Raw genomic sequence first — 72,089 nt, 5'->3', positions numbered from 1 at the left:
CCATATCCTTATTTGTGTCAACCTCTATATGGTTATTATTGAAATCATGTAACATTTGAACTTCTCTCAGTCATACTCCATCTTGTGAATGTAAAACCCCATTTTGACCTATGTACTCCATCTTGTGTAAAAACCCCATTTTGACCCTATGTACTCCATCTTGTGTCAAACCCTTTCTAAACCTTTAGATGAATAAGGTAGTTATCTGAACAAGGTATGAATGGAGGGTGTATGTGTGTGTGAGTCAGACCCAAACTGCCAGCTTGTCTTGATGAAGTTGTCCTGATGAAGTGTGAAGTCCATCCTAGGCTGAAGAGTGTGAACATAGCCCCAAAAAGCAAAGAAGGATCCACCCCAGAAAAACTTAATCAAACTTAATCAAGACATCAAAGAACAAGCTGAAAGTCACGTCTGCTATTGTACCAGCAATCAAGGATCACAGAGAAGTGACGTGACACAGCAGAACTGAAAAACCTATAAAAGACTGGGTGAGATTTCAAGGCTTTGGGGGAAAAACAGCGTTCTACACATCATCTAAAGAAGAGCGTCGGTGCGCGCCCGACAAGGACCCTGCTCTCCTCGTGCCCAGCTTCCCTGGCCAGGTAGCTGCCACGAGCCACGAACTCCAGCAACGGACCCTAGCTACGATCTCAAGCCACAATCAGGACTGGTAGCTATATATATATAACTATAGAACGCTTTCTGATACGTTTGGGCGCGTGTATGTGTGTGTGTATGTGTAGGTTTAAGTTAGTTATTACTTTAGTTTCTGTCAATAAATGCGGCATACTGCCTTTTCCCCTTGAAAAAGATCCCGAGTGCTTAATTTTGCACAACAGGTGAACCTGGGCAAATCTCTTCATCTTCTCTGTTTTCCTTCTCATCTTTTTGTCTATTTAGACTGTAAGGTTTTTGGGGCAGGAACTTTCCTCACTGTGTGTTTGTACAGTGCCTTGCACAATTGTCTCTAGGCACTATTGTAATTCAAACAATACATGCAACCAATAACAGTCAAAGGAGAAAATATTCTTTTTCATATGATACTTGAAATGAGATGGAGAGTTGATGTGGCAGAGAAGTTAAAAAAACGGTTGTAGGTTTCTTCTCATCCCCATCTGGCAGTAAATAAATAAATAAAATAAAATAATAATAATAAAATCATGCTATTATCTCCCCCAACAAGGAAGCAGGAGGGGAAAAAAAAGACTAATATACTGCTACTTTAGATAAGGTTATCTTTGCCCGTTTTGCTTCAGAGCGAACATGTCCAGAGCAAGCCAATTATAAAGAGAGAGGAGGTGGCATAGGAAAGAGTATTGACAAATCAAATTACAAGGTCATTCATTTTTCCTTTTTATATATCCCTTCCTTTCCCCATCCCATAGGAAAAATCATTGCATCACACTGAAGTAGCATGCAGTGGAACGGATGTAGCAGGGTTTATCTGAAATAGAAGATTGTAGGATGCTTCTACCAAAGTACGGCCAAGGAAAACGGTGTGTTTTTACATCTGTTAAGCATCCACAGAAGGGAGCAGGTCCAGCTGACAGGGTTTCACAAACTTACCTGTGTTTTTTACTAAGGGCCAGGTGTTCAGGTGTTTGACTCTCACATTTGGGGCCAGATTTTCAAAAATGCCCAGAAACTCCCATTGTGACTCTTTTGGCCAGCCTTCCAGAAGAGCCCAGTACCTACCTTGCTCGCCCACTCTTCTGAAAACCTGCCTACTTTTTTGTGTGCTTAAATGGGAGGTGAGCTCATTTTGAAAATTGGCCCCAAATGGTGGTGCTGAACCTTTGGCTGTCTTCACCAAGGCATGGCTGTGCCTCTGGCAATGTCAGCCCATATCCTCTCTGCCAGCATCTTGTTTGTAGAGCTGGCTGGACAGGTCTAAAATTTTGTCAAACCCAAATTTGCAAATATTTGTGTGAAACATGGTGTCAAGCAACACTATTGGCCAGCTTTCAGGCCCACCCCCACTGATCCAATCCAGCATGAAAGCAAGGCTTTGGCTGCTTTCTGACCCTTCTTAGGGGTCCTAAGAGTGCCCTAGATATAGAAATGCTTTTGGTTCTGTACAAGTAATGTGGCAAAACTCACATGCCATAGATGAGAATATTACTTGTGCTGGAACTGGACTGCAGAGGAGAGTAAAAGGTCTGAAGGACCTGAAAGGTTGCCGCAGCCCGTCCTTGAATAACCTAGCTAGGGAATCCAGCTTTCTGTGATCATGGGCAATGACTGTGGGATCACCACTGGTAGATTTTGAATGCTGTGGGGTTCCTGCGCATTGCACACCTGTGCGTGACAGCTGCGGGATTACCCAGATGGGACTTGATTGCCCCAGGGTACCCAGGGTTCCACAGCAGCTGAAGCTGCTGTGAATGGCTGCAGGTTTGCCCCCAGAAGAGTGTGGCTTCCTGGGGATGCTCAGGCAAGGTGCTTCAGAAGGGAAGTGAGAGGGTTACATCTGGGTAAGGCTGCTGGGAAAGGTGAGGGCTCTGCTGGGATAACCCTGGCCAGAAGTTAAAGCCTGCTGAGGAGGGGGGAAGATCAGGAAAAGAAATCTGAAAGTGCTGCTGACAGGCCCTGTGTTCAGGGGGAAGGAGAGCAAGTGACCGCAGAGCCTGTCATCAGCACTTTCAGAGAGAGCGTCAGGTGGCAGGGGGCGAGGAGAAGCATGCAGAGCTCCAGCAGGGCACATAGATTTGGGGAGGGGTGGCAGTGAGCGTTCCTGGATGGTTGGAACATGGGAGGGTAAAGGCAGTGGGAAGTTGCAACAGGGAGGCAATAAGCTGTGTGGACACAGAAGGCAGGGAGGAAAATTCTGGGACCTGGAAGGCAGAGAGAGGGCAGGCAGGAAGGACACTTGCCTATCATAAGACTCTGAGATGTGCCTGGCTCAGACTGATATTTTTTTCTCCTCTGCAGAGCTTTTTTCCTCCCTTTCTCTCTTTCCTTTTGTCTTTTTTCCTCCTTCCGCTTTTGACTTTCTGTGGAAGGGGAAGGAGGCAGCAGGGAAGTATTTCTTCATGCTTCTGAAATGTGCTGACGATGTGTCACCTCCTCCTCTAATGGTTGGCCCACCGGAGGATAACTGCCAGTTATGGCTACCAACTAATGGAGTCATTCCTGTAGCAGGGGTTCAAACACTGCTGAGAACCCACATGTGAGGCATTGGTACAAATCAAAATGAAAGAAGTAGATAGGTTGATGGGAGGAGGGCAATGCTAACCTTGCATAAGGTATAGGGGGATCCATCCTTTCACCTCTTGCTTCCTAGTTGGTGAAGATGACAATAGCCTGGCGTTGTGATTTTCCCTTCGGGATGGGCTATGTAATAATTACAGAAGGGTCATTCTGCCAGAGGTTATTGCACTCAGAGTGGGGAGGGTGGGAGGGACTGAAAGGGTGTCTCTGCAAAACATCAGGGAGGGGAGACAGGCTGCATGGCGGTCATGGAAGGCTTTAGGAGGGCAGTTTTGAACTTGATCCAGAAATGAATGAAGAGCCCATAAGGATGAAGTTGATATGGTGATGTTTGTGTAGAAGACAGCAGGCAGCAGCTTCCTGTGCATACTGGTGGCTGGATATCTTAATTTTAAGAGACCATATAGAAAAGAAATGCATTGGTCAAGGGAAGAGGAGATGAAGACATGGATGAGCAGAGCTGAAGCTAAGGCAATTGGCTACACAATGTTGCACAGGTAGGGGGAAGGAGATTTCCCAGCAGAAGATGAGGGAGTATGTTTGGAAAAGATTGTTGATCAAGGAGGAATCACTAGAGGTGTCAAAAGATATGAATAGTTCTGTATCATGAGTATTATAGTGATAGTTAAAGGTAAAGAAAATACAACCAAGGAGATGACAGATAGAAAAAAGCCAAGCCCTGACAACTGTACCTTGTTGGTGACTCTACTTGAGGGTGTCTAGGCTCAGAGATGAAGAAAGAGCAGTCTAAGTAGATACGGAATCACCTGAGCAGGGCATGTATCCACACCACTAAAACTACCATTACAATCAGCAACCTTCTTAGCAGTCTCCCCAGCGAACCCAAAGACTGAATGGGAAGGGGGACCGCACTCTTTCTTATCCCTAGAAGTTGTCTTGCCTGGCCAAGTGTTGAGACACATTTGTAGGAAAAGGTGGGTCTTTTGTAACATTTGTTGTGGTGAGATAAAGAACTGCATTCTCCAGTACACTAATAAATACTGAATTCACAAGCAGTCATCCAACTGTGGCAAAACACAGATAAAGCTATAAAAGAAGCAACTCATCACACTCAGATTCAGAATTGGGCTGGAACAAAAACTTCAGATCCAAAATTTCCCAAAAAGTTGTGGGAGTTTGGATCAGGATCCATACTTTGCATCTCAGGCCTGTCTTACAGTCTGTGCTTTTCAAAACTGACAGCAGAGAGGTTTGTGGCACGGGCCCCTGGAAAGACAATGTAGATCTTAAACGATCAAAACAATGCGCTTTATTCGTAATATGTGTTATTTGTGTATCTTTGAAAGGCCACTTTGCAAGGAAGAAACAGCACTTGCTGCATACTGATTGGTGCGCTGCTTTCTTTGTGCAGAATCTGTTTATTACATGCTTTATATCCAGTCTCTCCCAATGCTTCTCCAAAGTTGATTTCTGCATCTTCATGAAATGTTAGATGGCTGCTTCAGAGCCATACACAAGGCCAGAGTATTCACTGGTGATGTCAACAGGCCTTCTGTTTCACCCAGCTGAAGTAATCAGATAAACTCAGCGTGAAGGAATAAAACTGAGCCAGAAGCAAGGCTCACGGTTAAATGAAGGCTAAGCCTGTGTTTTTCAAGCAAGCATAGAAGGCTTACTGGGAAGAGTTTGACTCTGTGGCAAAGAGCTCAAGGCAGCTGCACTCACCAGCACATTCAGGCTGTTGAACGGTAGAAAGTAACTGCTTTCCCTAATCTTATTTTTGTAGGTAAGGCCAACAATCATACACAGAAATACGGCCACTCTCTTTCAGATTGGCAGTGTTGGAGATCCCAGTGTAAGGGTCACACTTACAAACGTGCGCATGTGCCCAACCAGACAGAAAATGTTTTATTTATAACCTCCTCGACCATACACAATAAATAGTCTATAGAGCTCTTTGAAGTGCTCTGCAAAAGGAACCATTTTGAGAACTAGGGACATGGCTGGTGGGAAAAGGGGGTGGATCAATGAGGGTATTGGTAAATGCAAAAGTTGGAGACTCACTGTCCATAGAAACACAGAAGCTAATCCTATACTGACTGGGTTCTGGTAAAATTCAGCTTTCACTGTAAGCTGACTTGGCCCATGCAATATTTATATTATTTAAAAGGGTCTAGAAAAATATCCCATGCACAATCTCCACTGTGTGCGCTTCTTATGTAATGGGCCCAATTCTACAACCCCACTTGCTTAGGCAAAAATCCCATTGTATTCAGTGACAGCATTGTCCAAATATGGGTTAAAAGATCTGGCCCAGTATTTAGACACTAAGGCCCTGATTTTCAAAGATATTTAACTCCATGAAAATTACCTAAATATCTTTGAGGATCTAAGCTCAAGGGTCAAATTCTGCCCTCATTTACACCTAAGCAATCCAACTGACATAATTATCATAAAGGTTTCTGCTGGTCTTAAAGTGTATTAAACTGTGGACATAAAAGATTGCATAACGTCAGTGTGGTTGCATAAAGCTAAGAGGGAGCAGAATTTGACCCTAATAGTTGATTCTGGATGGTCAAAACTAAATGCAGCTGAACTGTCAATGGGGAGCTTGTTGCAAGCATCTAGCATTATTCTATCTGCTATTTTTATATCTACAATCGTTAGCATGGCATATTAAATTCAGCACGTGATGGAAAAAAAGCAACATTAGATGGCAAAGCAGATAATCTTCCTGTTAAAGTATTTTTTGCTCTCAAATCTATTTTCTCTTTAGAGGGTTTTTTATTTAGTCTTTTTTGGCTGCTTTTAATCAGCGAGTCTCTGGTTTGGGTCTCGGAGCATTGCTCTACGCTTCTATGCCAGAGAGTTTGAGAAATATTGCAGTAAGTTACTGAAAGTTGTTTTTACGGGAAAGGAATATTGATTGCCTTAGCTATCCATGAACAGTCTTGCTCTCTCTCTCTTCTTTTAATAAAGGAGAAGCGAGACTGGACCAAAGCTGATGGGATATTTACCTTCATGAGTTTTTTAAAAAAAGTTAATTACTGCTTGGAGCAAGTTGGTATGGCTGTCCTGAGCTGTCTTTTATTAGTAGCCCCCCTCATTAATTTCCCTTGCTGGATTTGCTGCTAATAGCTGCTTGGTCCCAGCCAGCACAAAGCAGCATCTGTGCCATTGAGCAGAAAAGCGGGAGTCAGGCAAAGGGGGGTGAGGGGTAGACGCCGTTTACAAATCAACTCTTATTAACATGATGGCCTACTCTAGGGGGACGCATCCCTAAGCCTCTAGCATCAAGCACAGCAGTTTGGACTTCAACTTTTCTAATATCAACTGGTGCTCCCGAATTAAGGAGAGAGACAAAACTACCCTTGCATGATTGTGCAAGTTATATAGCCCAACTGACTGTTAATGTCTCTGGACTCATTATTTTGGTTGATGGTGGGGTTTTGTTTTTTTTAAGGAGAGGAGGGGAAGGAGGAGATGGTTAAATACAATAAAACAGATGCAATAATAGTCATGTTTGAATAATATAATAATCAGTGATGCCTCATTGACAAAATAAAAAAAAATCAGATCCTCTAGTGTCCTGTTTTCGGGTGGGGTTGAGGGGACTGACAATACAGTTTTGAAAACATCTGTATTAGTTACTGTTATGGAGCCAAATTCTGAAGGCCTTAGTCCGGGCCAGATGCCGCTCTCCTTACTCCTGTTGTGGTGCCTTACTGAAATAGTGGTCCCAGTGAATTGAAAGGGACTAATCACAGAGTAATGTTCTACCCAACGAGAATAAGCATACCAGAATCCGGCCTTCAGGTTTTAAGCAGTCTTTCCTCAAGCAAAATTACTGTTGCTTCCTCCAACTCCACAGCTTTACATCTTTCAGTATGGTATTTTGTATCACCAGGCATGCATTTCTGGATTGTTCATTCACGCGTTCGGTGAGCTTGTGACATACAAGACTGAAGGCTCAGGCAGGGATGAAGTAAGACATTCTGAGCGCGGGGGGGACGACACCACAACTCAACCTGGAGCCCCCACAGCTTTGGCACTGATGCTTAGGCAACAGCCCCCCCCCATCCCTCCTTGAGGCAGCACCAGCTCTTGGCATCAAGATGAATGGGTCAGTTCACGACTCTAGGAACCACTGTTCTATGGTTTCAGGCTGGCCACAGACTCAGGCAGGCACCACTTCCATCTGGCTCACATTAAACTTTTCTTTGCAATCCTGAGAGCTGGAGACTTTTGGGGGCGAGCAGGAGGGGGAGTTCAGTTTCTGATCTCATCATATGACTGCAGGAATTGGAACACTGGGCACAGGCCTATCATTCCTACACCTTAATCCAGCAGTAGGTGGAGTGAATTTAATCAGCAGGGAAATGCATTAGTGGCCCGTTGATGTACAGTCATAATATTTACTGCATTTAAAACAAGTACATTAAGTGTAATCTAAAAAGAATACTTTTGTGGGATTTATTGAATACATCAATCCATTTTAAAAATAGTTTGGGACAGAAAGAGGGGATGAAATTGGATTTAAACGTTAGGAAAGATTATTAACAATATTTTTAGTTGTGAAAAGTCAAAGTCTTTTGCACTGTAACATTAATTTTACCTTTGTTTAAAATATTCCTGGAACTGTCCATGTGCTCTAGATTTCCCCCTGCAGAATTTACAGTAGCATTTCATTTATTGCTGCAGTGGCGAGGGAGGTGTCTTGTTTTTTGTTTCTTAAGAGAAAAGTTAGGGGGAAAACTCTCCTTCAACTTTCTGAGGGCTAGATTTTGCTTTAATTTCTTGCCCTATGCACAGGGTAATGCACTCTGCACACTCTCCCTCCCCCCCCGAAGTAGCACAGGGATAGGCCTAGGCATGATTCATTCCTAACTCCACCTTGTTTCAGGGAGTGTGTAGAAACTTGATCCTGGTCTATACAAATAGCAAACTACTACCTATCTTGAGCTGTTGTGGTGGCTGGCATGTTCATAAGGGGGAGCCGAGGCTCTGGCCACTCCCCACCCCCACTCTCCAACCACCTGCTTTAGGTGGGTAGCTAGATGGCATGACACTTTTCTTGGCTAGTATTTGTCACCGGCTGATATAAAGGTGCCAAATTCTGTCCTGACTCACCATTGATGCACGGGATGTACAGTAACTCAGGACAGAATTGCTCCCGCAGTTGCCTCTTTAAAATGTTCTACCAGGGCAAAAGTTCTACTCTCAGATCTATCTGTAGATGTTGGTATTTATTTCAGCTCTTCCTGCCATCTGCATGCCAATCTCCCATTGATGTCAAAAGTAGCTGCCTGACAGTATCCACCATGTAGATCTGAGCGCCAGACTTAGCCCTGGTGGGGGTGATGGAGAAGCAAATGATGTCCTGCTCATCAATTCAGTGGGGATTAATCCAAGGCTATGATATTACTTGTTTTGAATAATCAGTGACTGGAGACATAATCTAGCTAAGAAATTAGAAGGCAAACTGGATTGAAATAAGATCCGTTCCACTCTAGTGCAGCCGTGGTCATTCTGGAGAGCTGGAGTTCTTTGTAGAAACAAAAGAGCAACTGGAAGTGACTGGAAACCTCAGCGGAAACATACATTTTTCTGCTCTTCGCAGCATCTCCTGTGAATATTCTGGGGCTGCTCCTTGCTGCCACTGATTTCAAAGCGAGCACTGCTACTGTCTTTAAGGCAAGCAAGTTTCAATTTGAGCCCTCTCCCGCTTTCCCCTAGTCCTGTGAATGAGAAACTGATCATAAAGGAAGCCACATGAGATTTCTCCGGATAATGTCAACGAGCAGACACTCAGTGAGCAATAACTGCGATATGCTGAGGCCAGAGCACGCTCCTGGAGGCGCTGCAATTCTGGAGGGGAGAAGGATTTGCATTCTCTGTCCTCCGGTGTGGCCAGTTCAACAAACCCATTATAAACATCCAGCGTAATCCCAGTTTTCTGTTGAGGCGCAGGCCTTCAGACTGTCGGAGTGAGTCAGATGGCAGGGGATTGGATGGAGAGGCGGAACAGTGGGCATTGTTTTATGTAGGCTTGTCTGGAGATGCTGCTTCTTCAGGCAGGCAGGCAGCAGTTGCCACCGAGAGGCTCTACAGTTCACTGCTGCTGAGATCTAACTCCTCAGCCTCCCCCTCCCCTGCCCCGCAGATGGACTCCGAGATGATTTCATCAGAACTGATTAAACTGAGGCCGTGTTTAATCCAAAGGGAAACACAGGTCCGCCTGCTACATCCTCCCCCTAGTCTGTTAAATAATTAACACAGCTTTCTTGGTAACTGTCACCCCAGATTCCTGCTTGTTGAGAAGCTGCAGCAATGCACACATCGATATGTTTGCACACACTCCATGTGGAGAATGAAGGGCTGTGTTATTTGGAGGAGGAATGACAGTTACAGGCTGGTGGCGTGTAGGCACTGGAGTTCATATTGCCATCTGGACCATTTTAACCTCATTGACAGACAACTTTAAGTGTTTCAGTGACATTACTCCAGTGAGTTCAAACCAATTTGTCATAGACAGAAGGAGCCAATGGAAAAAAAGCTTCTCTTCACTAGAGTTTTGGGATGTTATTTTTATGGATGTGTAATATTACCTCTCTAGCGCTCCCTTGGGGAAAGGGTGGGCACTGCTCCGATCTCGGAGTCTTGGACACAGCCTTCCAGTTGCACTGTTCAAGGTATCAGCCTCCCTGCAGGGGAGGAAGTATTCCAAACAAGACGGTACGCATGCATTACCCACAAAAATCAGTCCTACGCCACTGGGAAGCCAAAGGGAAGATGGGTGGGGACAGGAAAAAATACTGGCCCTTTACCTCTCAGAGAGGACCTGGGCAGCCAAGGCTCTCAAGCCGTTTCACCAGGCAGCAGCCCCTGCTTCCAAGGGCTGGGGAGAAGCTAACTTGCAATCCTGCTCCTTCAGAGCAGCCATGCTCAGCAGCACTAAGCAGTGAACTTCCCTTTTAAGGCATGTCCATCTTGACAAGCTTCACAGGTGTGCTGGGCTGAGGCTGACTGTGCCCAGAGGAGCTCTTTAACCCCTCCCTAACAGGAGTGGGGATTTGCCCCAGTACAAGATGTAAGATCTAAGGAGTCTCAGGGATCAGAGCCTAAATTCAGGAGCCTGGATCTTAAGGTAATTACATACTTTTTGGAGTGCACCATCCTGAATTCAAGAATGCAGATGGCTGCCACACAGCTGGAGAGGTCTCTCTGCGTACATTGAGGACACCATTTAATGTGAAATACCCTGAGTGATGTCTCAGGCCAGGACAGTAGAGGACAAACTTTTATATAAAGCTACAAAGTCAATTTAATTCAATAATGAATCATTAGAAGAGAAAGATTCTGGGCTTTACAGAGCTCTTTTTACACAGGAAACGTCCCAAAGTACTCTACAATAATGTTAAATGCTGGTAGTGCAGAGGAAGTGTGAGCCTCACCTCCATTACCTACTACATTAGTTCCTACTAAGCCCTGGAACCTGCTGCATTTTGAGACATCCTAGTTGGCCAGGCTATTAGATGTGCCCCATACACTTTATAAAAAGCAGCTGGGGATCTTCAGTCTCTACCTGGACATTCAGAGAGAGATAAGTAGAAAGTACCATATTATTTAATATCTCCTTGGAAGGATAGAAAGAGAGATCTCTTCAAATTGTCCAGCACACGCACCACATAATCCTGGTAGCACCAGAGTGCAAACACTGAGTATAAACCCAAGTCCTTGTATTTTACTTGAACCAACAACATGCAGGCTGAGAGGAGAGAATGTTTTCTTCTCCCCCTACTCAGACCTAATTTCCTTTTGAATAAAATGACAACATTCTATAATTATGGACCACAACACAGGCCACAGAACAGCTTTTGTAGAATGATCATACTGGCACATATATAGTGCTTTATATCTTCAAAGTGCAATATAAACATTAACGAATCCTATAGAACCCTTTGACAGAGGTAGCTTATTATCTCATCAATAGATAAGAAAATAATTGGGACTCAATTAGGTTAAGTGATTTTCCCAAGGAGACATGGCAAATCAGTAGCAAAACTGGGATTTTTGGTCACTAGCTCCAAACTGAAATCTGTAACCTAGAGATGAAATGCCCCAGTCCATATCCAGTACCAATCCCTGAGTCATCCAATCCCCTGGTTAGGAACTGTTAATACTACAAATAAATAAAATTAATAGTTGCAGTTCCCTGTGATTCAGTTTGTTGTCTGCTGCCATTCTGAGGACACACTGATTTTAACTGATATATCTCTATTGATTTACCTGGAGTTATTTCTGATTTAAATTGGTGTGAGATCAGAATCAAGTCCTAGGCCAGAGTGGCTTTGGCCAGTGAAGTCTTGCAGGGAGAGTCCCCAATAAAGGAAAATCCACCTGGAGGTTTCAGTGGCACAAGGCCCCCATAACCTCCACACTGGTGGGGGAGCCTGCAGCTGGCCAATGAAAGCTCAGAAACGGATAACATTCTGCTGTTGAGTAGGCAGGGCCAGGGCACCCAAGATTCAGCATGTAACCAGGCAGCCTACACCAGGAGGGACTTCTTGGAGGCCGGGTCACAAGTTATAATGCCCTTGTCCAGGGGTGAACCCTCCTGGGTTTAAGTGTTGGAACTTGCATCCCCTTGTGCTAACAGCAGTGACTTGATTTCTGATGGTATATTTGTTCTTCGCAGCTAGTCACTGGACTACACTACAAGGGAAGCAGCAAAACTGACCAGGCTGTGCTATGCCCAAAGAAAACCAACTAACATAACGGAGCTGTGCTTGATAATGCAGGTGATTAGCCATTGTTCAGGCTAATCTGTAGCTGTCTGGCAGGCTGTCTGCTACACCGTCACTGCCACTAACTACAGAGTGAAACACTGGCTGATTCTCATTAAAGGGCTGTATTATCTGCCCTCTTGATATGCTTGTCAATTGACTCCTATAATCCTGGGCTCCCTGACTCAGGAGTCTTGCACCACAATAAACAACAGAGACAGACCATAACTATGTGCCTTTATTTCAAACAACAACTGCCAGGAAGATATGCTGAAAGAGCATGCTGCTGAGGCTACATTTCTTAAAGCGAGCTCACTTCTAGCTGTCCGTCTGGTCTCTTACTGCTAACTCAAAGGCAACCACAAGATAGGAACCCATTCTCAACTCAGGGCCAAGCAGGGCAAAGAGAAGGAAGAAGATAGGAAGAAAACTACTAAACTACTACTAAACTTTGGTTTTGGCCTCACCCACCACATGCCTATTGAAAATGTATTAGATCATCTCCTTTGGGGCCATGTTCTGATTCCTTTCTCAGAGCATGTAACATCTCAATATCCTACTCCACAAATGATTACCCTGAAGTCTTTGGGGCTACTCATGGAGTGATGGGTTATTCGGTGTTAATAATGGGGTCAGAAGCTGGCCTTATCTGGTTTATGTTACATAGCTTCTCAGAAAAGACTGGGGACCCCATAAAAGGGCCTGATTCAAAGCCTGTTGCTGTCAACCAAGACACACACATGAAAATACAACCTTCTGTAATGATCTGATGTGCATTTCATCCTCTATAGCACCCTTGGAAAAAAAACTCAGCAAAATGGCATAATGCACATAATTTTCCTAATGATTTGTGACAAACACTAGCCTATTTGGGCCTTTTTTATGGTGAAAACATAGGTATAATAAGAGTTTGTAATTTGTTAGACTAAAGCGATACTGCCAACTTGCTTAAGACTTAAAATTTAGATTTTGTTAAAAAGGGTTTTTTATAAAACATATAAATAGAAAAAAATCATCATTTTGTAAAAATTTAAATTAAAAGTTTTTTTCTTTTTCTTTTTCTAACATTGCTGCTGAGAGAGGAAAGATGAGTTAGTGGTTATGGTGTAATTTTTTGCTCTGTCACTGACTTTCTGTGTGTCCTTGGGAGAATTACTTAGTCTCTCTGTGGACAATTATCCAGAGGGATAATTGCACTTGCCCATATCACAGAGGTATTTTGAGGATAAATACATTAAAGACTGTCAGGCGCTCCAGATACTAATCTAGTGCGGGAGAGCATATAATTACATAAGATGGATAGACTGTGAAAGAAAACAATACCTTTGTTCTAATACATGACAACCAAAAGTGAAACTAACTAAAAATAGTGAAAAAGATCAGTTTAATTTCACTGCCTACCAGAGTGAAATAAAAAAATAAACAAACAATATAAGCAGTAAATTACCTTTTAAAAATTCTGTCAGGTTTAATGACTGAAAGTGTTATTATTGCTATTAGTTACTAGACAGGGCAGTGTTGGTAGCTTATAATTTATTAGGACGCTTCAATCAATCTTTGAGCAATTTAGAAAAACACCCTATAGCGTTCTGCAAAAAGGCTTTAACATAACATTTTTGAAGCCTATTAATTCCTGAAACCTAACTATCTTTTTTTTCTTTAAATTCTATAGATGTATTTTCCAGAAGCACTAACCCATGTGCACATAACTTTTGTCACTTGGTTAAATCCAGCGTTTTACTGTTGCAGACAATCCTCTTCTTTATTGGCTGTGGTACACGATAACTGACTTAATCTTCTCAGTAACACGTGAGTTTTCATGTATCATTTTAATCTGCGAAACATTGGAGCTGAGTGTACTGTCACATGCCGATTTTACTTTTCTATGAGAAAGTGACTCCCGGGCTCAATGATGGATTGTTTGCTCTTTTTTTAACAACAGGCAAGACAGTGAATGCCCTGGGGTGACAGACAGTGTGCAATGGGAGCAAGAGCAAATCTGATGGCCCAGTTCAAGTTCACCTGACAAAGCTGGAGCAGTCTGCAAGCAGCATTCTCGAAAGGATTATTCACACTAGCATTATATTTTTGAATGCATTTTTTTTCTTGCGCAGCTGCACAGCTCCCCAACACTGAAGGTTTATGTACCATAATAAAGAGATTTAATTTTTTTCTCTTGTTTCCCACTCCTTACACCTAGTTTCCACTGCGCTGTGCAATTATAGGGCATCTGAATATCCAAACAACTTAGTACAAACATCACCTTGAAAACAATAGCAGCACTAAAAGGCGGTAACAAAAAAGCCTGAACTCTCTGCTGGCTGGAGAAATAAAAGCGGATGGTTTTATTAAGCCTAACTTTGTGCTGAGGGTGTGTGTGGGGGGGGTGTCCTATATTTTTATGTAACTTTAGCACTCAGTTCCCTTCCCCCTCAAGATGAGACAAAACCCCCTAAACAAACAATATCAACCAGATGCCTTTTTGGGACAGGATATTGGATCTTTAAGTCATGTTTTGGCATGTAAAATTGTATTTTAGCTGAAGGAAGTCTTTAACTATAGATTTAGCTGGAAAATCAAACACCCTTTATTCATGTTGTTACAAAACACAAAGGTGGCACACTCCTTGCAAAGTCAGAGGTAGGTTTACTTGGCGTTTGATTTTAGCTGGCGGGGCAGCTCCCTGAGCAATGACAAATGTCCAAGAAGTTGTTCCACATGGGTGGCCCCCCAAACCTGCGCCCAACCCTGCTGAAGTTGATGGGGTGCCACATAGAGACAGGGTTGAACTGCATGGGAGCATTGCAGGATCAAGGCCTTCAGCTGGTTCCTGGGTACAGTCTGGAAAATAATACTTAGCACTTACTAGACTTTGCACTTGCATTTTCAAAGCGCTATACAAACATTAACAACTTCATCCTCACCAAACCCAGGTGGTAGGTATTTTTCCCATTGTGCAGCTGGGAAACTGAGCCCCAGGGAGGTTAATTGACTTGAGAAAGGCCATACAGCAAGTCAGTGGAAGAACCAGGAATAAAACTGGAATGCAGGATTCAGACACTCTTAAACCGTTAGACCATCCAGCTCACAAAAGTGTTTGGACAATGATCTGAATGTTTCTAAACCTATTTTGTCTGGCTATTTGACAGAGGCTTTAAGCGCTTTCTGTTAGGTCAATCACATCACCAGCAAAGTAGCACAAAGGCTGAGTCTTCACAGCACAGTTAGCTCAAGTTATAATTTTGAGTGTTAATACTAACTCAATTCCTGCCCAGACACAAAAATCTCTAGCTTAATCATGCTTTAAACTCAAGCCAGCTAGCCTGTGAGGTAATGTTTACAGTGCAGAGTGGGAGTGTGATTCCTAGCCCAGGTAGACAGACTCATGTTAGCTCAGCTCGGGCTAGCACACTAAAAATAGCAGTGTGGAAACTAAGACTATGTCTACACTGATGCCGGTAAAGTAAAGCGGGTCAGTAAAGATCCGCTCAGTCGATCCAGAAGTCAACGCTATTAATCCATCCCTGCAAGTGGTGCAGTGCAGTGAAGACACTGCATAAAAGAGAAGCACAGCAGTCAACAGGAGTTACGCATGTTTTCTGCATAGTTTGCGTAACTCCCGTCGACTGCGGCCGAATCGCCAGGGTAAGTGTAGACCAAGCCTAAGGCACAGGTGGTGGCTCGGAGTAGCCACCCGAGCTCAGACCCAGAGACTTATGCAGGCTTGGACTCTGACAGCTAGGCCTTGCTGACAGTGCTGTAGCATCCACACTGCTATATTTAGTGTACTGGCTCAACAGAGCTACTCTGAGTCTGGTTGCCTGGCCTGGCAATCACCCTCCCAGGCACAGTATAGACATACCCTTAGGGAGGGAAGGTTGAAGCTCAAGTTATGCTGCTGTTAGTTACGCAGTGGGTATGCAACAGCTTGAGTTACAACAATTCATCAGTCTGTGCTGCTAATCCAATCCCTCTGTGTAACTCCACTCCAGTGTTGTTTTGAAGGCTAGCTTGCATGCAGTAATTTGAGTGTACTAACTCGAGCTAACCGTTGCAATGAAGACAAGCTCTATAAGAAATCTAATGAAGATACAGACTGACATTCTTTGCCCCTGGAATACATCCCCAATGAGTTTCTGAGAAGGGAATGGCATAACTGCATTTGCTACTTTCCAATTCTCCAGGTGGTAGCTCACAAAAGTCCAAGAAGGTCACATCCATGAATTACAAGCTTTGATATAAAAAAAACAAAAGATTGTTTCATAAAAAGTAAAAAAGCGGCAGCTGCCTCTACCCAGGGTAAGCACTATTGAAGTTTGCGGACAGCATACATACCACAGGACATTCAAAGACTGTGGAGTGTTAAAAATCAGGGGTTTTTGGAGTATATTATAGAACCATGAACAATAACAAAAGTGCAGATAAAAATAATGAAATAAAGAGGAAATGTTCAAAGCAGCAGCTGCATATACATGCAATACTAAAACATGTCCCCAGCACAGACAGAAAACATGTAAAAGCTCCATGAAACGTCTTAGGAGTGTGAGTTGAATTAAATTAAGTATTCTCAGGGGGCAGAACAGCAGGACAAGTGACACTGGCTGTTGAGAGTGGCAGTGTGAAATTACATCTTCTGAGCCCCAGAATCTCACCAGACATTTCTGCTTCAGTCTCATAATTTATGTTGATAGCAGAAACCCCCAAAACAGACTTCTACAACTCTATTTTTAAAATAGTTTCCAATATAAACTTTACCCCAAAATGCTAAGGTAACAAACCCATTCTGTGTAGAATTACAGTTTTATATTATGGTCTGTGGGCCACAGTCACAAAATCAGGGACATAAAATTATCCTCAGTCGACAGCAGAGCTCCCACTGATGATAATAATTGTACAAAGGATGAACTAGACTATAACCTTCTTATAGCTACTAAACTTTCAGAGGCCAAGATAACTCATTGGAGTCAATAGAAATCCTTCCATTGCCTGTTAATGGGAGGCAGATCAAACGCATAGCTAATAAAATTACTAGTGCATTCAGCATCAGTCACTGGGAATATTCTACAGGATTCTTCTAGGACCATCCCTATGTCTATCATTTGTACGTGCAATTACCTAATTTGCATGCACAACTGCAGAAGATGTATTGGCAAATGATGTGTACAATTGCATGCCTAAGTTAACCAAAAATGTGTTTCCTTTGGGCATCATTACACTTGGAGTTAACATGATACTGATACGTAATTAGGGCAATTCACAACTTTCTTAGAGTTGCTGTTTCAGGCTATCTAGGCTAGTGCACAGGATCACTGAACATTTGAAAGTTTATTTGCACAATCATGAGGCGCACAAACTTAATTTTTATATGATATTCTTATATTTTGCAGATATCCTAATATGTGATGGGCTGGATAGATACATTAAGCACATAGGGAGTTTGACATCTTCATTCTTTATAGAATTAAATCAAGAGACACGTTAGAAATGAAAGCAGAAGAAAAAGGGAAGTAAAAGCTGTAGACAAGGGAGAAAAGATATCCTTTCAGGGTGGATTTGAAAACAGCTAGGAGTTAAGCACAGATGTTCAGGAAGGCACTTCCAGACGACAAGAGTTACAGATGACAGGCTCTTACAACATCAGTGAAAAGAGTGTGAAAAGTGTCAGAGAAAAAGTTAGTGCTGGATGAGCACGTTGGTCTAGAATGTGACTTTAAGTTGTGTAAGCTGCAGTCCCCAGGAGACATTGTGACTCTGTAGCTACGTCTACACTATGAGCTAGGGGTGTGATTCCCAGCTCATGTACACGTATTCGTGCTAGCTCTCATCAGAGTTGGAATGCTAAAAATAGTAATGTAGCCGCAATACTTTCAACAAAGGTAGATTCAACATTTCAACAAAGATAAATGTAAGGTGCTGCACTTAGGGAAGAAAAAACAAACGCACAAATACAGAATGGGGGATAACTGCCTTGGCAGCAGCACTGCTGAGAAGGATCTGGGAACTGTGGTGGATCACAACCTCAACATGAGTCAACAATGCCATGCTGTTGCAAAAACAGCAAATGCAATTTTGGGTTGCATCAACAGAGGCAAAGCAGGAAAGTCACGGGAGGTGCTAGTACTGTTCTACTTGGCATTGGTTAGGCCTCAGCTACAGTACTGTGTCCAATTTTGGTCACTGCTGTATAGAAAGGATGTCGAGAAACTGGAAAGGATCCAGAGACGAGTGACAAAGATGATCAAAGGGATGGAACATAAGTTGTATGAGCAAAGGATGAAGGAACTGGGTACGCTTAGTTTGGAAAAGAGGAAATTGGGGGGGACATGATAGCCGTCTTCAAATACTTGAAAGACTGCCATAAAAAAGATGGAAGAAGATTGTTCTCTCTTGCCTCAGAGGGCAGAACAAGAGCCAATGGGCCCAAACTACAGCATAGCAGATTTAGATTAAATCTCAGGAAAAACTTCTTAACTGTAAGAACAGTAGGACAATGGAACAAACTGCTTAGGGAAATCATAGAAGCTCCTTCATTGGAAGTTTTCAAGAAGCAGATGGATAGCCATCTGTCTTGGATGGTTTACACACAACCAGTCCTGCATCACGGCAGGGGGCTAGACCAGATCACCCTGCGGTCCAGTCTATCCCTATGGCTCTGTGATTTTATGAACAGCCCAGGAAGCAGCAGCACTGTGCTAACTGCCCTGAGTACAAATCCATCTGAACCCCCTGGGTACGTACTCAGAGCTGCTAGCATGTGCTGCAGTTGCCCCTGTTATCGTAGCAAACTACTATTTTTAGCAGATGAAAGCTACCATAAATACATCTACATGGGTTTGGAATCACATCCCTAGCTTATAGTGTAGACATAGCCAGAGAAACCCATCTGAGGCGTAATTCCTCCCCCATGGCCTCCTCGGTACCAGCAGCGAATCACAATATCCCCCCTATGCTAGCTCAGCCAAGGGTCCACCTTCCACCACCAGCTCTAGGGAGTCGTGACACCATGTACAACTAGTATAAGCAAGATCAGAACGAGCCCCCCTCACCTCCCTCCACACATTTAGGACGGCAGGGGATGCCCTAAACTCACCCACATCCAGCTGGAAGCCAAAAATAGCATAAACAAATTTCTTACAGACCAACTTGCCATCACTTATGGCTCATAGCTACGGACAGTTAGTATGCAGCAACCTGGGGAGTAAATGTACAGCATGCTAGCCTGCCATGCACTAACGGACTGTGTGGATCCTACTAACATGCACTACAAGTTCAGTCAAAGTTTCACAGCAGTCGTAGCATGGTCCACGCAGACAGCCAGTGCATGGCCAGCTGATGCACCGTAGATTTACATTCCAACTTGCCACACACTAACTCTCTGTATAGACAAGCCCTTAGTTTATAACTACACTTGAGTTTACTGCATAAAGACCTGGCCCTGGAAACCCTTAGTCACACAAGCAGCTCCCTTCACTTCAGCGGGACCACTTGTGTGACTAAGGGTGTGAGACTGGCGTTTCAATTTGTGGTAGCCACAGTTCCATTACAGGCAGCAGAGAGTGCTTTGTTTTGTTTTTAAGAGAGAACTGTCAGGCTGGTAGGAAAGTCTCCGGTGGCCACATTAACACAGGTGTGACCAAGTCCTGCCATCTTTCCTCAGGCAAGGCTTCCTTTGGCTTCAAAAGCCATTTTGCTTGTCAAAGGACTGCAAGGTTTGCTCCGCGGCTATCACAGTTAACACTGCCAGTTTACAACGCATGCAAGAAACTACACACTCAGGTCTGAGAGAAAAGAGCTACGTTTTTATCACTTTTTGTTTCAGAAACACAGCATGTCAACATTGAAAAAAGACCCTGTAAACCATAAACATAAGTAAATACACATACTTGAAATAACTATACTAGATCCTGAATACTTCCTGATCCTTACCATAGCACCCTGAAATAGCAGCTGGGGACGGATTACAAATCCAACCGTCCTTACTCAGTTTAAAGCCACACTGAAGTCCAGGCACAAATAAAGGTTGTATTGTCTTGTCTCCTTCTGGTGGTGTAATTTCTAGATGAGATTGATCATTATAAGGACAGAGTTCTAGTGTTAGCTCATAATTTTCCTGGCTCCTATGGGTTTGTTATACCCTGTCTGTTCCTTTAACATACTTTTACATGATTTGTTAATTTCCACCACAAGCTGTATTCAGTAACATAGTGTTACCAAACTGGAACTATCACCCAGATCCTTCCAACACTCATGAAAAGAAGTAACTTTACTCACAAGCAGAGTTACTTCAGTGCTTGTCAGGCTGTCTTTTCACAAGGCTAGTTAGGTTTTGCTACTGAAGGCCTTGTTAAAGAAATACGATGGCAGATTTCATTGCACTCCATGTGTTGATCGTTGAAGAAATAATAAATTCCTTTCTTCCCAAAGTTGGTGGAGTGTGAAACTTCTTTCCCGTTAAGAGAATGAATCTGGGGATCTGTGAGGTAGATGAGGCCTTTTCCATTACCTGTCACCCAACCTGTAGAATAAAGAAGACATCTGAATATAAAACTATATATAATAATCCCTTCACTTCACTGTGTTCTGTAATTAAGCCCCCACCCCCCGCCAAGTCTGATCTCATACAGGTGGAACTCTGCTGATATCAGTGAAGTTACTCCTGATTTACCCCAGGGTAAGCGAGAGCAGAATAAGGTCCTTAATATCTGTATTGATATTCAGGTATGAACAATCACAAGACCATGTTAGGTCCCAATAGCCTCCTGTTCTAGGCTTTCCTTCGCTTTACCCTGCTAAGGAAGACGGATGGAGTGCACTCAAAAAGTACTTAAGTGGACAGAGAGGCTAAAGATTAGCACATTAGATCCTCAGCTCTAACCAAGGAGAACTCTGTGCAGCTAAAGAAGGGGTGTGCACACGCAAAGGTAGCTTTCAGTCATTTTGGGACCTGCCAGTCACAGAAAGGAGAAGGGTGGCATAGGAACTGCTACACTGGCTCTATGTCACCTGAGGAGTCCCTTTGCAGAGAAGCCCCTCAAGGGCCCGTATCTGCTAGCTGCAGTTTAGCTTTCACATGGGTGGAGTGACACAAGGCTGCATCACACTAGGATCTGACCCAGGAAAGTGATGGCAGTTTCTTTCACATCAAGAGAGCGAGGTTCTCTTTGAGCTGCCAGGTGTGATTTATTTCACATGCCAAAAATTAAGGCCTGTTTTCTGACACGGTGTGAGTCTGAGTCCTCTCTATGCCTCCCCTCGCCTTAGTGACATTTTAAATGGTTTTGTTCTTTGTACAGCACACTCTGCTGGAAAATGGGAAGGACACACAACAAACGGAACCAGCCATCATACAAACCTTGTAAATCGACAACAACATCTGTGCCACGGGAAAACTCATAGGAGAAATGGCCAAAGGCCAAGCCATACTCCGTGGCTTTGTACTCTGTCTTTACTACTTTTGTGTTATTAGAGAGTTTCACAAATTCTCCCAAAATATAGGGCTCCACACTCACACATCCTTTTATAGATTTGCCTTCTAATATCTGAAATAAACCAGAATGTTCAAGTGTTAAACTAATCCCAGCAGAGATGAAAATGGTGAAAAGTCCTATAGCTCAGCTATTTGAATTCTCATTTGCACTATTACTTTTCCCCACAGTACTAAAAGGAAAATGGATGTAAAGAGTCTCCAAACCGTGCCACCCATTTGTTCCCATCACAGCACATCTGGAAGCAGAGCTCGCATCTAGCTAGAGAGAAGAAAGTGTAAACTCTGCAAATATCAATTCAGCCTCGTGAGACCAGACACAGTGATCAACAAGTTCTACAGGAATCTTGCTTGTAAAGCAAACGAAAAACATATTACAAGAAAGTCAGTAGAAAAAGTGGGGTAAAGATCTGGGAAGATGGCAGACACCAGCAACTGTTCATCTTTCACACTGTCTGTGTTGGTTGATGCAGTTATTTCTACATATGCAAGTGCTTGAATGTATTGGTGCTAAAACACATTAAGGCCTCGCTAACCAGTGTTTCAATGTAAAGCAGCACCAATGACAGCATACTTAGGAAAAAAAGTAAAGCAAAGCTCTTTTATCCAAGGTCATTTGCATATTGCATTATACTGTATATGTGAACAACGGAGCAGTAACTTATATTAACTTATATTCTGCACCATGCAGAGACAGAGAAATAGGACATCGACACTGTACAAAACTTAGACTACTTGGCTACTTGTATCTGAAATGCAGAAGTCTAATAGAAACCTATTTAAATATATAACCTAGATCTATAAAAGATAGAGGGATAGATGTTGGCTAATTCTCTAACCCTTCTGCGCCTGAGGGCCAGAAAATCACTATCCTAGGGTAGCTGCAGATTTCTCACATGGCATGTTGCCAGCTATGTTGGCTTTTATGACATCCCCTCTCATCCCCCTCAGTATAGAGGCTGTGTTGGGGGCAAGACTGGATATGCTACAATCTGGTGGTCCTCTTCCACTCCTTGGGTACCATTACAAATCAATGCAAATTAACGTAACCGTCAGGCTGCATTGAGTGGAGACTGGCTGGACCCGAGGATCTGACCCATATGATCGTAACATTTATTTCCTGTAACATCATTACTATGAGTACTTATTATTAATAATTTAAAGTTTTTTATTGATCAAATGAAAAAAAACCAGATCCCTGCCCCAAGGAACTGACAAACTAAGGGCCACACTCTGCTTGCCTTGCTCATCTGAGTAGCAAGGGCACCAGAACCTTGTAGAAGTGGGGGGCCAAGGACAAAGTGGCAGAGGAATTAAGAGTGGAAGTGCCCCGGCCACATGGCCACCTCCAGTTCCAACACTGGTGCTGAGTAGTACCACTTAAGTCAATGGGCCAATTTAAGTGAACAAACCGAGCAGGATTTGACCATAATTCTGGTCTTTCAGAGTGCATCATTAAGTATAGGCTAAATTTTCAAGAAGTATGCTAAAGGTGCAGCTACTAATATAGCATGTGCACCTGAAGGCAAACATGAGCCCTTGTATATCTGTGCACAAATTGGTTAAGTGCTAACACAAGTTGGGCAACTGTACCTGCCAGCTTCTTAACTGAGCCCTTCCTTGCCCAAGGTCCACATGGAAAGTTATGGTTTTGTGGCCCTGGCAGGACATTCATACTTTTTACAGTTGCACCCACTATGCCCTCTGGTGAGAATCAGTGCTTGTATGACAGATGTTTTTTCATCTTTAAATAATCATACTTGTTTACCAGGTAATGGCATTTGCTTCTTAAGAGATCACCAAGCATTTCGGAGTGAGAATGAGCGAGCTTCCCAGCCTGGGTCCATAGACTTGGTCTAGCGAGGTTCACGCTAGTGTTCTAAAAAGAGCTGTGCAGCCAGCGTTTTGAAGTCACGGCTTGAGCTTGGGCCCTGAAGCCTATTGAGAGGGTGGGCTTCAGAACCCGAGCTCCAGCCTGAGCTATAAATTGCAAGTGCTGTCTACACAGCTAGTTTTGGAATACTTGCGTAAGCTCCATTTCTCCAAGTCTGTCGACCCAGGCCAGGAGGTTCGCTCCTGCTCGCTCCAAAATGCTGTATAGACATATCCACTGCGTATCGGACACAAGCGTCTTTATTATTATTATTACGAATGAATATTTACAAGGGTTGCATTATTTTGTTCTGCCGGGATCTTGTAACTCTACTCGTTTTATACTCTGACTCTACCCATTTTTCTATAGGAGAAATGTTCTCTGATCATTTCCTGGTGGCGCCTGCAAGTTCCCTCCTTCAATTGATTTCCTGGTCTCCCTCAGTTTGGGACTTCTCACCAGCAGTATTGCAGAGGGGATGTAAAAGATTTGTGTTGGGATCTTTTGCTCATACAGCCTTTTGTTGAATTCTGTCACGTAGTACTGGGCAGTCATTTGTCGCTCCACATCAATGAAATGGTGAAGAAGCCCCTTTTCTTCTTTATACTCTTTCCCAACATACCTACATGGTAAAAACAAACACACAGGATAGCCAATTCCTCAGGCAGATAGCAATCAGGGAAATCCTCAATATGATGCAAATCACTAACACATATCCACTTTGTTGTTCAAGGGCAAAGCTATTTACTGGTAACTTATTTAAAATGACAACAGCTGAAGTCTCATCTTGTACCTCTTGATGAAATAATAGACATTAGCTATGAAAGATCTTAGTTTTAGGATGAGAGTTTCAAAAGCATGTAAATGAATTAGGCATCTAACTCCAGCTGACTTCCAATGGAGCAGAGGCACCTTTGAAAATCCCACTATATACCCTAATAAGCCATAAATCACATTTACTCATGGTCCAAAATCTGCATTTCCCTCTGCCATGCAGCAAGCACTGCTGCTAGGGGCTGTGGCCTAGGTAAAGTGAGTTCGTGATCTTATTCCAGGTCTCAGGGCAGAGGTGTCCATTTCTCAAAATCACTACACTGAGAATAAAATTTTACTCATCTCTCAGACTTGCCATGCTCTGCCCCCTTCCCCTCCCACCCTGCTCTTTCCTTATCCTATCCTCTTGAGAACAAGACAGCTAGGCCCAGAATTTTAAAGCCATTTACATGTTGCTGCACTCAGCATTGCAATGCCTAACTGCTTTAAGAGCCTAAATCTCACTTTCAAAAGTGATTTAGACACTTGGGAGTTAAAATCTCTGAGTATAAATGGGATTTAGGCTCCCAAGTGACTAAATCACTTTTGAAAAATCAGACAAGCATTGCAACATTTATTACAGCAAGACCTAAATATTTTAATATAATTTTTTAATTTAAAATATAAAACCCAATGCACAAGGTGTTTAAGTCCTTCACTCCATGTAGAGGACAATACTTGGTAGTTAATCTTGTGCCCACAAGCAACCTCTACTTACATATTTACTAAAACACAACAATCTTGCATGCTCTGTGTGCCTTGTTTACATACAAGCTTGAACTAAAACCACTAAATGGGTTTTAATTTGCCCATTTTCTTATTTCATGCACATCTGTGTGTGGATACTCTCATTTCAGATTAAGAGTGTTGTATCTGCATTATATTTAAAACAGAAACAGGAAACATAATCCAAAATGAGAGAGTTTGAAAATACAAAAAAATCTGAAACAAAATCCATGTATTTATTTCTATGAAGGTTTGTGTGTAGACAAACCTATGGGCATAACAGGAAAATGGACACTAAATGTGACGCAAGTATCTGAAGCAGTTGGTTCTTTTAAAATACCTATCCCTATAGAAAGCCATAACTGCAGAATCAACTGCATAACAAGAATATCCAGAGCTATAATAGGGAGGATTAACCAAACAGCCAGGAGCTTTGGAAGGGATATAAACCCTTCTGCTTCAGGATATTAGCCAGCTCTTAACTAATGGAGATTAGGAAATTTTTTCCCCAGGAGCACCTTATCCCATAACTCCCTATAACAGTGCAGTTTCTTGCACCTTTTTCTGAAGCATCTGATACAGGCCATTGCCAGAGACAGGACACTGAACTAGATAGACTTTGGGTCTGATCTACTATGGAAATTGCTATGTTCCGATATGTGCAGAATTAGCTCTGATTAAAATTTCACTTCAGCAATTTGTGCTTGATCAATACCTTCCCAGAGTTTCTTCTTGATGCAGAAAGTGTATCCAAAATGCATTCCTTTGTTTGCCTTCCTTCGCCACGCTCAGGTAGTCTCCAATATATACAGCCGTTTCCTGGCCTGTCCACAGCCCAGATTTCTTAGAGTATTTCAGAAGAAGAGCAGCTACCAAAAGAAAACCCCCACAAATGAAAAAGACAGCTTCTTTAGCAAGGTTGTTCCATACCAGTAACCAAGGATGAAATTTAAAAACTATCAAGTTTTTCCTGTTAGGATTGATGTCCATGCCCAGACAAAGTCTCAAAGCTCTGATATCTTGTCACACTCCATAAATTATTACAGTGCAGCATTGAAACAGCATCTTTTGAAGAAGCTCATCCATAAGTGGAAATATAAAATGTAGTTAGGCAAAATGCACTGTTTTGGCAGAAGGACACACTGTAGGGCTACTCTGAGGTAACAGAGTTTTCCTGCACGTGTCTTGTATATCACTAAAAGCTTAAATGATAATGGCGTTCTGCAGAAAAACTAATAGCCAGTAGAGAATACAAAATAGCCACAGAAAGAATCAAATGCATTTCGCTCCTGCTCTGTAATGTCCCTGCTATGAGCCAGTCAGAAGCCTCTAGGCCAGGGAGCATAGATTATGTATATAAAGATGAATAATACCAAATTATGTGGGACTTGACATTTATACTGATAACAAGAATATCCAGATTTATAATAGTTGATGCTAACATAAATTTGGAAGGGATATAAAACCCTCAGAGTTCAAATCAATCTACTGTAAGGGATTAGGAGACCTTCATATGGAGGCAGATTATACTACATCTGCCCACAGCGGTTTCTTATTCCTTCCCCTGAAGCATCTGGTGCTGGCACTGTCAGAGAGCGGACACTGTCCTAGACTGACCATGGCCCTGATGCAGCATGGCACTTACAGCTGGGCAGGAAATGATCATGCAAAATTTTCAAGATTTCAAATAATTTTCCTGTCACAAGTCAAAATTTTCACCAATTTTCACAAACTGAACTTTGGACATTTTTTTTTCCCGGATGAGGTTAATCAAAATGTTTAATCAAAACCTTACCCTCTTAAGAGTAGAGCCACACTTTAAACCAGTGCTTTGCTTCAGCTGTGTTTGTTTATTAATTTTGTGAGCCAGCAGACAAAGGTCCTAGACTCACAGACTGAGAACAGAGTTTTATTGAAATGAACAAAATATAAAACTCAAAAGGACCTTAAGCCAAATTAAAAATAATTGAGAGAGTCTGGCAGCAGGTACAGTATGACTTGGTTTGGTTAACAGATAAAAGAAAAAAAATTGAATGTGATATTAAACAAAATAGCAAACTAAGCAAAAATGTTGTTCTACTCTGACGTGGCTATTTGCTCATTTAAATCTAAGTATTTTGTAAAATGAAGAGGGCCTAAAAATATCCGAAAATACCCTTGAGATCTACATGATCCTAGTAAGAGGTAGAGACCTGATTCTGAAGCCTTTACTCACCCATAATTTCATAACTTTTTAAGACCAGAAAAGACCAGTCCCTACTCTACTCTGATCTAAATTATTGGTGTAGGCCAAAATGAGAAACAAAACATGTGACCCTCCATTTACAAGGTCAGTGCTCTAACCACCGAATTATAAGGCTGATGCACAAACACATGTGAATAAGAATGCCGAGATCAGACTTTAAGAGTTCTATCTGCTGCTTCTAGCTGTCTCTGAGGGTTTTATACCTTGTTCAACACCATAACAAGAATGCCAGCCTGTATGTAGTACAAAATCCCTTCAAAGGTTAGCCCTTACCATCTTATAACTATGTTTGGGGTCACGATGGCACAGAGCATATACACAGAGGGGAGATGTTACTTACAGTATGCTCTATGGAGCTGTCTAGGCTTAAACATTCCAGTAGTCTCCAGTCTCTGCACTAGCCATTTATGTTCAACACCTGACAAGAGTTTCTCATAGTCATCATCCTCTAGAAAGCGAGCTTCTAGGATTTGTTCTTTGGTTCTCCCAGGCACAAAGACAAAAGAGCTCCCACTGGAGTTCAGAAATGATGGGTTCTCTAGTTCAGAGAAGCTGCTGGAAAACTGAGGTGATTTGTACCATGATTTCAGAGAGGAGCTTGAGCTGTGGCTGCTGTTCAGAATGTTCCTGAAATTTTCCCCTTCATCTTCCTCTGTGGTAGCACAGTCATTGAAGTCATCAGCTTCTGGCTTCTTCCTCCTTGATGGAAAAACTCTGCTCTCAACCCTGTGGCTAAGCTGAGGTCTTGGAGCATTCATGGCAGGAGAATTATTTACTGAGCTCCCTCTATTGCTGAAAGCAAACTCCCATTCATCTTCTGTATTTGCTTGGGGGTCAACTTCAGGCATTCCAAAGGACCCATTTCCAGCCATTTCTGCAGAAGATTTATTAATCCAGTTACACACAAAGGAATCACTAGCTATTTTTGGCTTGCTGCTTATAGATGTAGCAGGTACATGTGGCTCAACTGACAGATCCTCTGTATGGTCTACAGTGTCTCCTTCTGGGTCAATCCACACATAATTATTTCTAGATAATGACTCTGTGGCTCTTTTATACCCATCAGCATCTATTAAATTTCCTTCCACTATGCTGTGCTGAGTAGGACCATGAATCATATGGAAGTCTCTATTGCTGTCCTTGGCTCTGGAGTCAACCGTTGGCTCTGGAGTTAAACCAAAGGATTCTAATTCTGCCAAGGAAGAGGAAATCATCTCTCTCTCAGGTCTGCTGGGAACAGAAGAATGAGGACTCTTTAAATCCATGAAAGAAATAGCATTGTTCCTGAAGTCTATATTATTGGTATCCCATGCTTTCTGTTTTGGGGCATTCCTTTCCGGTTCTGTCTTCTGCAAGAGCCCTTCTCTGGAAGCAGAGGACATATCTGCTAGTCTATTAGCAAAGACTGTATTTTTCTTTAATGAATGCTGAGGAGGACCTGAACTGCCACCTTGTGATTCTTGAAGAGAAAGATGATGAGTTTTGAAAGACAACGAGTGCAGGCTACCAATTTGAACATTTTCGTCAGTAGATTCAGTTGAGGCTATGCAACACTGCTCATCCACTGAGCTCTTTTCCTTTTCTTGCCAGTCTCTGGGCAGCTTACTGCTAGCATTACAATCTAGCTCCTCCCAGCTAGCAGAGGAACTTGATCTTGATAACTTGCTCCAAGACTTCAAAGAACTAGTGGTTTGACTCCTGCTTTGCAAGCTGCTGGAAATGCCATTTTCATCATTTGTAATTTTGTCTAATGGCTTGCTCTCCATTTCTTCTTCAAGGAAGACATCCTTTGCATTAGAACTAACCCATTTCCTTCTTGTTTGGCCACTGAGTCTCTCATGGCTTCTTCTTGCTTTTTGTGAAGCAGAGATTTTGGCAGTGCCCTTCCCATGGCATAATTTTTCTTCAGTGGTACAAATGGTGTCTACATTTTTAGTTTCAGTTTTCAAGGTAGTGATGCAAGCTCCCATTTTGGATTCTCTATGCCTGGTTTCATGGCTCCTGCAAGAACTTTCAAACACTTCACTTACTGACCTATGATGCTGGGAATGCATTTCAAGGATTTTCTCAAAATCCACTTCACCACGCAAGATAGGCTTTTCCACTCCACCTTTATAGCTATTAGGAACATAAGACGCTGTATCGGAATTAGGGAAACTTTGTACTTCTAAATGCTCCTTGACAGACATGATCAAAGACATGATCTCCTTGGCAAGTGTTCCTTTTTCTTGATCTTCTGTAAATGGTGAAGTGCTGTACATGTACAGTTTCTCCATGGCTTTGCTACAGAGCTGTCTCACCTCACAGAGTCTCTCACTCTCCCCGTAGAGTTGTTGATGAACTGTTGTAAGGCAGAAAGCTGCTTTAATGAAACTATGAAGCTCCTGCCTGCTAGTGACAGAGTCACTTTCTTTCTTGGTGAGGAGACCAATTTCAAAAGATTCTTTAGCTTCAGACAAATAAAACTTTCTCTTCTCTGGTGGACATTCCTTGGAGTAACTATAGGACAATAAGCATGTACCACGGATGTTCTGAAAAGGAAAAAAAGATTAGAAGTCAATGAATTAGAAATCTGGAATTCTGTTCCAAGTAAAAAGAAAAAAACCTATTTCTTCATGCATTTCAAGGCACAGATACCAGCTCTTACAGTTTGTTTCTACATTACTAGGAAACAAGGTAAGATTGTCTCATATCTTGCTGCTGCTGCTTTATTCTAAATTTGCTTAGGGGGGTGAGGTATTAACTTGTATCATCATCACTCTGGGTGATCTGTATCTCTGCCTGTCTTTCTCCCTCTGTGATTTTAGATAGGAATGGGAGTGGGGGAGGTGTGCATCATCATACCCAAAGCCCAGATGTGTACTGAAATCATACTCACCACCGCTGTGAGCACAAAAAGCGGGGTGTACTGGCTGAAGGCAGCTGCCAGCTTGCAGGCTTCAGCAGCTGACAGCAAGCGATGGTCGAACTCTTGGAGAAGACTCTATTAAAACAGCAGGAAGGAAACTGACTTTAGACAGACATTTTCTTTTCAGAAAGCAGGGTTCATGGTTTTTGTTTGTTTTTTTTAAATAAGCACTGAACTCATTGCTCTTTACTGTTAGATAGGCCCCAACCAAAATTCTGGATCCTAACTTCTCCAAATCATGGGGGGTTTGAAATCTAAACCTTTTGGTGTGGGTCAACCCTAAATGCTCACAATGACTTTTCAATAATTTGCCTCACTGAAAATCTGGTGCAAAATAAGTTAAGGAGGCAGGAAAATCCTCAGAGATTCTGGCCTGGTTCTTTCTTCCTTCTCCCCATCATACTCAATGATTGGCAAAAAATGAACTGCCACAAATTATTAGGACAAAGCTGCTCTTCACAGGGTAATAACTGCCTCTACCTATTCCAAAATGTTGCATAATGTCAAAAAACCCAAAACAACAGATTGCTAAGGATAGAAGTGTATAGACCAAATACTTCCATAGATAATATAGACATGCCAATGACAAGTAGGTTCAATTGGAATAAAATTTCCTGATAAAAATTCCTCTACACACTACATCATCTTTGTAATGTCATGTTCTTGGTGGTGGAAAAAGGCAAGTAACAGTTACAGGGTATGTCTACATTGAGGTGTAAGTCTAGGATTAGTAGAAATTGAATTAGCAGATCCTGTGTTGAGTGTCTACACTCATTCGTTGTTGTTGCTGGCTATCCCCTCAACAGGAGGATTACGTCCCCTCAATAGGAGGATGATGTCTGCCAGGGGAAGCACAACTGCTGGCCGAGATGCTATACACTTTTTTTCCTCCTCTGTCATTTCTCAGCCTCTTAAGCAAGGCAATCAACTTCAAAACAGGCTGAGGCTTCATGTATTATGTGTCGCCATTGCAGTCTATTGCCAGCCAGCTCTTCCCAATTTGTGGGGTCAGTGCCTCCCTTCTTAAGATATATTTTTAGGGTGTCTTTGTAGCACTTCCTCTGTCCCCTGTGGGTCTTCTTACCATGACTAAGTTGAGAAAAGAGGACTTGCTTTGGAAGACAAGTATCAGCCATCTGCACTCAATGAGCAGCCCAGCGAAGCTGATGTTTCATAATCTTCACCTCAACACTGGTGATGTTAGCTGCAGAGAGAATGCTGGCATTGGTGCAACGGTCTTCCCTTCTGATATGGAGAATCTTCCTAAGGCAGCACTGTTGGCACCACTCCAGACGCTTAAGCTGGCTTCAATATGTCACCATGTATTGCACCCATAAAGGAGAGTGGGGATGACTACTGCATTGTACACCAGGATCTTAGTTTCCAACCGCAGATCTCTGTCAATAAGACTTGATGGAACAACTTTCCAAAGGGTGCTCTGGCACAATGGATCCTACGTTTGATCTCCACATCAAGATTGGCGGTCTGGGAGAGGTGGCTACCAAGGTAGGGGAAATGCTCAAGTTCTCCAGGGGTTCACCGCCAATGACAATTTGTGGGAGAAGGGGGGCAACTTGTCCTGGAGTAGACTGGTGGAGCTCCTTAGTCTTCCCAATGTTGAGGAAGAGCCCTAAACTATAATAGATGTCTGAGAAGAGATCTAAGGTGGATTGCAAGTCAGCCTTGGTGTGTGCAAGATAACACAGACATCAGCATGCTGTATGTTGGTGATAACAGTCCTGGTGACCTTAGTTTTGGAATGAAGACACCACAGATTGAAAAGCTGCCCATCCACGTGATACTCAATCTCAATTCCAGAGGAAAGGCAGTCACAAATAAGAATCAAGATTATGGCTGTAATCTTGACATTCATTAATAACTGTAAGTTAGGAATTGTTGAACCCTGGGTCCCAACCTGGGGCTGCAGCATCTGCACTGTATTACGTGGGCCTGAGTCCAAGCACCTGTAACCCAGAATTCCAAGCAACCTCCCAAAATGTGGCCATTCTAGCCCTTTGTTCATGGTGCAGTGTGGAAAAACTTGACTGTCCACAAAACTTGACTGTCCAGAGGACATAGCAAGTCGGCCCATGGGATATGTTTGGTGGACTCCCACAGCATGGATCCAGTGGGGCTGCGTCTACATTGCAAAGCTCAATTGAACCCTGGATTGACTCAAGATCAGACCCTCCACCCCCGTGGAGTCCAGGGATTCTGATTCTGAGCCCTGGATTAGTGTGATTTTTGTGTAGACGGAAGCACGGTTAGGTTTGAGCCTAAATTTGAATCTTGGACTCAGTCAGGAGATATTATGGACTTTAGGATTTGATCAGTTGAGTCCATTTGGCTTTGCAGATGCTCAACACCGCTCAGGTTTTGGGTCCATAACAGGCTTCCACTATAATGAGACTTGGGCTACTGCCAGAGTAAGATACTAAACTATCTATAACGGTGGTCTGATCTATAGCAATTCCTGTGTCCCCGAGACTCTTCCCATTCACTCTTCCCATCAAGTTAGAAGTTTTAAGATGTGCCTAATTTTGGCCTTAACAATATTCACAGTGTTCCTTCAATTTGTCCTGGAGGGAAATGACACCCATTTTGTGTCAAGGTGATAATGAACTCTTTGGCTGGAGTTGTGGAGCTTCCCTAAACACTCAGAGGAGGACAAGAGCAGGAATTTTGATTGAGCTGTGTGTAACTAAATAAGGTATAGCAAGAGACTTCTAATACATGAATATTTACCAGGTCATTTTGATAGTTGTTTTTAAAACTATTATAATCTTGCTCACTCATGGAAACAAAGATGTCAGCCAAAATACCCAATGATGTAGAAATTCCCTGAAAAATAAAACAAAAAATAAGGTGTATTTTCCATTCCATTTTTGCTGGTGCTATACAAGACACAAAGATAAAGACAGTCCTTTACCATCTACAAGGCAGAGATAAAGAAGAGAGGGCACATGGGGAAATCTAGAGCAGGGAATAATTTAGCTGGATTTTGTTTTTTGGATTTTTATAAATGTGTGGGCATTGTGGAAGGAGTTAGGGCTAGCAGAAGTCTGTATTGTTCCACTACACTGAATTAAACTACATCTATTTACACCAACTATGGATTTGGCTCTGTATTTTTAGGAGGGATTTGAAGGAGGATTTGAGTTTTGTTGCATTCTTCCTTGGCATTTCCTCTAGTCTGTCAGCTTTCAAGGTGTGACAAATACAGCACAGCATCATGTGACATAACAAAAGAATAACTTCAAACTAAAAGCTACATTAAATCCTGGTTAAATAGATTTTGGAAAACAGGTTCTTAATCTGTTCATGCTCAATTTTAACAGACTACTAATCCGTTTTTTTACACAACAATAATTTAGAACTGATCAGTATCTCTCAAATTATTTATGAGGAACGAGGAAAAAATATCTAGACAAACAACATACCAAATGCAATTAATGCACACTTCTGCTAATAGAGCACCAAACTCCTGATGAGGTAAGTTGCCCTGAACTATTGTTTAAAAAAAACCAACCACCAGATTTTGACCAAAAGGCAAGAGCTCTAAATAATGACGATTTAACTCTAGGGATTGGAACGTACAATTCTGAATAAGGGTCAGTGAATCACAAGAATTTGTAATGTCATGCAGATAGGTAAATTTGCCATCTGTGTCTTTCCAAAACATGGCAATTGTTCACTATTCCCAAACAGTATGCCAGCCGACAGATTACCTTAAATGCAGTGAGCACTGCTAAATCATTCCATTACATGATGGCTCTTTGCCTTCTTAAATATATGTAAAATTCCACACACACCTCTGCTTTCATATAAGTATTTCTGAGACAGGTTCAGGCTGCAAAGCTTCGGTTTTAACCACTTAAGTTTAAGGAGTTTGGGATCTAGAGTTTTAGTTTGGTCCATTATAAAGATAGGATAGTTTACACAATTCACATCCAGATTTCAAATATCCTAAAGCATGGAGGTGTTATAAAGATCTGGGCTATCTGCAAAGTTAATAACATATATATATAAATATGAAAGATGATTGCAGGACCTATGATGATTAGGGCACTCATGTAGGACTCAGGAGACCAAGGTTCAATTCCCTGCTCTGCCACAGACTTCCTGTGTGACTCTGGGCAAATCACTTACTTCCCTCTGTGCCTCAATTCCCCATCTGTAAAATGGGGATAATAGCACTTTATCCTCACAGGGGTGCTGTGAGGATAAATATATTAAGCACTGTAAGCCACTCAGATATTCGATAATGGGAGCTATAGAACTACCCAGACAAAAAGTTATCCAGACCCTGGTTCAGAATTTGAACACTTCTGAAGTTCAAGAATGTTTGGTTCCAATAAAATGGTTAAGGCCCCTCTCTAAAAATAATAATGGCTGCCTCTTGGTATTAGTCTGTCACTCTGTCAGAGAACTACATTGCATCATCTCATTTGATCATTTACATCTGGTGATGCTAATGAATGAAAACGATCACTTTATTTCTTTGCAGAAAACAAAACAAAGCTCAAGACATACTGGTAAAAAATAAAAAAGAAGTGTGCGCACATGCATGTAAAATAAATCAAGCGTGGTGTAATTTTCAGCTAGAACATTTGCCCCATGTATTAACCTTGACTGAAATACTGACATTGATTACATCCAGGAAGCATAAAGCCAGGAAATATGACTGAGGTGAACACAATGGATTCTGGAATCAACATGGAATTAATAAGAGTATTCACGGTGAAAAAATACCAACCTTTTTATCTGGCTGAGGGAGTTTGAAATAGCCCACAATTGAAGCCCAAATCAGCTCCGCTGCCTCATACCACATTCCTGAAATAAAGCAAAGAAATGGTCAATAAGTAGATTGCTTCTTTACGTTATAACATTGCTATATATTGCTTTAAAAAAGCTGAGTTTATTTCACCTATCCTGAGCTGGGAGATTTCAAGACTGTATCAAACCACTCTGTGACACTTTTCCAGCTTAGTTAGTTACATCATTACATTTATTAATTTCATATTGCTTCAGTTTGTTCATAAATGTAAATTTTGGGCTTGTGAAAGACCCTAGATTAGCAGTCATGAAAATGGAAATTTATTCAAAAGGCACAGCATAGCATTAGGCAGGTTTTACTATTGTCCTGCCAAGAGCAGAGCTTCAATACAGAAGCTCTTTGCACCACCAACCTGGGGACTTCTTGCGTCTGCCCAGGGAATTGCCATGACGTATCTAAGGAGGTAAGCTACTGGCTGGTTGCATTCAGGAAAGAGTGCTGAAAAAAGGGGAATAGCTTGAATATTGAAAATAACAAAAGAAACAGCATTTGCGAGCGCTTGGCATCTTCTGGTTGTCTCAGCAAAAGACAGATGATTTGTAAAGTACATTTGTTTGGTAAATGGTCTCTTGCTAGCTGTGAATTCTTGCTGTCTCAGCCAGTTGTGTGCAGAGCTAATTTTCCATGGCTTTCTCTGTCAGGGAAGCCAGGGGAAAATTTTAGATATGCCAAGTCTTTACTTAACACAGGAATTACTTTTTAACAAGGTGTGAGTATAAAAAATTACTTTAGCGCTTAAATGGTGAAATGACTGCATTGAAAAGTGTATGGCTTTAGAGAGTGGTCTTACCAAGCTTTTGCAGAATCTGTCCTCTGATCTGTATACAGACTGACTGAACAAGAGTCCTGTCACTTTCCTTGTAATACAGCCACACACCTGAAACGAGAATGTAAAAACTCACTGGAGTGCGACACAGCTGTTGGTGGTTCCTGAGCCCTTAAAACCTGATCCAAATACCAATGAAATCAACTGGAGTCTTTTCAATGACTTGAATGGACTTTGAATTAGGCCCTTCGACCTTATAGGCACTCAGATACCAAGGTGATGGAAAAGTAAAAGAACTCAGAGAGCTAGACCAGTAAAAAGCTTTCATACCAATTGTTTATAGCTATACCATAGAACAACAACAACACTACTAATATTTGGCCCTTATATAGAATACCCTTCTAAGGATTTCAAAGTGATTTGCAAAGGTGGCTAAATATAAATATTAATACATTATATTTAAATATCACCTATATTAACTGAAGTGATTAATTACATTAATTAATATATAGTTATTTATTTGTGGTGATGTATAAATAGCAGCATAACAAATATTTTTACCCTGTGGCAAAAACTGTTTTCCCATCACACATCAATATGTTATGCATCTTAAAACAAGAGTGCTCATAATTTCATCAAATAATGATTAGATATCTCAATTCTTATTTTTATCTGATAGTAATATGGCTGGTTTTTTTCACACCCAAAACTCTATTAACTTATAAGTAGGTTTGTAAGCGTAATTCAAAACAAGACATACCGTTACTTTAATTATTTTTAGTGATGTGTGTAAGAATATCACAAACTACGATTACGTAAAACAATTATTCTCTGAACAGCATGCAAATAACTTTAACTCAGAGGTTTACATTTTTTAAAATTGGCAGTGATGTTCATGTTCAGCTTTATCAACCCACGCGAACTTTATCACAAGTCTTGTAATATTGGTATGTCTCTTCAACCCCAGCTCCTGGATGTGCATGGATATATGAGAGACTGATCTTTCATTTTAAAAAAGGAAGTTTCTAGCTCTCATTGGTGTGGAGAAAAGCTTGACCCAAGGGAATCATAAAGGCTCAGAAACCAAAAGACAAAGAAAAAGCACCTAAAATGTAAAATATGTTTTTAAAAATCCGAATGATTTTTAAGCCAATTTCATGATTTTTGGGGCCTGACTCATGAATATTGAGCACCTGGGATTGGCAATTATTCATATCAGGTCCACACATAAGGTAAGCAATGACGCCAACTGTACAGACCACAGAGTGAGAGAGGAATGATAACAAATAAGTATTTCTAAAAATTCTAAGTGTTTTCTAAAATAGCACAAGAATATTACCACTTTTAAGTCCAACATTTCAGACCTTTCCAAGGCTAGAAACAAATGCTGTGAAAGCTGGGACGCTTTCTTTTCCAATGGTACAAATCCCGCATTTCTAGCCCTGATGGTCATCAAATAGTGAAACAAACCTATTATTGGCACTGGGCACAGTATTAATTTTGCTCATAAAGCCAGTCTGATTCTGGGAGGAAAGATAGAAACATTTCTCTGACTGTCTGATTTAAAAATAAAACAAAACAAACAAACAGTGAACTGATTGAATCTGATAAAAGATTAGAAAACTCCCATGGGAGAGAAATTAGCAGGCAGAGTACCAGTGATACAGTAAAAGATGCAGGGTAATTCTTGAGATAAGTAAAGGTTCACAGAGTCTGGGTCCTGAATGAATTAGGGAAGTGTGAAAAGAGAAATCATTGTCCATGATTTTATATATATATATAAATATATATATATCTAATGGTAAAGAGCAGAGAGAAAGAAAATACGTAATTTGCCTACCACATTTTTGGGCACCAAAAATAATAATTAAAAAGGAAATAATACTAACAACAAAGGGGCTTTTGTGGGTGCACAAGGAATGCATGATCAAACTGCAAGAGAACATCTCAATTTAAGACCCAATCCCACAGGCACATATTAGTTATTAGCATTATGTCTGATCAGGTTATTTCTACTGTTAGAAGCAAACTAAATTCTGACTAATATCGCTAGGAAGCCTTATGCCTGGTGTAAGTCATTGCAGAATCAGGACTTTATTGAGGTTTGGGCAGTGAATGATAATATTTAAAGTTTGTGTGAGTGTGGTGAGTTGTACAATTAGCTAAAATAATTAAAAAACTGCCAAAAATAATGACCTAGACATACCTGTTGCTCCATTGTCATTTATAAGGCTGCTTAGGATATACTCAGCTTTTAAAAGTTTTCCTGAAAAAGAGCCCCAAAAGAGATAGAAAGAAAGATAAACATAAAAATGCATTACGTAATGGAGAGGAGACTCAATTATTCACAGATAAAAGTCTGTCTATTCTAGTTAGCCTCTATCTTCCTAACGCATTCACTGTTCATGTTTAAGTGCTTTAAATTATACAATATTTAAAAGTATATTTCTGAAATTAGAACTGCTATTAAACATTGACAGCTAGATTTAAGCAAGTGGTCAGGAAATAAAGGACACCTGTAGGTATACTAATCGTCACATGCAATTTTGCATGCACAGAAACACAGCAAAAATGGTGGGTAAGTAGGTCTTTGTAGCTAGGATATTTGTACTATTTTTTGTACTTAGAAAACCCTGTATGCCGAGTTAATATACATTACTCTACAGCTCCATCCTGCCAACACTTGAGTGCAGATCTATTGCCATGAATAGTTCCATTGTATTCATGTGATATACTCAGTACAATGTGTTTGTAGAATTGGGCTAATGAATAAAAAAATAGTTTGTTTTGTTAATAGAAAAAACAACAAAAACATTACCCTAGCAGAATTGTGGGCCTTGCCTCATTCCTTCCAGTACGCTGGATATTACAATATTACTTCTCATCATGTTTGGCTGGCCCCTACACAGCTACCCAGCTGTGGGGAGGGAGAAAGGAAACTTACAGAGTTGCTTCCGAGATGCTCCCTACAGGAGGCACGCATCTAAAAGAGGGCTGGGAGTAGGTGCCATGGCTGTGCCCCCTTCATGGGCCACTTGGCTGAGCTGGCTTGCCACAACGAGGGAAGTATGCTGCACTCGGTAAAAGGCCTAGGCTTGCCTGTGGTGCTCTGTCCTTCCCTTAATGTAGGGCTGTGCTAAAAAGGCATGATCTAGCCCTCAGAGCTGAGCTCTCCACTGTGCCATCCACACTGCTTCTGCCCCCAGTCTGAGGTGGTGTCCTGCAAGGATGGGAAATAGTGGCAACTACCAGGTAGGGCAGGAGGGAGGGGGGAGGAGGAGGCTATCCTCCAGCACCTTTGGTTCCCTGATGCCCTCTACACCTTTTCAAGGAGCGAGGAGCTGCTCCTAGGGATAGATCACAAGCACAGAGAGGTTGTTTCAGACAGAAGAGGTTGGTCTTCTACATCATCCACAGAAGAAGAGCAAGGAGTGAACAGGGCAGGCCCTGAGCTGCCGGTCTCTTCGCAGGCTGAGCAGCTCCACATCTTCCTACATGCTTTCTTATGAAAAATGGAGTTACGCTGCCTGTTTCCTGGGCTCCCTCTTTTTCCTCAGAAAGGAGCAGGGGCAGTAGCTATGGAGTGCCGCAGAGAAGTAGGGGGATAGGAGAGAATTAATTTTATGAGAGGTGGAGGGGCGTGAGGAAAGCTAAACTGGGGAAAGGCCTGGCCTGGCCTGAACTGTACTGGGGTCAGCCCGGTCAGGAATCATTCCTTCTCCCTAAATCCCTCTCCTCATGGTGCTCCAATAAACCCAGGCAGGGATCCTCTCTCCCTAAACCCATCAGTCCTCAAGCAACCTGCACAATTACCCCTCACCAGGAGCAGAGTACAGAACCTGGGTATTGAATTCATACAGCAAGGAAACATCCTAAACACAGGCTTTGCAGTGAAAAAAACCCAGCAAAAACTGCCAATAACAACACAGCGTGCAACAAAACACGGGTGTTCCACATCTCAGCCATTTGTCCCCCATTTCAATGGCCTCGGTCACACACTGGCAGGTTTGAGGACTGAGGGAGATGTCGTGAGACCTTGTTTTGCCACCGTTATCATATTGAGGCTGTTTTGCGCCTCAAGCAGTCCAACTGAAATCAACAGAACTGCTCATGTGAGGAGAGTTACATGTTTGCGGCACCAGCCGAAGCATGAATATTCTGGCATTTAGACACTACAGCAATGGGAGCATTAGAAACAAACAGACAGAAATAAGACCTATTATGAAAGGCAAATTATAGTTTCTTTTGTCATCATTTCTACAAAAAAAGTCATGCATTTTAAACTAAGTTGTTAAAACCATACTCAATTCAGTCCGTTTCTCCTTTTACCTTTGGCTCCTGAAATAACAACGGGAGGATACTTTAAAAGCCATTCAGGTACCTCCATGCTCCAAGAGGGATGGAAAAAAAAAAGTACCAATTTACATTAGCGGGTCTGTCAGCTGCATTGTTTGTATAGTCAAGTGGCCCTACTCAAAAAGCGGCTGGGCCAGTGCAGAGAAAAATGTCAGTATTCTAATCTACTTTTTAAAGGCTCTTGGTCAGTAGTATAGCAATTCAGCTACCCCTGTTTGAAACCAGCAGGGCAGATTTGTTAAGGAACAAAAACGCCAATTAGTATTTTCCACACCCTTTCACAATTTTCTCTACTGCTTTTGGCTCTGAAACTCTTTATGCCAGGCCCTTTGTGCTGGCAAGAGGAGGTGGGAGGGATCAAGCGGGGTGGGGGTGGGCCCTAGGTTTGAAAAGATGGCACTGGGATCATAGGAATGTCATCCCCAGAATAGGACAAAGTATCCTCTTGAAAGTCAAGTAGCTCCTAATTAGAAATGAGCTGAGAAAATGGAGAGCGAGCTTAACAAGACTTTTGTTACCTGAATTTACAGAGATGCGAGCTAGGCGAATAACCACCTGAGGGGCTATCGGTGTTGCTGGCTGCAACTTGTGCAGGCCCTTGGCAACCCGAAGAAGTTTGCTGGAGGCATCCGCCCAATATAGGAATCGGTCAATCAGGAACACAATAGCAGCTGCTGTTGCATAGTTCTTGACCATGATGGAGGCTTTCAAATAAACCTGAAAAGAACACCAAAACCATGAGATAGTCAGGCAGAAAGAGGTAAAAGAAGATCAGTTAACTATTTACAGAAAATACTCTGGCTTAATAACTATCTGCGTAAAGGTGCTGCTTACACCACACCATGCACTAGACCAAATTTTCAGTCTCAGATTCTTCCTTATAGTTTTACAGAGATTGAAGAAATAGACATTAGGAAAAACAAATATCCACTTGCTGATAAAATACTGTATGCATTTCTCAATCTGCTTGCAATTATTTTGTTCCTGGGCTTTTTGGTAAGGGGAAGGCCAGGGTGATGGTAATTAAATAGGGTTTATTAGCACTATAAATATTTCTGTTTATGCTGTGATTTTTATTAAGCCTGGAAACTTCTGGTTGGGTAGTTTGTTTTATAGTTTTGTACTGTGGATTTTGTTCCTATTTTGTCTTTTTAATTGTTATACTGCACCTAAAACTGTAGTTAGGTGCTTTGTAAATTGGGAAACTGAGGTACAGAAAGGTGAAGATGAAAACTGAAACTTGAGTGCCTCTGAAAAACATTTAAATACTCTCCAAATGAATGGCCTGATTTTCAGTGTTGCTGAGCTGCTGGAGCTCCCGTTAGCTTAAGTAGGAGTTGTGAATGTTACCTCTAGATTTCCTTTTCCTTTTTTCCCTTAAAAGTCCCATAGGAAATTATGGCCTCTTGGGAAGCAATCAGCTCTCTACATGATCAGCCCGAAATATAAATAACTGTCATTAATGCAACATTAAGATTGCAAGATCAAACACTCCTTTATACATCACAAAGAAGCAAACAGGGCAGGAGTCCAATGTTTTTCCTTTGCAGGTCACCCTTAATGATTTTTAAAGCAGTATTAACTCCCTTGGCGTCCCCTCTATGGCTGGTCCGTCTCACTGGCACAAGGAATCAGCCAGAACTCTTGAAGGAACATGCTGTTAGGGGGAAGGGAGGCCAGCAGGGTAACTGTGTGCATGCACAGAGCCTCTGTGGGTGTCTAGAAAGCCATGCAGATCTTAGGACATCTGTCAGACTAGGGCCCAAACACGCTGCCTTTTCCAAGGGGAGTTGGAGGAGGTCAGCCCCCGACCCCCTAGGGAACAATGAGGAGAAGAGCTCCATAAGCTCAAATGAGAGATTTCATACCTCCTTTGAGGGTTTGGCTTGTGATCGGAGACAGTAGCATCCAATGAGCATTTCACTGAAACGTGCACATTACACGATTTTTGTTAGCAGGGCAGAATGAAGGACTAGCAAACCAAGGCAGGAGCCTCTTTTCCTATATCAAAAATCGCTCCCAGAGCACAGGTTGTAGGAGGAATGTAGAAGAATGCTACGTTATTGTCCCTTCTTTCTTGTCTGAAATATATTTTAACTGGATCCTGTTTTATAAAATTCCCATGGGTCATACTCTCTCAGCCTTAAGCAAGGGAAAAGTGAAAGGAGTTGTCTTCACAGAAGGGAGAAGGGGGCATGCAGAACGCTTCAGGAAAGGAAAAGAGACTCTTGCAATATGGTAGAGTCAGGGAACCCATCCCTCCTATGCTACAGGGCCATAGAATAGATTTTCCAGCACAAATTTGCTGGGCCTTTGGCCCACAACCTACCTATACTCTCAATTACCCAACTTGTAAAAATGAGGCTAGTTTTACTGTTTACCCAGCTTCGTCAGGTGCTTTGAGATGCTTGGATGAAAAAGGCTGTCTATACAGCGCAAAGTATTGTATCAGAGCCAGGAATATTTGAAAAATCTAGTATGTCAAGCCATCTCCCGAAAAGGGCCTGACTCTCCTCTCCCTCTCACCAGTGTCAATCAGGAGTAACTCCATTGAAATCAATGGCGTTAAAACTGGTGTGAGTGAGGGCAGAATCAGTCCCCAAAGCCCCATCAGATATTGGGAGACTGAAGAGAGAACTTCATCCGAAACACCAGCAAAATCTCAAAGAAAGAAGTTAGGCAGCTAACTCAAAGTTTGTACTTGGCTTATAATGTTTCACTTGCTCTCCTTGTAGGCACATAGGCCCAGATCCTCAAAGCTATGTAGGCACCCAGCTCAGTGACTACGTCTACACTCATGGCAGTGTGTAGAGTACAAGCACCATGCGCGTAGCTATCCGCCGCAGTGAAAGGCTGACTGTGTCGACACTTGTCACTGTGATGTGTAGCTACACGCCACAATGAAAGGCTCCAGAAGCAGGAAAAGGCTCCAGCGGCTCCCTGCTGTTGGAGATTTTCACTTTGGCAAGAACAGGCTCTGGCAGAGAAGAGAAAATGGGGAAAGGCTCTGGTGGAGAAAAGACCCAGCAGGGAAAGGCCCCCTGCCAGAGCCTTTCCTCCCTGCTGGAGTCTTTCACCGTGGCTCTAGCAGTAGGGAGACAGTGGGACTCTACATTGCTAAAAATAGCACTGTAGATGCGAGAGGCACTGCTTGGGAGTGTAGAGAGTAGGGTGACCAGATGTCCTGATTTTATTGGGGCAATTCCTATATTCAGTCTTATATAGGTGACTATTACTTCCCACCCCCGTCCTGATTTTTCAGACTTGCTCTTTGGTCACCCTAGTAGAGAGTTGTGCAGGGAATACACCCTAGGATTCCAGCATGTAGGGTGTGCTACTTTACTCGCCTAAGTTGTGTCTCCCCATCTACGCTGATATTTATATATATTTATTTATATTCGGCTGTGCATTGTCTGTCTGCTTCACAGCACCATAAGTGTAAATGTATCCAATAAGAGTTAGGCAGCTAACTGCCGTTGAGAATCTGGGCTACTTTCATATGGCTTGTATATCAGGATAGCTCCATGACATCAATAGAGTTACTCTTTATTTATACTGGTGTAACTGAGATCAGGATTAGGCCCACAGACGTGATCTTAGTATTCTCTCCACAGGTGCATTTGCCAGTTTTTAAATGTACAGCTTGCTACGCATCTCTCAGGTGATGGAGAAAGTAAGGTGGGGACGGTTGGGATGGGATAGGATAGGATAATGGTACCAATCAACAGCAGCATATTTGCTATCTCCCAGCTTTTCCACACTTTTAAGAAGGTTTTCTGGGTTTGGTTTTTTTACATTTAATTTTTTCTGATTCAGAGGGTGGTGTTTGCTGAAAGAATGGCACTTAAAAGGGATTCCCCACTCCCTCTGCGCACATGCTCTACTTCTGCCTGTCCACAATGGAGGAATCTCTCTCTTTAAGCACCTGTAAACTGACCCTGCAAATTACCCATTCTAAATTCTCATGAACACACCATATATTTAAGCACAGAGCATCGCCTAATCTATTTTTTCTCTCCTTCTTCCCTTAATAGATTGGAGCACAAAAGCCTGAGAGAGGGTGACCTACCAGACAAAAGGGCCTTTGAGTTCCTAGGAAAAGTAGACTTGGAGGAGGATGGAAGGAATCCAAGTGGCCCTATTATTTCCACTTGCACTAATTAGACATTTTTCTGTCAGCTATTGAGCACTGCTGAGAGGCCAAACTCACTGAATTCATTTCTAAAGTGTTTACAGAAGTTTGCATCTGTTTGTGTCTCTTCAGGAGGAAAATAAGCACTTCAATAGCATTGTGAAAAATCTAAACGAAGCATCCTATTCTGGAGGGCCTGGCAGCCTTGCAGCTGCATAATTTAGCTCTCTGCTCAATGCTGAAGCCTCTTGTGTCTCTCTCTCCAAAACCAAATGGACTCAAAATGTAGAAAAGTCAAGCCCGGGGGAGACTCTCTGCTATTTTTTAAAAAAAGGAACGACTGCATGCTGTGTGGCACATAGTAATGTCAGTCCTTGTAATTATGCTCCTATGTTTCTACCAGTACACTGAGAAATTAATACCCATTTCTTTCATTTGCTGCCAAATAGCATGACTCTAAAATTCCTTAGCACCCAGGGATAATGCTGGATAGCTGCTGTGCTGGGCATGTACACAGAAACCATGTACAAAGGAACTCTCAAAATCACTTTTAAATAAACTGAGACAGAGAACTAAATTCTGCTCTCTATAGCACTAGTATAAACCCAGAGTAACTCCACTGACTTCAAAGGTGTAACTGCCTAATTGAGAGCAATCAGACATTCAGATCTGCTGCTCATAAATGGACACTTAGCCCCCGATGAAGGACAAAGAGGCTTATCTCAAATATAGGATTTACTACATTACCTATCATTTTAGAGAGTGTCTGTACATTTCTAGATCTAGGGGGAGAAAGGAGGAGAGAAATACATACACACTTTGTTTCAACATCTGTTTCCATGAAGAGAAATGCATATGTCTAATTGAGTTTATGACACAAAGAGGAACCTCATGGCTGGGAATTGGTGTCAGGTGGTGACGGAATTAAGTTTGCATGAGATTTCTATACCCGGACGATTGGGAAAAATGCAAAAGAGCCTTTACTGAAGGACTTTTGCTTAACAGCAGTGAGTAGAAGTGTGTGCTGTTTTCATGGTTTCTTGTATTAGTGCTATAGCTCCGTCCCACATAGAGATTCAAGTTTGGGTCCCAGCTTTGGGTTCAAAGCCATGACACCTTCTTTGCACGGACTATGGCAGCTGTTCCCAAGAGGGGAGACAAACTCAGAACCAGAGCCATCTGTCACTAGAACTATGTAAAATGGAAATTATTGGTGCATAGTGAATGAGGAGGAGGAGGAGGAGGAGAAGAAGATTGGGGAAACCTTTATGTGATGACTGAATTAGAAAAATTAAAAGCACAAATAAATGAATACTGATTCAAGCCTATCTGTCTATTTATAAAGTAATGAACATATAAGAGCATCCCATGAAAAAAGTGTCTGTCCGCAGACTCAGGAAAGTTCATATTTGGAAAGATGCCCTTGCAACCAAAAGGGGTAAAAACTTAGGCACCTAAATACATGGCCTAATTTTTCAGAAATGCTGAGCACCATCAACTTTCATTTAGTAGTATATACTGCTGTAGGCACTCACGTTTGAACACTTCAGCTTTCATTTATTTTGTTAGTGAAAATTTAAAATTTTTCAGACAGATCCTAAATGCATGCAACAGGAAGGAATTTCCATGGTGCATATAGACAAAACTACCTCACTTTTTATGTAATGGCTTCAACTTCTGGATCTGCTGATAAAAGCCTTAACCTATTCCCTTCTGAAGTCACTGAATGTTTTTCCGTTGATTCAATGGGAGCTGAATTCCCATTATCAGCAGCCTCAAATACAAAGGAATTTAAAAAACATGGAACATCTTTATTTTCTGAGTAAATTTCTTTCTTCACGATATGAGAACTAAGTTCTGGAATTGTTACAGTTTCAAGAATAAAAATCTCTCTCTCTTTTCATCTTAATTCCCTGGCAATTCCATTTACTCTATATTTTTTCATTTCCTGCTCTAAGCTTTAACATAGCACATAGATTTCGTACACATGATAACACATGGATGAATATTCACTTGTGAATCTCTGAGGCTATGTTGCCGTTGAAGAATTCTGACGATGTTAAAATCAAGAAAACAAAGCTTGAGTCCCTTTGGACACCCATTCTGGGAAGATTAGTTACTAAATACAGAGAACACTTGGAAAATATAAACTGCTCTACAAGTTTGAAGTTGCTATCTGCTATGAGAGAAATGATAGTCCAGTAGTTAGGGCGCTGGCCTGGGATTTAGGAGACCCAAGTTTATTCCGTGCTCTGCCAGAGACCTCCTGGGTGACTCGGGCAGGTCCCTTAGGTTCAGATCCTCAAAGGTGTTTAGATGCCTAACTCCTACTGAAATCAATAGGAAGCAGGCACCTCAGTACCTCATCTGTAAAATGGAGACAATAATACTTCCTTATCTCACAGGGGTGTTGCAAGGATAAATACAGTAAAGGGGGAATTTAAATATCTAAGATGGATACATGGATGCCCATTGGAGTCATTGGCAAAACTTTATGCAAGGTGCTTTATGATCAGAATTTATAATTCCTTCCTCTTCCTCCTCTTCCACCTAGTCTAATGATTCTCAAGATATGAACCACTAAAATCAGGTCAGAACTGAAGGTGGAGGCAAAATGCAATACAACAGTCAGAATACTGTGCTTTTAAGATATAATGTTTTGTGACTCACCAGGGCTTGAAGATACTGCCATACCATCATTTGAAAACCGGACATTAGCAGGGTTAATTTATATCCCTCAAAGTACACAAGATGTCATACTTTAAAAATGTTTCCTACAGTGTGGCTGTAGGCAGGTTGATTCCAAGATATTAAAGAGAGAAGGTGGGTGAGGTAATATCTTTTATTGGACCAGTTTTTGTTGGTAAGAGATGAGCTTTTGAGTTCCACAGAGTTCTTTCTCAGGTCTATGTAGCTGGAAAGCTCGACTCTTTCACCAACCGAAATTGGTTCAATTAAAGGTATTACCCTCTTGTCTCTCTAATACTTTAAAATGGTCATTGGTCACTCAGACTAATAGACAGATATACCGTGGCCATTTACCAGTCAGGCCCTGATGTGGTCAGCATTATCACAAGTACCCTTGGCTAATCTACCACTGGCTCCAAGAGGCAAACAATTCTTTAATCCAATAGGACAGATGGGAAGTTTTGACTGTGTATGCATTTCACTTTCCTGAGGACTGCAAATCATGGATTATAACTAGAGAGCTGCCATTCTCTGATGCTTAAAAAGCTGTTCTGTGACATTTCTCATTTAAAAAAGAAAGATCTGTGATGCTAGGGCTGTAGGCATCAGTAGAAATGAAAGGGAGCCTGTAATGGCATGAATTCCTTCTGGAGCTGTACTCAGCACCAGACAGAAACTAAACTACAATTCTCAGTCACCTCACTCTCCCTTACCCTTGGATCAGCAAAGGGAGCTCTTATAACTCAAGTCAGCTAGCAAAAGATCAGGCTGCACAGCTAAAGGCCCAAGGCCAAGACTTAGGGCTTTAGATCATAAAGCTCTTTGTTACTGTTACGCTGGCTGGAGGGGGGGGGGGGGGGGGGCATTTCGTATATTATTTAACATTAGTGTGTTAAAATTAAAATAACGTATATAAGATAGGCCGTGTTAAGTACTGTTAAAAAGGCTATAATGTGCTAAGTAAGATGATGATGTTTATGTGTTAGATGTGTAATGGAAGTTATGGATATGTTTGATATATCTGTATTTTAAATTGTGCTGTGTCTGGACAACATCCCAGACAGGATGGCTGCAGCACTAGCCTGCTTAATGGCCCACTAAAAAAATTCACAGGTATATTCACAGAAGCCAGGGATATACCTGATGAGTCACCAGGACTTACTCAAATGACTCTGAACTCCATTTTATTCCTGTAAATTTCCACAAGCAGCATGGCAAAGGCCAAAGGACATAAAAAGCAGCTGCACAACATCCATTTTGTTTTCAGTCGTCACTAGCCTTCAGCCACCTACCTACCTCTGAATCATCTCATCTACAACTAAACTGAAGGTGTAAAACAAAGGACTAAAACCCATCCAGATACTGGATGTATACCAAAGGGACTATACAAGCCTGCAAACTCCACAATTCTACTAAAAACCTGATATATATGGACTTTCCAATCATTTGTATGTATTTAATTGCTTTAATCCTTTAACATCTTTTTATAGTTTGTTTCTTTTTATAATAAACCTTTAGTTTTATTTACTAAAGGATTGGTTGGCAGCGTGGTATTTTGGGTAAAATCTATACTTATATTAATCTGGGACTGTGGCTAACCCTTTGGGGTCAGGAGAAACCTTTTTGGTAAAGAGCATAGAGTTTTAAATAACTGATCTCTTTACTGGACCTAGTGGCTGATTGGGAGCCAAAAACTGAAATGCAGTACAGGGGGCTGTGTATATTTTATTTTGGCTTCTTGATAACCAGTGTGGGGAATCAGAAGCATTGTTTGTGGCTGGTTGGGAAGTCTGACTTCAATGTCACCCACCAGTGCTGGGAGAATCTGCTCTCCTTTTACAGCCTGCCCTGACCTTGGCATTTCAGGTGGCTACGCTAGGTACGGACAGGTCACAGTTACCATACCAACAGGTACAAAAAGGAGAAAGCCCCTTCTTTCCTGCTGTTTTAAATGTTTTCTTTTCTAAAGTGTCATGAACACCTGTGGCATTATCATCAGGACTGTTTCTCTAATGTGAGCCCATAAACATTGCATTAGGCCAACTTCTTGCAGTCCTCACTAAGGCAAAATTCCCATTGACTTGAATATTCCCGTTAACTTCATGGCATTTTGCCTGTGTAAGGACTGAATAAACTTTCTGAAAGTTAAGGTTGCACCTAGCTTCCATTAGAATATCCTATCTTAGACTCCCTACCCCTCAATAATTTTGCCTTGGAAAACTGGTTTGGTGTGGTCTGAAAATTGCCACATTTACTGTGAGGACGCAGAAGAATGTTAACATATTTTCTTCAAACTTTGCAGAAAATGTATTTTTAATTAATAGTCATTAAATATTGTTTCACATGTTCACTTTTCTTGTGCTTTCCCTCATCCTGTCTCTGGGCCTGTGTATTTAACCTGTAAGCTCTTTGGGGCAGGGACTGTCTACTTTGTGTGTGTACAGTGCCTAGCACAATAAGGACCAATCTTGACTGGTCCCTTGGCACTACTGTAATAATAAGAAATAGAGAATTATCATTATTTGAAATAGTGACTTCTGTTCAACGTTTGTTTCCCTTTAGTTCAAAAATGTCTTGTTCTGACCCCCCTTCCAGCTTTCCATGTAGTTAATTCTCCTTGAAACCTCATGTGCTGGCTCCACTGGAAGAAGAAAACAAATTTTCAATAAGTGAAGTTATTAATGGTTCTTGTGGATGGTTTATAGTAACTCTTCTTTGCCCTGATGCCTACAAAGAAGTTGACAATGGCTAGGCCACTGATGTGCTCAGACCACTGCCTATTATGCTGACCAATATTATCTCATTGTTTCCTCTTCGTCTCTGCCCCAAAGAGCATCTTTTTGTTCTGGGTTTGGACAGCACCCATCACAATAGGGTCCTGGCCCATGATAATTACAAATATTTAATATAATACATAGAATCACAGAATTGTAGGTCTAGAAGGGCCTTCGAGAGGTCATCTAGTCAAGTCTCCTGCACTTATGGCAGTATTATCTTTCTAAACCATCCCTGACAGGTGTGTGTCTAAACTGCTCTTAAAAATCTCCAAAAATCTTCTACAATCTTTCTAGGCAATTAATTCCAGTGCCTAACTACCCTGGTGGTTAGGAAGTTTTTCATAATGTCCATCCTAAATCACCCTTGCTGCAATTTAAGTCCATTGCTTCTTGTCCTGTCCTCAGAGGTTAAGAAGAACAATTTTTCTCCCTCCTCCATGTAACAACCTTTTATGTATTTGAAAACTGTTATCATATTTTTGTTGCTCTTCTCTGGACTTTCTCCAATTTGTCTGAATCTTTCCTAAAATGTGGCACCCAGAACTGGATAGAATACTCCAGTTGAAGCCTAATCAGCACAGAGTAGAGTGGAAGACTTTACTTCTTGTGTCTTGCTTACAACATTCCTGCTAATATGTCCCAGAATGATGTTTGCTTTTTTCTGCAACAGTGTTACAGTGTTGACTCATATTTAGCATGTCATCTGCTAGGACCCCCAGCTCCCTTTCCGCAGTACTCCTTCCTAGGCAGTCATTTCCCATTTTGTATGTGTGCTATTGATTGTTCCTTCCTAAGTGGAGTGCTTTGCATTTGTACTTCTTGAATTTCATCCTGTTTACTTCGGACCATTTCTCCAGTTTGTTGAGATCATTCTGAATTTTAATCCTATCCTCCAAAGCAACCCCTCCCAGGTTGGCATCATCCACGATCTTTAGAAGCGTACTCTCTATGCCATCATCTAAATCATTGATGAAGATATTTAACAGAACCGGACCCAACTGATCCCTGCAGGACCCTATGCGATATGCCTTTCCAACTTGACTGTGAGCCACTGATAACTACTCTCCGGGAACGGTTTTCTAACCAGTTATGCACCCACCTTATTGTACAAATAATTAATATAATAGGACACAAACCTGCTCCCATTAACCTCATGGGAGATTTTTGCCATTTACTTCAGTCGGAGCTGGATATGGCCCTAACTCAGGAAATCACTAAATCACATGAGAGACTCACAATATGACTGCTCATGTGCATAAAGTTGTCCCACAATGAAACTACTTACATACATGTGTGTGTGGGCATGTTGCCCTCTATAGGCTGGTAGCAGAACATAGCTATAAACTATCAAAATATCCCTAACAGAGATCGTTCAGAGAGCTAAGGTAAATAAGTGACAGAAACCTCAGATTTCCTCAAGTCAGGAGTCCAGCCCTAGCCCTACAGGTGTGTGTGGTTTTATAATGGAGAGGGCACGTCTGATTGTCCAGATTTAAGGCTGCAATCATGCTCTGACAAGGGAAAGCAAAACCAGCCTTATAACTAGAACAAAATTCCTAATGCTTCCAAATGTTTGGGGTTTGGAAACATTATGGTCTCACTGACAACTGCAACATTTTTTGGCTTTAGATACAAATAGAGGGCTCCATCCTGCAATCTCTACTCAGCTCAAATTCCCACTTAATGTGGATATTGGCTGAAAAAGGCCTGCAGTATCAGGCCCACTGTAGCTAGCTGGGAGATATGCTCATTTTTAGCTGACCGCTCTTTAAAAAAACGTATTTCTCGGTTTTAAAAAAGTGAGAAACACTTTGTTGAGCCAGTTAAATTGAGATGATCATTTGAATATGCCTATGAATTTTTATCAGAAGACATTTCTAAGAGATGCAGAAGAGATTCCCATTGAATTTGGCCTACAGTAAATAGGACTAAAAACAAAAGTCTGGGGGAGGGGAAATAATCTCTTTTAGTCATTTCAGAAAAATAATAATTTCAAAACAAACACTAAGCAGAGCACTTTAAAAGGATGATGTAAACCATCTCACCTTGACATGCCAGACAAAGTATCTGCACCTCCTGCAGATGTAGCAGCCAGCAACTGATATACCAGTTTTTAAAAGGAGAGAATAAGCCAAATGCTTAGTACCAAATTCCAATACACTTACTCCCTTTGAGTAGTGCCAAGAAATCAATTAATTACTCACCAAGTAAGTCATTACTCAACATGAATAAGGGTATCAAAATCTGGCACTTCATCATAGCAACAATGCTCTACGGTAATAAAACGCCTTTCCTTTAAGATCTCAAAGCACTTTACAAACCTTAGTTCATTAAATTTAAGAGCTTATTCTAATAATTTAGAATAAATGGAGATGAAAATTGTTAAAGGTTTTCCTGAACAATGTCTACAAAGGCTTGTTTTTCTTTCAGAGAATTTAATTATCTCTTTGCCCTCCGCATTAAAAAAAAAAGTTGTTCAGACTTTTATCTTTCCTCATCAAATTGTAAACATTCCTTTTCAGCCTCATTTTCCCCCCAGCCTTTGATTCAAAGAGCTGAAGGAGCGCTTGCTCTCCCTTGAAATTTTATTTAAAATAAAAAAAGGGGGGAGGGCGGAGAAGGGAAAAAATCCCTTTTCCTGACTAATACTAATAATACAGGTCAAAATGTCAGTCGATCTACAATTAAATGGAAAACAAAAAAGGTTTTCCCTTTTTTCCCACAGTACAATAGCACTGGAATATAAATTACCGATGAAAATGAAATAATACTTCAAAGCACACGGGGAAGGGCAGCACAGTGTTTACAAAGTATATTCAACGGCACGATGAAACGATGAAGAAGACGGTAACCCATGGATTTCAGGGGGTATTGGTGAATAGTTTAAAACTAGCATGCGGTAGGATTTTAGTTCCCTATAGTCTATGACCCCATGATATGCTTTGTTTAACAAGGGCAGCTGCAGTTATCAACAGATGTTTCGGCAATAAATAATTGGTATCATCTCAGAAAAGACTCATCTACCTGCGGAGCGGGCATAATGCTGAAAACACTGCTCCACTATTACAGCCACATTAATCTCCTATCTATCCAGGTTTCTCGGGGAGTTTACTGCAGGTGCTTATCCTGGGAGAGAGCAGACAAATGCTCCAAAGTTAGAAAGCTTTGTCAAGATTGTAAAGGAGGTCAGCCTCTGCCATAAATTTCTGTCGAGGGCCACACACACAAAAAAAAGAATGGGAGAAAAAAAAAGAAAACAGCAAAATAAGTTCAGAATTACAATAAAATCCCCCTTATCAGCAGATCGCATGAAATCAAACACTCCCCACTTATCAGTAACATGTAAGGTGTCCAACTCAAGCTTCCAATTTTTTTTCTTAAAGCTACTCATGCTGACGTATCGGAAAAAAGAATCAAAGTTCCTGGATCCAAAACTTGCTGTCCTTACTCAGGCAGGATGCCCAGTGATGTATACAAGAGCAGGGATGGAATCCTGGCTTCAGTGAAGACAACAGGAGTTTTGCCATTGCTGTGAGTGGGCTAGAATTTCTCCCCAGGTCTCTTGGGCCTCACTCCCCTTTCACTCATACCAGTGTAGCTCTGCTGACTACTCCTGATGTACCTACCTCCCTGTAAGTGAGAGGAAAACTGGAGTCCCCTCATCTTTAGTTTTAAACTCTGTTTTTAAACAGGGATCATCAACTTATATATCACACTTGACTTAAAAAAACCCACAACACTTAATATTTCTATAATTAGAAAATGTTGGAGAAAGCCTTCCTCTTTTTTTTCTTTAAAATCAAGTTTGTTTAGCTTCCAGGATAGGGTCCTTAGGCACCCGATATTGATTGTTTCAGGCTCAATCTGACAATCCTTTATTGGGTGAGTAGCTTCATTTAAATCAAAAGGAATTTCTTGAATGACACAGAAACACATTTTTGCAGGATTAGGTCCCAGAGGTTTCTGTTGTGGAGTTTCTTCCCAAAATTGAGGGCCCACTCCTGCATGACCTCACTCAGGTGACTAGTCATTACTCTGGGCTATCAGCCCCATTGAACTGAATGAGTTCTGGTTTTCTTTTTTTTTTTAAAGATCAGGTTTTAAAAAACATTATATAAACATGTATTTCAGGATTTTATTTTAAATGTCTATGCAAAGTTTTCTGGGAGGATTTAAACGTTCTCCTCTGTTGCTGAGAACCTGAACACAACAGCATCACACTACTGCAAGACCCCCGGAACGTTTAAGGGTCTAGTAAACAAAATGAAAAGTGACTAATGTATTATTATTATTTATTATTGGTATTACCATCACGACTTGGAGCCCCAGTCATGGATCAGGACCCCATTGTGCTAGGCACAGATGGAACAAAGGCAGTCCCTGCCCCAAAGGCATCAATTGCAAAGATAGGTAATTATCATAAAAGAAGTAAAATCATTTAGATTATTTTTGTTGTTCTGTTTAAAGGAACAAGTCGTTCCATATAGGCATACTCCTGCCTATTTATATAATCAGTCCTGGCAAAGGGAACGCTATGAAAGTCCTTTTCAGTTCTGCAAACACTTTTTCTTCAATATTTCAGATACTTTCTTCCCAGTAGCATTACAGCAAAATATCTGTACACATTGGAGATGTCATGGCTTACACCCACTGTACCTTGCCTAGAGCCTTTCTGGATATGTCTACACTACAGCTCAACACCTGTGGCTGGCCCCTGCCAGTTGACTTGGGCTTGGGCAGAGGGGCTGTTTAATTAGGGTGTAGCCCTTCAGGCTCTGGCTGCAGACCAAGCTCTGGGTCCTAGAGCCTGGGCTCCAGCACGAGCCCAAACATCTACCCCACAATTAAACAGCTCCTCTGCCTGAGCCCAGCAAGCCCGAGTCAGCTGGCACAGGCCAGCCGTGGGTTTTTAACTGCAGCGTATACTTACCCACGGGGAGGCTAACCTCCTGCATCGGTCCACCAGGACTCGCTTCCCCACTGCATGCTGTGTTGTGATTCAGGCCATTTCCCTCCCCCACACCACCACTATCAGGCACAGTGAGAGAGAGTCTCTTAACACTCAACATAAAGACTCTCACTGGGTTGGCCAGCTGGGGATGGGGGTGAACATCGTCTTAGATCTCAAGTTCAAGTCTAAGTCTCAGCTGGCCCAAAGCCCAGAAATCTAAACATAGGGCCTGACTTTGCTCCACACTGATATCAATGGAAGAACTCCTATTCATTTCAATGGGAGCAGGACTGGGGTCTTAGTTTCTATCCATCCACCTTTCATTACACCTAGCCCATCTGAAGATTAGGAACTCCATGGAGAGTGATGGCAACAAAGCCACTATCTCCAGGATATGTATACATTAAAATTGCAACAAGACTGATTCTAAGTTGTTCATACCAGCTGGAACCCGTCTCATCTGGGGAATGCAATGAGGGAAATGATGGAGTCCCATCTCTAGTCTACGTGTGATTGGCTCTTTTCTGATAGCTGCTTCCTGATATCAGTAAATTACAGTGAGGTATGGAGTCATCTGTCTAGCAGTAAATATATTCAACTAGGGCATAGTTTCTCAACCTGTGGTACGGTACCCCTGGGGGTAAGCGAGACACAGGCAGGGGGTACCCAGGGAAAAAGAGTGAAGGGAAGGTGGGGGGCAGCTGCCGACTTCTGGGGAAGCCGGGCGGCAGCCCCCCACTTCCCGCCCAGTCACAGCTGGGAGGCGGGCGGTAGCTGCCAGCTTCTGGGGGAGGCGGGCAGCAGCCGCCCGCTTCCCGCCCAGTCCCAGCTCCCAGCTAGGAAGTGAGCAGCACCCCTCAGCCTCTGGGGGAGGCAGGCAGCAGCCCCCCACTTCCTGCCAGGTCCCGGGTCCCAGCTCCCAGGTGGCAGCCTCCTGAGTCTCGTGAGCTGGGCTTGCAGCTGGGTGGCAGCCACCTGTGCTCCGGCTCCAAGCCGAAAGACAGCCTCCAGCGCCCCGATTTGAAGACAGACAGCAGCTGCCTGCTCACATCCCCGGGTCCCAGCCGACGCGGAAGCCTCCTCTGCCCCGGCTTGGATTGGGTGGCAGTCTACCTGCAACTTGCCCAGGTGGCAGCCCCTCTCCCTAGCTCACAGCCCAGTGCCCAGAAAACTTGTCAATATCACTGCTCTAGCTGAGCAGTGAAATTGACAACTAAGACAGCCCCAGATCTTACCAGTTACCCTCTTTTCCTGTCTCTCTCACCCTCCTTCCCTGTCTCTTTCTCACCCCTTCCTCCTCTCAAATCTATGGCAAAAAAGTTGGCACGGTGCTTTATATTCCCCAGCATTGGCATGCCGCTCAAAGCCTCCTAGCTTTGGCCAACATCACCACTAGCCCAGGTACATACTTGAGTTGTGCACTCCTGGTATAAAGGTGGTAACCCTACCCACACTAGATCTGACATCTGTCATATCACAGCCTTATATACTCAGCCCTTCTTCCACCATATGGCTCACATTAGTCTGTAAATATAAAATCCCATGGAAAATTGAGTGTTGGGGTACTTATTAAAATTTTCAGAAGTTAGGGGGTACTTGCTACTTAAAAGGTTGAGAAACACTGGACTAGGGCACTATAGACTCAAACTTTCCATTTGTAGGTTTTAAAAGAACAGGTGTGTTGAACTTCATACCAGTAACTCATGCAGCCTTGCACAGATCATATCTTGCAGGTTTGTTTTGTCTTCTGGGCCTATGGCTTGTTTGTATTGCCACTTCTCTGGCACGAAGGGCCACTTCATTTCCTTTGCCTCTTCAATAAGGGTCCTTAGATCATCAGGGAGCGAAGCTGAAAAGGTCAAAGTGCAGGTAAGGAAATTGCAGACGATTCAGCCGCTGGTGTTATGATGTAGCACCTAACCTGCAAAAAGCATTCCCTTGCCTGCACCTCTTCTCAGTCACTACAAGCTGTTGGTTCTTGCCACAAGAGTAATAATGAGAGGCTGCATCTCATCAGTTCTTTGCTATGCCCTGCAGGTAAATTAGGGCTGTCAGCCATTAAAAAGGTTTTTAGCAGGAAGTAAAACACTTTGGTGGCTGTTTGTGCGTGAAGAACTAGAGAAAGACGCAAAGGAAACATTTTCCCCAAAGTGAGAACAGAGTTTTTGGCTGAAATAATTAATCCAACAACATGGTAAACCTATCCCCTTTGCTAAGTGCTGTATAAGGAGTCTGCTGCTTCTAATAAAATAAAAAGAATTATGAACATTAGGCTTGGAAAGTTTGCTAAATAATTCCTCAATGCCCACATTTACCATAAAAGTCATTGGCAATGAATTATTCAACTTGTGGCAGTAGAAATAATTGTGGATTACATCCCCCACCCCAGTGCCACACTAAGAGGAGTAGTAAAACACACTTGTGTAGGAAAAATAAGACGAAACTATTCAGTCCATTTGAATGGCTGATGCATGGCACAGGGAATTAATTCTCTACATATGCCCTGTATTTACCAATTGAAACTGCATCACCCATACAGAAAATCCATGGACCAGATCCTCATCTGTTATAAAGTAGGGTAGCTCCTTTGAAGTCCATGGAGCTACATAGATTTACACTAGCTGAGGAACTGGCAACATGTGCCTGTACTATTATGCTTCATTTTCAGTTCAGGAGAGAAGCACTAATACTCCATGACATACAGAGTAGAATTTCCAGAAGTGCTCTGCTTAGATTAACTCTGCTTCTGCTGGAGCCAATGGACCACTGACTTCAACAGAAGCAAAATTAGGCCAATTTTACATTTCCCACTGGCAGTGCCTTTCATATGAGGATCTCTAAGTCCTATGGAAAATGGGTATTTTTATCGTTGTACAAATGGGAAATCTGAGGCGTACGGAGATCAAAGGCCTGATTTTAGAGGTGCAGAGCAGCCACCACTATCATTGACTTCAAGTGGTATGTTGGGTGCTTGGCCCCTCAGTGATTTCCAAAGGTCATGCAGTGAGTCAGTGGCAGAGTTAGTAATAGCATAGACTAGGCATGGAATCCAGAATTCATGACTCACAGACTTCTGTGCTAACTACCAGAATTTGCTGACTTCCAGTGCTAATAAAAGTGGATTAACCAGGGATTATTGACCAGCTGGTGTTAATGGGGATCATCAACTGCATATCTAGCCCCCTCTGCTCCCTAATTGACAGGAAAAGTCCTTTTCTGAGATCATCATTGCTTAATGAGATAATGAGCTAAATGTACATCTACATTGCTACAAAATCATGATATCTTAGATATCCTAATACAAAATTGAAAACTTACTGAAGTCCATTACTGGCAGTGTGATCAATTGGACTGTGGAATAGTTTTCTTTGGAAAAGAATGGAAGCCCTGACATTCAGGGCCAAATTTTCAAAAGTTGCCTTTGAAATTAGACCCATATTCTTGCACATATTTTCCCACTTGAGTGACATTACACTGCAGTTTTATGTTGCTACCACCCCAAAAGCAGCCAGGATTCTCCAGTGTTCTGAAGCACTATCCGGCCCGACTGTATTTTATTCCCATTGCTGCACAGCATGGTGGAGAGCAAAAGAATGGAAAGGTGGCTAAATGGACTGGATAGAAGGGATGACAACTATGTACAATGCTCGCCTCTTCCTAGTGCCAGTAGCCAACTCCATGACAACTATGATACCACATAAACAGGACAGGTGAACTTGGCTGACCTCAAAAGAGGACAGAACTAAGGTCCTGCCTTTCTCTGTAGAATGGCCTTAATAAATGAAGAGGGAGTTTCCTCTGGCTGCCCCCCGCCGCCCAATGGAGTATGGTGGAGCCTGCTTGGAGACATGGATTTCCAGGTGCTACTGCTCTGGTGCCCTACCATGGAGTCCCATGTGACTGACAACTCCAGTGGAGAAGCTTTACGTCTCCCAGGTTCCCCCCACAGCAGCAACAGCAGAAGAAGAAAGAGGGCGGGCAGGCGGGCAGGCAGGCAAGCAATACGTGCAGAGATGCCACAGTCAACTTTTCTTCTAGAGTGCACCTTTGAACTTTGACTGAGCCATCTGCAGGTAATGGACTTAACAGTTGTTGATACTGACTTGCTGTACTGCACTGTATCTCTGGCTTGCAGCTTCCTAACCCTGCCTGTTTTCACCCTTCCCTGTCCTCCATCCCTGCCACTCCCTCCCTCCCTTCTTCCTCATCTCTCACCTCCCGATACAAAAAGCACACTGAATTAAATATATGTATATATGACTGTAACAGCATCAGGCATTATAAAACTAGTAAATAATGTGGTTTGGGACACTGGTAGGCAGGCTCTCTAAGTGCATAACTGTATTGCTGTTACCCTCAGCCTCCTATTGTTTGTTTGCCATAAGCATTTGATCTAAATTAAGCCCTGATCCTGCAGGCAGACTCTGCTCCCATTTGGATTCTGTAAAAACCAAGGATAGAATATGTCCAAATTCTTTCTTAGTATCTTAAAATAACATCCATATGTCCTCATTGCTGTGTTGGCTAAAAAGGAATTTGGGGCAAAATTTTCTAAAGCACCTAAGTCACTTAGGAACTTTAGTCTCATTTTCTAAAATGACTTGAGCACTGAGGCCCAGATCCTCAAAGGTATTCAGGTGCCTTACTCCCACTGAAAGTCAACGAGTCTTAGGTTGTCTTTGGGAGCAGATATTCATAAGTGTTTGTAATGTGCCTAGTACAATGGTGCTCCCAGTCCTGACTGGAATCTCTGGAGGTTAATGCAATAAATAGAATTATTGTATTGAGTTGCATTGTGACAACATCTAGGGGAACCACAAAATATCTCAGTGGGCAAGAATAAATAATGTTGCACTCTTCAGACAAAATCCAAGCCCCAGAATAATGGATTTTATTGCTTGGCTGTGTTGTCACTGTAAATGATGTAAATTCACTGTTAATTAACAGGGCTGAAGGAGGAGATGAAATTATACTGAATCTGATTTGAAGGATTTATAAACAAAGAAACTTATAGCCATTCCATCTCCCTAAAGTAAAGTATGATAAGGATTCTTTTTTCTCCATTTATTTGTGTTTGTTTTTCAGTTCTTCTTATTTATTTCTCCATTTATTTGTGTTTGGTTTTCAGTTTGGTTCGAAAACCAGTTTGACAAAGACATTTGTTTTGTTCTGGGGGAGGGGAGAGAAGAAAAACCCTCAGTGTTTGTGTTCAGAGAATTCCCTTGGCTCAAACTGCTGCCATAAGTGACCCTGTGCTAATGCCATTCTGTTGGAAGCACATGTGGGCTTGATGAATCAGTTATATCACAGTCTGATTGTTACCGCTGTTTAAAAGCCACCTGCCAAAGGAAAGGGGATCTGCAGTCTGAGAGCATCCAGCCAACCTGTACTCTATGCCCTCAAGTGGAATACACACACACAGAGCAACTATGATTAGTTATTAATATCATCACTGCCTCATTGCAAGAGGATTTTTTTCTTTCAGCCAGCTTATGGCAGCAGTTCCTAAGAAAAGCCTAAGCCTCACTTTAGTCTCTGATCACTCACTTCCTGAAGCAGTTTACCTGAAGGACCATGTCTAATTTAGTAACTATCAGGGCACTGATTTACCTTATCTGGAACTAAACTGATTATTTCTCATGCTCTGTGGCATTTAAGGGGAGAAAAGAAGAGGAGAAGGATGAAGAAGAAAGCACTACCTGATTAGGAGTTCAAGAGCCCATTCTAAAGAGTGATAAAGCTTAAAGGAATTTGTGATGAGAAAACAAAGTATCCTTTGTTAAAAAAGAAAAATCTTTCAGTATCTATAACAGAAACCTCTCCACTACCATCAAACACAACCATGCTCAGAAACAAACTGAGGTGCTTGATAGCCAGCTGACCTCCCAGTAAGAGCATAGGTTTGCATGTGTGTTCCAAGCAGAACAGAATAGAAACGAGTCAAGAATGAACTAAATAATGTTATGATTGATTGATTCATTCATGCAAAGTGGGGAGGATGCACTGAGCACATACAGTACTAACTACTGCCAACTAGTGAACTAGCTGGCGAGAGTCATGTGTTCTCTCTCTGATTAAAAAAATGTTTTTGGTGCTTTTTAAAAATCTCAGATTCAGCTATTAATATTTTCCTTTGTATTCACTGCATGAGTAATTTTATTTTTCTGTGTGGCAAAAAAGAATACGTATACTCCCCAGCTCGTGATAGAAAGAAAGAAAGATGTTCATAAAACAAATTCAGTAAAGAAAACTCAAAAGATTTCTTCATGTGCAAAATAAAAGACAAGATAGTATAAGGTTGGGTAGCCCCTTGGAAAGCTTATTACAGAGAGAATAGAACTAACAGTAACATTCTGCATGTTTTCATGTCTAATGCAAATTTAAATTTCACTAGAATTGAGATAATTAAAAAGCCAGAACACCAACCATCACACAAATGCTGAAATAAATGCTAGCTTCTCCATAGGACAGGAAACGTAAAACACTTCCACCCTAGCACTCATTTTGTATGCATTTCTTCCAAATATTAAATGGCAGAGGTTATTCTTTCAATATGGATATTGCAAATGTTTTTCTTGGAACACCACTTGTAGAAGTGTTGCCTGTTTTACAAGAAAGAGATTCAAATGGAGAGATTTTGTTTAAGGAGAAACTGTCAAACACATCAGCAACAGACACAAATTCCTAGTGAAAGGAAAGTAAATAAATGCCAGCATTCAGAAGTTGCATTTTTTTTAATAACTGAAATGTATGTGCATCAGCAAACTTTTGGGCATTGTTCTTTCCAAACTAAACTGTTCCTCATAGGCTCATGTTTACTGAAGCCTAAAATTGGAACTGACAGCAATTCACTGCAACAAAGTGGGCTTCTTTCCCTGCTTGCCTGGAGTGAACATCCCATTTGTGCCCCAGCAATCCAGTCATCTCCTGACACTCATCTGCCGGGAGAAGAAAAATAGGATGGGGATGGGGAGGTGTCACTGTGGCATGGAAGTTCACAGCAATGTGCTGGTTTGTTCCTGGTACCTCTTGTTGAGACCTCACCTTCGCACTGCTGGTACTCTCTCTTGTCTTCCTCGGATGCGTCAGACAACTTGGATGAGAGCACATCCAGCGCTTGCTTGCACTCCTGCAGCAGTGTAGCCACCACTTTTTGATTATTCATGATGCCTGCTCCCACTCTGCTGCGAAATGGCGTCCCTGGGTGAGCAATGATCAATTACCTAGGAGAAGACACAAATTCTAAATGAAAAGGATCCCTTCAAGGCTGAGGTACCTGGTGAACAAAAGAGAGGGAAGATGATTAACTAAAGCATCATCAATTATCTGTGAGACTCAAGCAGGGAGAGATAATAGGGGAAATACATGACAGCCTCGGAAGACTTTATTAGAGGAGTGTGTGAAATAACTGCAGGGTCTCTGTGACAAACTGTGCAAGGCAAACATCTCTGAGGTAGCAGAGAGAAAGGGTTTGCTTTTCAATGGAGCCGTGAAAATCACAAGCAGTGAAATGACTAGCCTGGGTGCACTGAATCCCTTTTCACTTAGGAGACTCACGCAGTCAAGTGCTTTTAGTTTGAACTGAATTGTAGACCTTTTAACACAGAATTACAGTGAAGCTCCACATTTTCAAACACTATTGGGTGACATGGCATATGCTTACTGGAGCCTGCAGAGAAGAGTTAGGTTGTATATTTTTTACTCATAGGCATCATAGTATGCATCTCTCTCTTATGCATCCCCCCCAACTTCTCTAATCAATATAACACACTGCTAATCCCTAATACAATATTCTTTCTAAATAATATCTTGAAAGGAATCTGTCCCAATATTCAAGATTTCAGAACCTAAAGCTAGAGATACTAGTGTTTGCTTCAACTGCTATCAACACAGTATGATGTAGACAATCTATACACACACACAAAATAAAATCTAGTATGAAATCACAGAAGACTACAGAATTAGTTCAGCTACAACAACTACCTTATAACATAGACGGAGAATGATTTGGTTTTTATATTATAGAAGGGACTGGAAGCACTGCCTTTTATTAGGGTTGCCTGACATTTCCCATTATAAGACCCTGTTTTCAGTTGCTTATAACTTTTGCTAAATGTAAATCGTTTTGGATGAAATGTTCCACACTGGGAGTCTGCCTCAGAGTGGAGTTTTCAGAAAAATTTTAGCTGAAGTGGTTTGGCCATTTCCAAGAATGAGATTAGAGAAAAATATATCGTTTCGTCCCTAACAACAAATATTGGTGACTTTCACTTTGAGAACCTCCAGTGCCCCCCATTTTGGAGCAGGGACTTGAAGTTTGGCATAGGGTGACCTTTGTGCCTTTTGATGATCCTGTGAAAATACTCCAAAATTTGGCCACATAATAAACCTTAAAAAAATTGAAGTTGACTCCTGCTCAGAAAGGATTTCTTTGATTTTAGCAGTTAAATTCTCCAAAGATTCCATCTGCACCGGGCATGCTCTAGCCCAGGGCTGAGCAGGGTTTCCCCTGCATCGCATCTCAGGGCTGCTGCAGGTTGGGCTGGGTCCGGGTTCAGGTTTGGGTCCTGAAACAGAGAACAGAAAGCCTCTCTCTCCTGTGCTGTCCGTGACCCCACTCCTCCGGGCAGGTCCAGGCAACTTGGAGGATGAAGCTGCTTGATTCAAATGCAGAAGGGACAAGAGCAGGCCCTGCAGGGAGAGTGGGGGATAAATTGGGATAAGGAGACTGGGTAGAAACTGGGGCTGGAAATTGGGGTGGATAGGAGACATGGACTAGCTGGGCAAAAAGACTGGGACAGGCACCTGGGGTCAGAGACTGGGACCTGAGGGAAGACTAGACTAACTAGAGATTGGGACTGAGAACCAATAGGGTGAGGGAAAGGAGGTGAGTGGGCTGAGGAGACAGATCTGACAGGGAGCGAGGGTGTGAGGGGAGGACTGGAGCTGGCTGGGCAAAGAGACTGGTACAAGGAGCTGGGGGCAAATGCTGAGATTGGATAAGGAGCCTGGGGAGGAAAATTGGGACTGGAAACCAATGGGGATGGGAAACACAGGGAAGGGGCAACTGGAGGCCAGGTTGGGGAGAGAGACAGATCGGATGAGCTAGAAGAAGAGGTACTGGGACTGGCTGGTCAAGGAGACTGGAGCAAAAAGATGGTGGGGGAGGGGGCTGAGAATGGCTGGACAAGGAGAATGATGGAAACAGGGATGAGATGTCCAAAGCAATGTTGCCTGATCTATTAATTATATGTTGATTATATTACTAATTTAGTTTCCCCAATTAGCACTATGAAATTTGGTAGGTTCTTGTCCCAAGTATCAGGCCCAGTATTATCAGAATTACTGTAACCAGTTACTGTTAAATCGGGAGCCCCAATGTGTCTGGTTGCAACACTTATACTCTGTTTATAATAGTTTATTAATACAGTTAACAAATTCACAAACACGCCAACCCAGCAAGGCAAGCAGAGATAATACAAAACGAGTGGAACATCCATATACTTACCCCATCCCTTGCAAAACAATCTGAAGGGTTAGTTATCTTCCTCATCATCCCCCACATCATCACCACCACCACCAGTGGTGATCATCCTGGCATCTCTCAAGACATGCATCTCTCCCTCGAAAGCACACCGGCTGGGATACAACTTTTATAATGTGTTATGCTGATACCACTATGCCTAATGCATATTCAGTAGGGGTTTCAGCCCCTTTTCCTTATTTGTAGTTCCTCACAGTAGTAATGTTGGGTACCCTTCTCCAAAAGGTTATTAATCCTTTAACCTCACTTATTAGCATATACATCAGTTAGTCACCATGGCATTCTTGATGTCCCTAACTAAAAATATCCCAAGCTGGTATAAACTAGCATCTTGTGATTACCTACCAGCAGTTCAGTCATTACAACATTCTATCTTGTGATCTCTTATGATGTACAGTTACTCTTGGTTAGCTATTTATGCTAAGGGCTTTTTGGGCCTTCTGCCTTAATTCGTTTGGCTAAGATAAGCTATTGTTTTTCTTCACTTATACCTATGCCTCACCTAACAAATACCTATGCCTATAAGCTATAGTGATAAGCACAGGACTTTCTGGGCAGGGAGACAGGAACAGGTATCTGAGGAGAGGAGACTGGGACTGGCTAGTTGAGGAGAATGGGATTGGGACAAGTAGCAAGGAGTGAGGAAGAGACAGGATTGGGGTAGGGGCAGGATGGGAGAGAAATGGCCAGCCTTGGGGGGTACAGCATAAAAGTTTGTGCCTACAGAGCACACTTCCCTACAGAGCCTGGAATAGAACCCAAGATCTCTGAGTCTCCCCGTTCCTCTGCTGTCAGCATATATCTGTGAAACCCGGGCAGTGTCCCATCCCCCTCCAGTGCTGGTCCACATACAGAATGACAACCTACCGCTATTATTTACTCTCTTAGCTGCACTGGCACAGGTCGGTGTGGTGGATCTGACGGTTCTAATCCTGCTGGTGACCCATGTGGGTGTCAATATCATGCCAGATGATGGAATTTGTTGGGTTTGTAATTTCCAAACTGGAAAAAAACAAAAAACAAACTATGTGAATAAAACATTATTAAGGTTGCAAAGTCAAGCACTCGCAAGTCAGGAAATGTCAGAATTAAAGTTGCCTGTGCAATCTTTTATCTGCATTTGTTGCAGAAGCTGGAAGTTGAGCAGCGTATGAGGCAGGGGATTACTGGGAGAGAAAGGATGGTCTCCTGGTTAAGGTACTTAAATGCAGCAAAGAACAAGCACATGCCTTTAAATCACTCCCATCTTACTCTGGGTTTCATTGATTTATTCATGAAGCATATTCTTTTTGCAGTTACAATCAGGACAGAAAACAGGTGGTAAATGCTCAGTTTGAAGTCACACACCTCTGGAACAGTCTCCTGTCACCAGTCTTCTTTATGCTAACAGGAGTTTTGTTCACTACAATAGGAATCTTACATTATATGAACCCACTGGAAGGAATTATGTCTTCAATAAATTCAGTGCAACCGTCGATGCTTAAAAGTGAGTCTGTGGAGGAGGGGATGCTCACAAATTTTGGTGGCTGTGTCCCTGAATAGAGATGGGTTTTTCACAGCAAGTCTGTAGACGTTAGCATTGGTGGAGTGGGGCAATCTTATCCCCAAGTGGTCATCAGGGATGATAGCAATAGAAATAGGCCTGAGCCAGTGCTCTGCAGTCTCTCAAGCATGCAGGACAGTCAGCAGAGCTCTACTACCAGCAAGGGGAAGGGGCAATTGCACGGAACTGCTTTCTGCAGTGTGGTCTCCTTAGCTCACCAGGCAGAGGGGCTGCTGACTGCTCTTTGGGGATAACAAGAGGGAGCTCTAATGCTCCATGAGACTGAGGTCCCTCTAGGGTCTGCATCATCCCACAACACAGGGCTACACCTAAATGACATAGTAGAACTTGGAGATTATCATGTTGGAACATTATAGTGAAGTCTCCAATTAACTTATAGGATACTGTCCACAGCGGTGCATCCAGCATAGACAAGGCACAAACCCTGTTCAGCATCATGTCAGCGACTCATGATTAAATCCTAATTTAGCTATTGATAACTTAAAACAAACAACAACAATCATCCTAAGGTTAAACCTACCCCATCCCTGCTCTCTCCCCCACCCCCATTCAAATCTAAATGACAAGTGAAATTGTAGGCCAAATTGATTTGTCAAAATCATTGGAAAAGGTTCATCACAACTTTGCTTCATAGAAATCCCTTTTCCTAAGCATCTTTTGTATAGGGATAAGTAGGGAGAACTTCAGTTGGCTAAATTTGGCAACATTGCTGGAAAAGTACATCCTTATAATGTCAAAGCACTCTCCTCTTTATCCCATTAGGGCTAGTGCAATTGATCCAGGTACAGGCGACCTGGAAAGAAAGAAATAAAGAAGCTCTCTTAACTCAAGCTACTATAAAGCACCAGAGCTACAGTTACCATTAGCTGCACTGACATCCAATTAATTTATCTGACTAAACAATCCACTTTGTGAAGGGGTGCACGGAACAGTCCCAGAAGTACATCTCAGGTTAAGACAAATCATCCTTGCCATACGGCCCTAGCTCCATTCCTGAATGTAAATGGATTTCTTTAAAAAACTTGGTTTTCTGGGGAGCACTTTATATTACTGTACATACATGCATTAGTGTGTGTGTGTGTAAACTCTCTCTCTGTCTCTCTCTGTCTCTCATATATGTATATAGAAAAGAGAGAGCACCTACTGTGACCCATATGGCCTAGGGTAGGCCACTGAAAATGCCAAGGTCAGGGCAGGCTGCAAAAGGAGAGCAGATTCTCCCAAACTGGTGGCTAACAATGAAGTTAGATTCCCCAACCAGGTCACAGACAGTGCTTCTGATTCCCCCCCACATGGGTTATCAAGAAGCTACAACAAGAAATACACAGTTTCCTTTATTGCATTTCAGTCTCTTACTCCCAATCAGCAAGTAGGTCCAGTAAAGTGAGAAGTTATTTAAAAATTCTATTTCCTTTGCCAAAAGCTTCTCCTGATCCCCAAAGGGTGAGCCACAGTACCAGATCAATATTGGTTTAGATCTTACCCAAAATACCACGCTGCCAGCCAATCCTTTAGTATCTAAAGCTAAAAGTTTATTACAAAAGGAAAGAAACAAACAAGATGAGAGACGTTAAATGGTCAAAGTAATCAAATACAACATACAAATGACTTCCAGGTCCACATACATCAGGTTCTTAGCAGGCTTGTACACAGTTCCTCTGGAGTTCATCCAGTACCTGGGTGGGTCTCAGTCTTTTGTTTCACAGCGTCAACTGTAGAATAGTTGATCCAGAGGAAAGAAGCAGGAATGAAGACAGGATGGAGATGGTGCAGCTGCCTTTTATGTCCTTTTGTCACGTGGCCTGTTTCAAACACAAGCCCACAGCACATGTGCATGGAAAAGCACTTATTGTTCCCTGTTCACAGGCATGTCTCTACGTGAGCTTCCATGTGTTGATGAAGACAGAAGGGCCCCTAGGTTGAAAGCAGCCATGTGTCCGTTCTGGTGCTCTCTTTCTTATACAGTTTAATAAAAAATAAAACAATAAAGAATAATAGTAATAAAAGTGCTAAATACTTCTTCACCTCCTACGAAGAGGGATTCTTGGCTTGTATGTATATATGCATCATCCTAAAGTCCAGTACACGTCCAAACATTAATACGTCTGAAAATCATGAGCAGATGGAAAGAGGCTTAGGGCACCAGAGTGGAACAACTGTGTGACTCAATGGGATTATTTCATTTAGACACTAAATTTGTCATGACTGTCATAGCAATGGCCGGACAATGGGAATGCACATTTTACTGGTGTATAACTTTTCAGTTGCATTTGTTTGTTTTGATAAATACAGGCCTCTTTCAGGGCTTGGACCTGCACCCACTGAAGTCAGCTGCAAAGTTTCCATTGGCTTCAACAGTGCAGGATTAGTCCCTATATCAGGGTCCCATGAGTTAGGCCAGCAGCTCTCTAACTATGGATCCCAGACTGCCAGTGGATTGCAGAGAGATAGTGAGAGAGCTGGCGGGTTAAAATGTGCTGGCTCCTCCTCCTTGTTTCCAGCGGCTTCTCCAAGGCCCTGGAAGTAACTGAATACTAAAAGGAGGAGCAAGCACTATGGCCTCCTCCACTGCTATATAGAAGGAAGAGAAACAGAAGCCAGTCCCAATGGAGCCACCAGATGGACTGGAGCGGTCAGCTACCAGCAAGGGCCACAATTATGAACAGAGTTAAGAGCCTCCAACAGAAATGTCCAGGGGAGAAGCTACCAAGTGACCTAGCAACATACTCAGGGGAGCAAGGAAGCAAGGTCCTGGATGGCACGGAGAGAGGAAAGGGGATCAGAATGCTGTGTAGCATGGGCAGGAAAGCAAAGAAGAAGGTGATTAAGCAGAAAAGCAATGTGGCCAAGGAGCAGAGGAGAAGGAAACCAGGGGGTTGCACAATATGTGCTGAATAAAGGAGGATCTATCATCTGGCAGCAGGGAAACATGCAGGAGAAGAGAACCAGGACCAGGGGAAAGGTAAGGGTATGGGAATAAATAATATGGAGTAGGAGATTAATTGAAGAGCAAAAGAAGACAATATCATTCATGTTTTTCCCTCCAAGAAGGACAAAACCCTTGCTGCATTAAAGACACCAGAAAATACCTAGTACTTTCTTAATATCACAAACACTGTAGTTGCCACAAAATCGAAGATAGGATTGTGAGTAGGAGGCTGGGAGGGCCGTTGGGAGGGCCACCATGAGATGATTTCTTTAGTAAGGTGTGGCCCACACTTGAAAAAGTTTCAGAATCTCTGAGCTAGAATATCACAAGCTCTGCCAAAAGAAAGGAATTTTAAATTTACACTGTGGGTGGGAGGAAATTTGGGATTTAGCCTGACAGGATTAAGACTGCAATCAGTTTTGGAGCCATTTTTGAAAAGCAATCAACAAACACACTCCAAAACAGAGCAAATATAATAATAATCATCATCATCTGAGATGCTATGGACAACGTTTAGGAAAGGTTCACCGTGTTATGGTGCTGAAATCCCAATTACAGCTTCTCAGCCTTGTTTCTCTGAAAATATATTATCCTAATTTTGATCTTATTGAGGCTATGCTATAATTCCAGGGAGACCAATGAAGGGGAAGCAAAGACCTGATGAGTTCCATGTGGAGACTGCATTTATGGATTAATCCCAACAGGGAGCAAATAAACCTCATCCCAGGGGCATTTCAATTGGGACTCAGCACAATCAATTGAGAAATGGGGTAGTTATTTATGATCAGGACTGTTTTGACTTTCAAATAAACATTTTAATTATTTTAAGTGCTACACTGAAATGTTTTAATGTTTAGGTCAGCTGTGCCTCCTTCTCCTCCTCCCCTGCAGATGGATAATTCAAGCTGGCTTTGAATGCCACAATGTACGGGATACCAATCTTCATGTCAATCACATCAGAAAGCATTTCCCCAAAGCAAAATCCACTGCCGGGACACATTGCAGAGAGTGGGAAGAGATGCCTTGTCTACATTAAGCAGATTTAGGGTCTGATTCTCCTCTCACACTAACATAAGGTAAGAGTAACTCCACTTTAGTCAGTGGAGCTGAATCAGTGTAAAACTGGAATATATGAAAGAAGCACCCTCAACTTTAACTGATTTAACTGGAACTAGAGGTACTCAACTTCTCTGAAAATCAGGCCCTTTGTACCTGGCTCAGACACCCTGACACATCTCAATGTAACAAAACACTCATCTTTCTTCCCTGTCTGTTCATGTTTCTGGGTAATATTTTTCCTTAGTTGCTTTAACAACTTAAAAAAAACCCAACCCTGATCCTTTATTTTTATATAGAGACAGCTATTTTTTAGTATATTTCCATTAAAATTAAGTGTAAATTCCATTTAGTAAAATGCAACCTTTTAACTTTTCTCTCTCCCACCTAATTCAACAAGGTTGAAAGATTCCTTCCTTCCTTTACACATTAGCTCATGCCAATGCCACACACAGCTTGGCATTTCTGATGCATGTTGAGCTAAGGAACACTTTTCCTATGATGCCAGAAGACATCTATCTTTTTTCTTGTTCAAACCAAATAATTTACTTCACGTATAAAACTGCCCCTTGTGAAGATTCCATATAAAAAAAAAACAGATGATAGGTCCGATCCCCAGCTGGCATAATTTGGTATAGCTGCATGTAGCTTATTGAGATCACTGATTTACACCAGCTGAAGATCTGGCTCCACATCTCTTGATTAAATAGGGGCAGTAGTGAAATCATGACTCTCTGGAGCTATTGTAAAGATACTCTGAGCTGTGCACCTTCATATAATTGGTTAAATTATAGTGTCACTCCAAATGTGTGCATCACTATATTTTTGTCCCACTGATTTCTATATAGGAACTAAAAAAAATGTGGAAGAGTGCTGCTACAACAATCATCTAAAATATTTGTTCATACAGGTGCAGAGCTTCAAAATCATGTATAGTTTTTTCTTTAGCACTTGGAGATGGATGCTCATGAAAAGCACTGTGAATCTTTGTATTTGTCATTACCTATGCTGCATTTTTTATCTATCAAATCTAAAGAGCCTCATCTGCTCCCCTTTAGAAGTAACTAGCAAAACTCATGAAATTTAGAAGTCTCAACGTTGTGTTTTTATTTTTCTTTCCAGATCCAAATGGTCAGGGCCACATTTATATACACTGTCTCCCTCCCAGCTCCTATTTAAAAACAATTTATAATAAGATCAGATTGTAAAAACAGTAGAAAATGCATACTACTAATTCTGTGTATTTATGCACTTGTGTCAGAACATTTTGGGGCCCAATCACAAGCTTGTGTAAAAGGTGTTGCTCCATTAATTTCAGTGGAGCCATGCTGATTTACATCAGCTGAAGATTTGGTCTCTTGTGTCCTAGAATTTTTCTACATATGGAAAAAGCAGCATGCTAGCAACTAAAACTTAGAAATATCACCACTGAGCACTTCAGCTGCTTAGTATTACTATCATCCCCAGCAGCAGGCAAGTTCAGTTTCTTGCATATTCCAACAATCGCTTGTGTTTCACTAGAGTATTATTTTTTCTGGTGCATGGAAGCTTTGCTTTGTCACAGATAATGAAAGAGACATGGCAGAGCTATTTGCTAGAGGCTTTTTATTTTATTTTTTTTTTACACTTCTCTGGTTTAAAGATTAGATGTTTTCTTTTTGTAAATCTGGGTATACTAACTGGCATTGGCTGTATTAAAATAAGGAAGAACCTCAATCAAAAAAGCCTCTCCAAAGGCAAGCTTTCTTGTTAATATGCACAAACATGAAAGGCTCTCTTTTCATCCTATACAACTACAGTGTGTGTAAATTGCAGGGGGCTCATTGGCATAAATCTCGGCTGTGACCTCTGAGGTAAACTGGATTTACATTACTTTCTGACAAGAATTAAATGAAGGCCTTGTGGATATACCAACAGCCTTCTAGACTGCAACAGATGGGCATGAATGTGCTCCCTAGGCAAACTATCAGTGACATCTGTGTCCTCCAAATTCTGGTGGTCTCAGCCAATTAACAGGCAAAAGGAGAGAAGGGGAAAAAAAAAAAAAAAAAAGCCGGCCTCTGCAGAGCCACCCCCACTCAAAACTGAAGCAGAAGTGCTTGTGTTTAGAAATAGGATCAGGAACAGCCCACAGCAGTGAGGAGATTGTTATTAGGCTCTACAGAGATAAGCATTTCAGAAAAAGCTAATTGTGGATAGATTGAACATTATTAAAACAGAACAAATTCTGCCACCCCAGTTAAATGAGTATAAATCCAGAGTAATACCATTACCAAGATAGATTTGCTCTGAAGTAATGGAAAGCAGAAATTGTCCAATGCTTGCGTATAAGCAGAGATGAGTCCAAAACAAAACGCTTCATCTAACCCCATTCACCCTTACTTTGGGGAAGTTTAGATCCAGGTCTGGAGCCAAATTTGATGGCTGCTTCCTATCTCTATAGTGCTGTGAATCAGAACTGGATCCAAAACATCCCCAATTCA

General features: G+C 42.0%; 1 protein-coding gene across 2 annotated transcripts; it reads right to left on the bottom strand.

Moving 5' to 3' along the window:
• Positions 1-19,736: 19,736 nt before the first annotated feature.
• ALPK1 (alpha kinase 1) lies at positions 19,737-61,678 on the bottom strand. 2 transcript variants are annotated; one of them, XM_067544661.1, is made up of 13 exons: positions 61,558-61,678; positions 56,208-56,362; positions 40,484-40,682; positions 37,816-37,875; positions 35,634-35,720; positions 34,763-34,839; positions 32,752-32,847; positions 29,977-30,081; positions 27,439-29,629; positions 25,569-25,722; positions 23,774-23,936; positions 21,310-21,496; positions 19,737-20,472 (listed from the first exon to the last, which is right to left on the bottom strand). In XM_067544661.1, exons 1-13 carry the CDS (start codon positions 61,676-61,678, stop codon positions 20,273-20,275), a joined length of 3,795 nt encoding a protein of 1,264 aa, XP_067400762.1. In that variant the 3' UTR covers positions 19,737-20,272. The 2 variants fall into 2 exon arrangements, with proteins under 2 accessions (XP_067400762.1, XP_067400763.1); XM_067544662.1 differs by having other exon boundaries at positions 19,737-20,460.
• Between the last annotated feature and the right edge of the window lie 10,411 nt (positions 61,679-72,089).

The sequence above is a fragment of the Emydura macquarii genome, unplaced genomic scaffold, assembly GCF_026122565.2.
Source record: "Emydura macquarii macquarii isolate MOO-44397 ecotype Brisbane River unplaced genomic scaffold, CSIRO-AGI_Emac_v2 contig_1014, whole genome shotgun sequence".
In the NCBI taxonomy this organism is placed as follows: domain Eukaryota; kingdom Metazoa; phylum Chordata; order Testudines; family Chelidae; genus Emydura; species Emydura macquarii.
The sequence above is the reverse complement of the archived record's forward strand: the minus strand, read 5'-3'. Positions and strand labels throughout refer to the sequence as shown.

Excerpts from the sequence above, each read along its gene's own strand:
- ALPK1 (XM_067544661.1), bottom strand. The coding sequence starts at position 61,678 with ATGAATAATCAAAAAGTGGTGGCTACACTGCTGCAGGAGTGCAAGCAA. Across the intron at positions 35,721-37,815 it reads AAATGACAATGGAGCAACAG|GTGTGTGGCTGTATTACAAG; the intron begins GTATGTCTAGGT and ends TTCTCGTTTCAG. Across the intron at positions 32,848-34,762 it reads TCCCTCAGCCAGATAAAAAG|GGAATTTCTACATCATTGGG; the intron begins GTTGGTATTTTT and ends TTTATTTTTCAG.